A 60,948-nucleotide genomic window follows, 5' to 3' on the forward strand; every position below is an offset into this window, starting at 1 on the left:
AACTCAAATATTTTGACAAACATCTAAGCCCTAGGTTAGCATTTTTTAAAGTGTTTTTCAATATGTTTTCACTTGCCCACTGCTAAGTCACTAGGCCTAAATGCAAATGCACATGGATCAAAACACCCAGTGGCACTAGATAATTGTATTTGCTAATTACAGCTCCTCTCTCAGTAATATGACTATATACCCAAGCACGTGCTATATTGGTCTTGACTGATAAAACAAAATCCTTATTTACATCTTTGCTTTCATAACTTAGATTTTGTTTCTCTCTTTCCTCTTTTCCAAGGGAGATCCTGCTCTGATTGTTTTATCATCCTCTATCCATCTCTAAGCCTTGCTCTCCGTCTTGGTGTGGACCTAACCTAGCATAATCAATCACTTAGCAAAAGGTGAATCCACTAGTTGTCTCAACTATACCAAAACCAAACATCGGGTTTTCAGCCACACACGCTCCATCCTTTAGCGCTCAATTCCTCGGTCCAAGCCTCAACGTTCGTCCTTCATCACTCTGAGTCAATTGACACAAACTTGCTTGACCTCCTCCATTGTCGTTGACTGTCCTAGTGCTCCACACCAGCACATCACGAGCCAAGAGACTTGTTGCATAACTCCACACTCATGCTAAGGTTAATCTCAACACTAAACAAAGCCTGATTATCTCCTCACAATCACTCTTCACCCATCACACATGAGCATATATCAACCATATGTTCACACTAGCTAGAGTCTATAACGCTGAGTGGAGATCTACAGTCAAGAGAGTTAGCACCTCTGCCTGTGCAATCCCAATCTATGAGGGCGGATGAAGGGAGAAGGATAGAACTTGTAAAGAACAAGGTCGTGCTAGGAATATACAAAAGTTGTTCTTTGAATCTCATTGTGAAATGGTTCTCCTTTGGTTTTCCCTTTCCCAGGGTGGCTCTTTTAGTGTTTTGTTTGATTTCTTTGATCTAAATTCCCTTGGTTGTTTGGGTTGTTCTCCATGTGCTATGAAGTCTTATGAAGGTCCCTACCCAATAGATTTGATAGATTCCTCGTGAGCATGAAGATTTGCAATTTCTAACATTTTGGAGAAAATCCAACCTTTATGATTGAATTCAAGATCTATTTTGATTCTGACGGTTTGGAGGTTTGATCTTTTGGGAAAAGGGTTACAACACCCTCAACAACATCACTGTTAAGTGACATAGTCACCCCAAACAAGGAACACTTGAAGAGCAAGAGCTCACGAAAAAGCATTGGCTGAATCATGGTGATCCTATAAAATGCGCTTATGAAGACTGCGAGTTCTTGAGAAAGTATAACATCGGTACTCTAAAGACCCATAATGAAAAAACCTTCTCCACCTAACGACTTCGAGAAGAGGGGGGATAACGAGTTCTCGACTCCTAAAGGATACCTCATGATATTTGGGGCTCGAACACTTTTGGGTTAAGGACGAAACACAAGCTTACCTTTTGTGATGTTTATGGATTTGCATTTAACTATGCCACAATATCTAAAGTGGTCAAAGGCGACCATCACCTTTGGATAGGTTCCCTCTTATTGTTGAATCAATCATGCGAACTTGAGATTATTTAAGGTACTCATGTGATGGTAGTAGCGACCTCAACATCCTATATGACACACTGGATATTGTGAATGACCTCCGCTATGAGATCTAACACACTAGCATATCCTTTACGGGTCATACTCAAACATTGAGCACCTACCTTTAAAGTGGCTGATTTATCGGACACCAAAAAATTATCTTTCACGAAACTCATGGTAATCATAAATTATGTTCCGATCTCAATATTATAATATCATTATTATTTAGCTGATGTTCTAATTTTTAACCGTAGAAGTATATTTTCTAAAAAAATGAATCAAATACAACCTAAACTAAACAGATTATAGATCAGCCGGTTGAGTTCTTTGTGGTGAAACTTATCCACCAAAATTTAAGTTGTTGATTTAACATCGGTACTCTCATTTTTCTGAGTTTAATTTAGAATTTAATAGAGCTATGTTTTTAATAAACGACGTATGTTTAGGCCTTGTTTAGTTCTCAAAAAATTTTGCAAAATTTTTCAGATTCTCCGTCACATCGAATCTTTAGACGCATGCATGAAGTATTAAATATATACGAAAATAAAAACTAATTGCACAGTTTGATCGGAATTGACGAGACGAATCTTTTAAGCCTAGTTAGTCCATGATTGGACAATATTTGTCAAATACAAAGGAAAGTGCTATAATGTCAATTTCCCAAAAAATTTTGGAACTGGGCCTTGTTTAGATACACCCAAAAACCCAAAACTTTACAAGATTTTCCATCACATCGAATCTTGCGGCAAATGCATGAAACATTAAATATAAATAAAAAGATAATTAATTGCACAGTTTACTTATAAATCACGAGACAAATCTTTTAAGCCTAGTTGCTCATGATTGGATAATGTTTGTCAAATAAAAACAAAAGTGCTACAGTGTCAAAATCCAAAAAAATTTGGATCTAAACAAGGTAATCAAGGCCTTAGACTATCTCCAACAATCATCACCCAAAATACAAGACTCATTTGTCCTTTGGGTAGCGCTACAGGTAAAAGGTTCCATACCTATTTTTAGTCTTCTCCAACAACAAGACCTAAAAGACAACACTCTCTGCAAATGGATCTCGAGGAGAGAGAATACCCAAATTTAGGTTATGGCTCTTCTGCTATCTAAAGTGGGTCTTCTATATGGGTATTCTATTAGAGGCTATGAGTATTGTGTTGGAGATCCATTTTAGGTTTGGGTTATGAGTGTCGTGTTGGAGATAGCCTTAGGCCTTACAAGCACGAGAGCTCTCGTGTAATTGGTCTCGCAAGAAAAGAACAACGGTAAAAACCTGTAGACACAGGACGGCAGAAACGGACAGCGCAGGCGCACGTCCGAGCTGGCGCACCGGGCCTCTAAAAAAAATCGTGCCTCTGGCGCGGCGCGGGGGTGAGGCGGACGCGCGCCGGGCTCATGGCAGCTACCGCTCCGCCGCTTCCCCGCACGCAACAGCCTCACGCCTCTGCCTCTTCTTAAAGTCAGTCCCCGAGCCTTCTTCTCCCTCCACTTCGCCGCGACGATCTCCTCCACTAGACCAACAGCAACGGTACTAACCAGTGCCAGCCCCGCATGCCTCTCGCGGCGGCTGCCGCGGCCGTTGCCGCCTGTCCTTCCCCGATCGGCCTCACCCGCCCTTTGTGCCGTATCGAGGCGCATCCGCGGCGCCGGCGGAGGTTCCGGTCGGAGGCAAGCTCATCGGCGTCCGCTCCCGCGCCGGCCGCGGTGGATGAGGGAGGCGGAGCGGGGCCGTGCCCCGTGGTCAGGTTCGACATGGCTGATTTCACCGTCGCCGACCGCGTCAACGTCGGGCTCCATGGACGGGTAGGTGCTCATCGGGTCTTTTGATTTGCTCTCCAGCTCGTTAATTTTGTAGCGCTTCTCCTCCCGTTTTGCTAATGGTTAGTGATTTGTTTTTGTTTTTTTTTTTGGTTCGGGATGCAGTCGGATGAGATGATCTTCGAGGCCACGGTGTGCGATCCGAGCAGGTCAGTGCGTAGGACACTCTAAACAGTACGAATTCGTTGCATTCGTGGCGATTGTTTCTGATTTTGGCGTTCAGCGAGCTGTATGGGTCAACGGTGGTGCTGCGGCAGCTGAAGAGTTTGCAGGCGAAGCGCAGGGGGCGTCGCGCTCTCGAGGTGGGCAGTGGGCTTCATCTACTGTAAACTACAGTATTGGGTTAGTTCGTTGGCTGAGCTTGTATGTTTGTGTGGTTTTATTTTAGGTGCTGAAGAAGCTGGCTCGTCGCCAAATGATGTACCACTCCTACGCACTTCAGGTCCATGGTTACATTGCTCCGTGCAATGCCGTGGAGGAGGAAGATGTCCCGTTAGTATTGGTTCATGGGGTTAGTGCTTTTCTTTTACTTCCTCAAGCTGATCTGGCTTATCTTAAATGCGGCAGTGTCATTTTCAGGTTTCAATTTGGGATCTAATTGCAGTTTGGAGTCATTTTCATGCCAGCTCATGGGTTTTAGGTGTATGTAGGTGTAATTGACACATTAATTTTGTATATTCTCCCAACAGAATATTGGAACTTTTCAGAGCTATTTTCGTGTATACCTTAACTTTCAAAAAGTGTTAGATTTTGCTTCCCTACGGGTGGAGCAATGCACTGACTGAGGCACTGGTTTGTTATCCATCGACCATCATTTTGTTTATTTATTTTGTGCAGTATCATGGGAGTCATTCCCTGCGTCACTGGTTGCAACTCTCAGATTGGCTCCCAACCTTAGAAGCAACATTAGCATTGGACGAAGAACAAGTCAGGAGGGTAGGAGATGACTCTGTTGGAGGACCAGCTGTAACCCGGCAGCTGCGTCTAATCAGGATATTGATGAGAGACCTTTTGATTGGTGTAAGATGCAAACACTATATTGCTTGAAGTGCACTCAGTACCTGTTGATCTGGAATTGAATAAGCACCTTATCTGATGCAGGTAAATTATCTACATAGCCATGGGCTGGCACATACTGAGCTTAGATTAGAGAACGTTCACGTGAGCCCAATAGACAAGCATGTTAAAGTAAGCAGCCTTTCTTTTTTGCTTATGTTTATGTAAAATTGTTGTCTTCTGTCCTTACAATCATGCATCAGTAGTTTACCATGGACATTCAACAATATTTTTGTGCAATGTAGCCACACAAGTACACAACTGAAAATTACATTGCTTATTACACATGATTTTGCATCAAAAGTATTTCACTGATGGGTGAAAGACTGCTCCTCCCCGCCACACACACACACACCACCACCCTAGTTTTGCACTAAGAAGTTCTCAGTTAACCAACCGAGAAAAGGCCTCGAATCCCGGCTTCACCCCTATAGGGCCGCACCATTACCTGAGCTTGTGAGTGATTACCACTGCCACTATGTTATGGTGATGGATATTTGGGAGATAACTAGGCCTTATGCTTTGCCAAGAGCTTGAGAGATTGAGGGGGTATTTTGGGATAACTAGGCCTTATGCTTTGCCAAGAGCTTGAGAGATTGAGGGAGACTAGAATTGTTTCTTCATAATTCATTGCTTGATTATATAAATAGAGTCTACAGATATTTATGTCTCTTCTACTTCACCTATTTTGCTAAATAACCTATCTGGGACTAATATAAATTGCAAATACAAAGATAATTAAACTTATAAAGATAACTGAGCCGAACTATCAGCCTGTCGGCCCTGGCAGCCTATTGGCTGCCCAATCAGTGGCGGACCCAGGAATTAGGAGCAGGGTATGCCATGGTAAAATTTTTTTGATGAACGACACAAAATGTTTAGATCTACTTAGATAAAAGATACATGTAGTTCAAATGCATTGCATATCTATAATTTTTTTTTTGCAATTGAAAATGACATTTAATAGAACCAACAAAGGGAAAAGGAAAGGGATTTGAGTTTTATTACCTCTGAGTCCAAGCAAAGGGGAGGTCATGGCCGACTGGCCGCGCGGCGGCGCGGGGACGCCCGATGACGGGGAGTGGAGCCGCCGAAGCGGCAACACGAGCGTCCGCACAGGCCGCAGCGCCTGCCTGCGGGTCAGTGGCGAATCGCGAGGGGCGGCGCGCGGTGAAAGCGGCGGCGAGCGGTCGAGAGTCGCGGAAACGCCTGCCTGCGCGTGAGTGCGCGGCTGCCCTACCCCTACGAACTAGGCCTGATGGTTTTGGGATTTTGGAGGAGTGGGGAAGTGAGTGGGAAGGTTAGATGAGTCATGGACCGTCTGGATTCGCGTGGCTTATGGGGCTGCTTTTGAGTTAGAGGTGAATTGCTGAATAAAATGACCTAGAAACATAGAGAAACGTAGTTTTAACACTTATGTATATTATACATGTATATATCTCAAATACCTATTAATTTTTTTTCAAAAAATGTAGGGTATGCCTGGGAATACCCGGGCACAACTGTAGGTCCGTCCATGCTGCCCATGACACACTACCCCTGTAGGGTTGCACCATTACCACAGGTGGCCAGTGGCCAGTGGCCTTGCCACTATTTTGTAGGGGTTGCCACTTGCCAGAGCCTTTTTTTGGCCGCAAATCCTGGCTAGCAGCTCCCTTACCTAGGGAGCTAACAGTTACACTATGGAAGCATTGGCATGGTTTTGCATCGCATTTGGTCAGTATAGTGTCCTCGTATGTTCAAATGGCACTGTACCTGGTTGCAGTTTAACTATTGCATTGACTATATTTAAGTATTCACCTAGCAATTTTAATCCTGCTAAGTTTTGTTATTCTATTCACTGTTTTAAGCTGAACAATTCATATAGACACAACCTGTTAAATGACAAATCAATAGTTGACTCTAACCTATTGTATATCAATATAAAGACAGTTTATGTTCAACTTTTTAAATTGAGTAATTAGGGGCGTCTCCAATGGTCTGACTTAGAGCTAGTTGAATTATTTTTTTACTCGCTGAATATTGCAAAAAGCAAATGCCTGCTGCTATCTCCCCTCTCCATGTTTGCCAGCTTGGAACCGATGCTAGCTTATATTGTTGGAGACGCCCAAGTGCCATGATACCATAGGCTCTCAAATTTTAACCGTTGTTAATTATGACAGCTACAACTTGGCTGTCATGTAGACACATTTCCCTTTGCTCTTTCTGCAGCTCTAACTCTTGATAAATGCACAACTAGATTCCAACAAGATTTAAGAACATGGTCTCTCTTCTAGCTATAAAGTTGCTGCTCAAACATCAATGCTATTATTTAAAAAAAAATATCAATGCTATTTGGGAAAGTTCAACTTCTAACTAAAAATGCTAAGCTATGCTACCAGAGTTGAAATGTCATGCAAGTATCTTTTTTTACCTGAAAATACAGCAGGGAAGACCCCCCACTGTAAGAGATTTTTATTAATTTTCAAAAAGAGGAAAAACTGTACAAATTAAAGAGGGCTAAAAGAACTAAGCCACACAACCAGCAAGAGGGCTGGAGAAACTGCACTCCAGAGAAGAGAAGGAACTAGGAGAGGGGGGGTCTAAACAGAGGAGAAAAGCATGTCGTTTTTCTTCACAAAGTCATGCAAGTACCTTTGCATATCAACAATCTTACATTCTGACCACTACAATATTTTTCAGTGCTTTGCAAACATGTTGTTTCGCTAGATTTGTTTTCAATTCTTAATGAGTTAATAATCCTATTTTTGAGGGAAAAAGCTTTCTCAGATTTGTACTATGGTAAAGGATCCAAACACCACGAACTTGATTTGGTTTATGAAAAGTTCTTAAATTTGTGTAGACTATTCTGCTAGCAAAATTGCAAAAAGTGTTTGGACAATGCTATTTTCTCTTGATGGAAATATTATGTGCAGTATTGAAGGAAACAGACACCTAGATTCTATAGTTTCTTGAATGAATTATGTGAGCCAGACCAACAAGAATACCAATTAGCCATTTCTCTTCTTTGTCTAATTGAATATGACATTTGAACCGCATATACCTTGAAGCAAACTTATTATTATTTTTTGATAAAATTAAGCAAACTTGTTATGGTCCTTAGCATTCTTGGGTCATAGCTCATAGCTATTAATCCTATATCTTAAGGAAACTACTCCCTAAAAAGAACTACTTTATTTGGTGCCAACTTGCCATGAGCCCCACTTGGCCCAGTTATGCCCTTGATCCACTCCCATGAAAATATTGATGTACAGAAATGCACCTATACGACTTGCATATACACATTCATGAAATTAATCTATGAAATATTTAAACTGAACCAAACCATATAATTAATGTTCAAGGATCAAGTCCATGCCCAATAAGCTCCACATAATTACATATGTCTAACTGTCTAAGTTATATTGTCCCAATGTTCTATGGATATTCTTTCATCCAAACTAACTTAACTAGCCCCTTTGATGGCTTATTTATTTATTTATTTATTTATTTATTTAGGTCGGTATTCTTGGAAATGCTGCTGATTTTCATGACAATGATCCTAGCAGTAGTACAACAGCAATTAACAATGACAGGCGGAAAATGATGATAGCCTTTGATATGAGGTAAGGTTTAGATAAAACAAAGAAGCTTTTGTACACGTCCATTTTAATGCTTTTAGAATAGTATAGTTAGCATGGAGTATTCTTCAACTTAATCTAACCTTTTTATTTTTTTGTCTCTAGATGTGTTGGCTTCATCATGGCAAAGATGGTTTTGAGAGAGCTAATGGATTCTTCAACTTTCTTTAAATTCAAATCATTCCTGACAAAGGTTTGTCTTGTGTCTTTCCCTCGAGTTACATCCTGTTGCCAGTTTGCAATTCAAGCCTTTACCTCACTAAGGCGTGGTAGCCATATTATGCTTATAGTGGCACAGTATATCACCTTGCATTTAAGCACCATTGCTATGAGCTTTGATGGCAGTGCAGAATTATCGAAGTGCCATCTTGAGTCAATGAATGCCTGCCTAATGAAAACATATGCTCCAGAACTCAGTCATGTTTTATTACAAAATATTAGATGTTCTTGCGGCCTTCAATATTAGGCTTAAAGTTGTTTTGTTTAGCTGAAATACATGTTTTCTTTACTGAAAAAAACCTGCCTGGTTTCAGTATTTAATGTCACATATTGATGCAGACAACTTCAATTTTGAAAATTTTGGTAAATCTTATCATAGAACTGACAAAACTATTATTTTCTTTCTTGGTTTCTTCTATTTCAGGGAAATGACCCATCCTGTTTGCGTGAGTTCCTATTACCAACTCTCTGCCAAAATTCTACATCTGGGAATATTGGTTTACAGGCAAGTATTTATATTTCCAGTAATTTATTGGTATATCATTTCTTCAAGTAATCTGATTGTCTTTTATTACTGTTACTTAGATGCTAGATAGGCAGTGGGGTGCTGGTTGGAATCTTTTAGCCTTATTGCTGGCAACAAAACCGGAGGAAAGGATAAGGTAAGACAATCAACATTGCTGGTAAATTTGCAAGCTAAACACTGCAGATTGTGTACATTCTGCATTGTAAAAGGATAAGGATTCTTTCCAGCATTATAAATTCGCAAGCTAAGCAGATCCCCTTGTTAAAAAAACCCTGCAGATTCTGCAAACAAAACCAGAGAAGAAGGATAAGGATTCTTTCCAGTGTTATAAAGTTGTAAATTCTTACTGTCCTGCATCAATTCTGCAGTTGTGTTGATGCATTGCGGCACCCATTCCTTTGTGGGCCAAAATGGCGTATAAATCCATCAGCAAATCTCATACGTTGGAGCTTGGGATCAACTGCTGTCCGCATGGCTGAAGATTATATCTATGGACATCATCAGGTACTAATTTTCTGCACATGGGTGGATCATGTCTCAACCTGCATCTTTGTTCCGAGTCTTGCCAATAGGCTTGATCTCGCACATAATTGGAAATTGCCGTATAAAGGATATACATGTTATCCATCCCATCTCATATCATCTGACAATTATTGTTTTAAATAAACTTATAGACTCCCTTTCTCATATTTACAGCGTAGACGCTTAGCATATTTTGTTGAATTGATGGAGGTTCTAAACCCTAACTTAAGAACACAGGTAACTTCTTACTGCTTCAAGTTCTGACAATAATGAACTATTTCATGAACATTTTTAGTTATGTTGTTAGCATGCTTCCCAATTTGGATCAGCCATTATATTTTCTTGCTTACAATAGTTATGCCATAAATTCTTTGGCGCTTTTGTGCTTTTAACCTTTCCAATGTTCCTTTTCCTTTCTCCTTTTTCTTTTCCTTTTAGCTTCTCTCTTTGGGTTGTGTGTTCAGTGTTCGGCTATGCTGGGTTTGTTGTATTTGTTCTTCTCCTCTTAATATAATGCCGGGCAGCTGTTCTGGTTACAATTTACTCTTACTTTCAGTTTATTAATCTTTTTTCCATTTATTATAGTATTCTCTGATCGACATTATTGTTTTTTTTGTGCTTTTATTCATTTAGAATTGGATTCACCTCCTACCTGGTCGTTGGCGTCTCTTGTACTGCACTGGAAGACACATTGGCCTAACACTTCGCCAGCCTTCCCCTAGAGTCCTCATCAGTGATGTGTACCTTACAGTTAGTTCAGAGTCAGTCGATCCAGTCTTCTCTCTGACCTCTGATACTGGTTTCAGAATTATGCCAGAATCTAATTGGCCTCACGACAAATCTGGCACTGAAGGACTTCTGTTTGTCACCACATCAGCAAGGATAGCTGCTGGGAGGATTTATATTAAGGAACAGGACAGTGAAGAGAGTAGGGTCACATCTTCTAGATCTTCTAGGAGATATCTTCATGGTAAATGGGGAAAAGTTTCACAAATGAAGGAGCTGCCATCTAGTCTCCCAACTGTAAGCATTGCTGCTATGGATGAAATCGACGTATCGATGAGCTGCGACTCGAGTTTGAATGTCAATTCTGCACAAAACGTACTGCAAGAGATCCGTACACAGACCCCACCGGAAATGTTCGATTTGACAAAGATTGTTTGTGGGACATACATTGATGCGAGACTGATGATTCTTCGTGGTGTTAACGGGTCGGCTCTGCTCTTCACTAGAGCAAATCCAACGAGTGACCCCTGAGGAGACTCCGTTCCCCATGTAACGCGTATTCTTCCTCTGTACATGTGTATTTCTAGCAGTACATTCATCTGTAACAAGTGTAGGTAACGAGGTGTGTATGCCATAGGTTAGAACGTTACATATTCCTTTTTAAAATGATTTGTTGCTTCAAGTAGGAAGCCTTGGCAGGGCTTGAGCTGATAAATGATTGTTACTCCCCCCCCCCCCCCCCCCCACACACACACACAAAATAAAACTTCTCATTTCTTGAGGTTATTTTAAGTTTAATAAAAATTTTAAAAATACTAATATTTATGATACCAAATTAGTATTACTAGATTAATAGTAAAATATTATCATAATGAATTTAATTAGAGATAAATATTAATGTATTTTTCTACAAACTGTCAACATTAGGCCCTATTTGATCGAAAAAGATATTAGTTACATAGTAGCTACTGATAATTAGTTCCTCGGATCCAAACAGGTGTAGCTAATAGTTTAGCTACGAGGGTGTTTAGTTTTCCAAAGAATCCAAAATGCCAATTACTTTGGAGTGATAAAATGTAAAGCCTCTTGAGGCTCATTTTGGGTTGTTTGGCCTCTTGAGTCATTTTGGGTTGTTTGGCCTCTTGAGGCCAAAATGATACCTTTTTTGCTAAAATTTTTGCATGGTGTTCAGGCCTTGTTTAGTTCCCAGAAAATTTTGCAAATTTTTTCACATTCCCCGTCACATCGAATCTTTAGACGCATGCATGGAGTATTAAATATAGATAAAAATAAAAACTAATTACACAGTTTGGTCGAAATTGACGAAACGAATCTTTTGAGCCTAGTTAGTCCATGATTGGACAATGTTTGTCAAATACAAACGAAAGTGCTACAGTGTCGATTTTGCAAAGTTTTTCGGAACTAAACAAGGCCTTAGTTCCATTTTGCAAAATGATGGACCAAAACCCAAATTTTTTTGGAAAAAATAGGAACTAAACACCCCCCCTAATTATTAGTTAGTTGAATCAAAGTAGTTAATAGCAGCTAATAATAGTTGTGACTAACTATCAGCAGCTAATATGTTGTTGGACATTGCCAACTCAGAAATTAGGTAGTACCATTATAAAATTGGAGTTTTTTTTGTTGTAGCACACCATAGTTATTATTTTATTAATATTCTCGTATTTGCAGAAAGAGATGGTGGGAGAAATGTCTTTTTTGCCCTCATCTTCAACCTCTAGTTATTTATTATGAAAATATTGACAATATTTGTATCTTTAAATCAGTTTATAATAAAAATAGATTTAACGATCTAGTGATACTACTTGTGTATTATAAATATTAATATTTTCTTTTATATATTTAGTTAAAGTTAAAAACATTTGACTACTCGAGAAGCGAGAATGCCACTTATTTTAAGGAGAAGCGAGAATGACACTTATTTTGAGGTAGAGAGAGTAGTCGATAATCCAATGTAACAATTAGATAGGTTTGTTTAGATCTGTGCAACTATGTTTTGACGAATAATAATTACTTCCTCTGTCCAAAAAAGTGACGTTTCATGTTTGACCGTTCATTTTATTCATTTTCTTTTGTAAATTATAAAATAAATAAATTATTAGTAGAGTATCTCTAATGATAAAATAAGTTTTAGCAAAATATATAATATTTATGAAAAAAATGAATAAGACAAAGACAAATTATTAAGAAGACGTCTAAAATTTTAAAACGACACTCTTTTTGAGACGAAGGGAGCATTAGCTATGAGGATCAAACATCTTCTAAGGCAGTTTAATCCGAGTTTATTTGTATTTAATTATTGTGACACGACAACAAATTTAATGACTTAGTAGATTAATTATAAAAAGAGAGACAGAGAGTAGAGTTTCTTTAGATAAAACCCGTCGGCACAATTACCAACATAAAAGTGTTGTATTTGATCATGTTGAGTAACCATTTTTTATCAACTCTGACTATTCATAAGATTTAGATTGTGAACTTCTGAAGGCGAATAGATTCAGCTTCAAACAGTGTTGCAGAATATCATAATTTTGCTACGTTTTGCGTAAACTATATTTGTCTACATAGAGGCACTATATAATACTCATTGTTGTTTTTTTTAAAGAAATACTCATTGTAAATTAGCTATCCACACCGAATCATTTCCTTCTTTCAGATTATTCAATTATTAAGGTCTTCAAGTAGAAACATTACAATAAGAACATGTTCAAAGTTTCAAACAAATAAAATAAAAGACTAACGTGATTACGTGAAGCTAAGAGATAGCACATTGATTTACGATACATCTCTCATAATTCGATTTTGCGAAGTCGCCTGCTGCGATCTTTCTTCTTCACATTTATCATATTAAGTTAGTGCAAGTTTATAGAGTATCATGATGAACAACTTACGTCGTAAAGATGCACCCGTAGTTCTTCGAGAGGTTGACACCAGGGACAAACCACAAACACGACGAAACTTCTACAACTTTCGCTTTCAGGCACTAGTATTATGGCATAAAATTCTCTCGGTTTCTTGCTCCAACAAAAGAGCTCACGACACCAAAATTTCCCGACCGCACAACTGCACACAAGTAGTAGCGTTTCCGTGTGGATTCACGTGTCACGCAGCGAGTGAACCCCTAGAGCTTGACGAGAAAGAAACCCACAGTTCCCCGCTTTGGTCACCCAACCTCACCCACCCGAAACCCGAATACCCCGAACGAAGCTCGCACGAGCTTTGGCGGCTTGGCCACCCAACATCACCCACCCGGAGTCCCGGATACCCACGCCCCATGTCAGATGGGCCCGCGCCCGCGCCCGCCGTCCTCCGTCTCTTTCCCTGGTCCCGGCGGCTTTTCCTTTTTAACACACCCCTGGTCCCGGTCTGCTAGCGTCCAGCAGCAATCGAGTCCCCCCACTCGCTCGTCGTTCCTCAGCGAACGGAGGGAGTCCACCAAAAGCAGACGCTGCTGCGTTTCACGAGCGCCCAGGAGCGAGCGAGATGCAGAACGTGGTGGAGGTCGAGCCGGGCCGCCCGGCTGCCGATGGCCGGCCGTCCGTGGGGCCCACCTACCGGAGCGCCTACGCCCGCGACGGATTCCCGCCGCCCGTCCCCGGGATGGACTGCTGCTACGACATCTTCCGGTGAGCTCTCCTTCTCTCTCTCTCTCTCTCTCGCGCGCGCGCCCTTCGACGCCCTTCGGCCCCGTCTTTGCGCGTGCGCGGGTGGGGGGGTTTTGAGCTTGCCGTTGCACTAGCGGGCCGTTAGACCACGGGTGGTGGAGGAGTTACCTTGGAAACTTTTTTTGTTGGCTTCTGGTGATTAATGTGTAGGCGATTCTTCTTGTACAGTAAGATTCAGAAGCCGTCGATGAATGTCTATCTGTCATCTGTTCTCTTTCATGGAGATTTGGATTTGGTACGTGTTCAAATTTTGGGGTAGCTGTTTGCTTATGCTAGCATACCTGAAAAAACATAGTAGTGGATTAGCTTATCGTTTGTCTGCTCCAGTTGCTTTTGATCCAAAAACATAATAATCCAATTATATATGGGATTTATGTGTGAGATTAGTTGGCATGCTCACCTACCGTTTTTTGTGGGATGTTTTGAGATCCTGATTAGTTACACTTAGATTCGCTTGGCAGTTGTGATGCAATCACTCTTTCAGGTTCTCGGTTGCTCCGGATCCCGTCCTTCGTCGTTCCGTAGGCAGATAGCAAATCTCGGATGCTTCACTTTCTCTGTTTCTGTTGCCAGATTTGCTTGCATACAACGTTTTACTGATCGCCACTCCTTGCAGTTCCTGATGGGTAAGATCTATATATATGTTGGTCGGTAGGCACTGCAGTCGTTTGGTTCATTCTCGTCTATCGTCCTGCCAAACTGTTAATCAAGTTTGGCTGTCTGAATCAGTAGAACTGGCTGGCGATACAAACATGTCACGCACGTTGATGTGGAATGCTATTCTGTACTGCACATGTCACGCACGTTTTTCTTTCAGTCTGATGGTTCCTGGTGTCAATGCAACAACGGCCTCATGTTTGTTTTAATGTTCGACTGTTGACCTTTGCATTTTTGACTTCTGACAACTCTTAAATTAGCCAGGGGAATTAACAGAATATAGGTCGTCCCTTTGCATTTACTTCTGACTTTCTTCTGACAACTCTTAAATTTGGGGTGACCTATTTTTTCTTCATTTCAATAAATTTAGTGGCCTCTTGTCTCCACATACTTAATTTCTTTAGTCTGTGGGTCCTTACACAGCATGGCCGTGGAGAAGTATCCAAACAACAGAATGCTTGGCCACCGCGAGATTGTTGATGGGAAGGTAACTAGTCGGTGAACAACTTCCTTTTGCCTGGAAGCTCCAGCAATATGGTGTTTTGCCCAATGACAGTTTGCCTCGTATTATAGGCTGGTGCATATGTCTGGAAGACATATAACGAGGTATTTGACATTGCAAACAAAATTGGTAACTCTATTAGGAGCTGCGGACTTGCAAAGGTTTGGTCACTGTTCTTAGTGTTCTGCTATTTTGTTCGCCACAAACCCACGATACTAATTTACCTGAGCATCAAGAAGTTGTATTTTTCTTCTCACTTTGGAAGAACACTGGGAACTTTTGGTCACCTTAGGCACATCAGTTTGACGCACTGGTGCCATCTCTTGCTGACTAAAAATATCAATACGGCAATTTTGCAGGGTAGTCGTTGTGGTATCTATGGTGCTAACTGTCCTGAATGGATTATCACAATGGAGGTAAAACGTTGTGTCACCAGATTTTGATTCAATATGTTCTCATATTTTGGCTGGAAAAATTAGCACTAAGTTTGTATTCTGAACAAACTAAATCATTGTGTTCATAAGTTTCCTTGTCAAATTATTCACCTTAAAATCTTTATCCTTTGCAGGCTTGCAACGCCCATGGAATCTACTGTGTTCCATTATACGACACACTTGGTATATGTTCTGCCATTTTCGTGGCTTCAGATTTTGCTATACATGAATGAGCCACTTTCTGTCTGTAGTTCATCTTGCTAGGTTTTATTGGTTGTGCATCAGTGCACCACATTCCTTTTCTTTGAGAAATGGGCCTTGAATACAGTTCAGTTTTCTTATTGACCAAACCCATTTTGTAGGAGCTGGTGCGATAGAGTTTATTCTGTGCCATGCAGAAGTTGAGATTGCTTTTGCTGAGGAAAAGAAAATTGAGCTGGTATGGTTCTTTACCATGCATGCAGAATTAACAGGGTTGCAGTGTGTAGTATAATCTGTGTCATGTTCACCTATCTTGATCAATAGAATCATATATAGAGTTTTCTATAATCTAGCTATAATTTGGGCGGTGTGGTGGAGGTGGAAGAGATGATGTCATGATGCAGAGGAGGGTTTTTTTGGTGGGTGGGGGCAGGGAGGAGGGCTATGGTTAAGTATGTTGGTTATACATTCCACGAGTCAAAATTTATATCTAGCTAAGCATACCTCCAATATGGTCTTTTTGTTGTTGTATTATGCGCCAAAGTTATGAGAGTTGTGTCGCTGATATGATATTTTGTGTTCTATTATCGATACATATGTTTGGTGTGTCTAAATGCATGTTGAATATTTTCAACTTGGGCAGCTCGTGAAGACTTTACCCAAGTCAAATGAGTTCTTAAAAAGTAAGTTTGATATATCCTCGATGGATTCCAACATCAAGAACTAAATATCATGAAACTAAATTATACATTTCTTATTGTAGCGATCGTGAGTTTTGGCAAGGTAACTCAAGAACAGAAGGAAGAAGTTCGCAAATATGGGCTATCAGTGTACTCATGGGATGAATTTCTGTCCCTGGTAAGGTGCTCGAGCTCTTTGTTGGTTTCATTGGGGTATTATGGATTTACAGCTTTCTAATGTTGTGGCTATCCACAACATGCGACTGAATCACTACAGAAGAAAAAACACAATTCGCGGAACATCAAAATAAAGACTTCTGACATTGCAAATTAGCTTAGTCTGTTGTTGTTGTTGTTGTGCATGATCATACAATAGTACATTATTGATGACAAATTACTCAAGCTTAAATGTTGGTTTAATTGGTTAGTTGATATGACCTTTTTACTACAGTGACCTATTTATGGCTGACACAAAATGAATTAGTGATTGATTTAACTGTACAATTCATATAAGAAATTTGTTGACTATGCTTACCCATCCATTTACATGATCATATCTGCAGGCGGCTGACCAAGAATTTGATCTTCCAGTCAAGGAGAAGTCAGATATATGCACTATAATGTATACTAGTGGAACTACTGGTGACCCGAAAGGAGTATTGATATCAAATGCGAGCATTATTTGTCTCATTGCAGGTGTGGACAGGTTACTTAGCTCTCAAAACGAGGAGGTGAGATGTTCTTGAAGCTCTTCAATTATGTGACCTTACCTTACACACTGGCAGACATTTAATATCTTCTACAATATGAGATTTTCAGTTGGCAGAAAGCGACGTTTACATGTCTTACCTTCCTCTTGCACACATTTTTGATCGTGTTGTGGAGGAATTGTTTATTTTCCATGGTGCCTCTATTGGATTCTGGCGAGGGGTAAGCATCAATGACACTGTTCTCACCTGAATACCTTTTTGTCATTTTATGTTGGGGCTCCTGTGACTGTAACTTCTTTGTTGCAGGATGTTAAGCTGCTAGTTGAAGATATTGGTGTGCTGAAACCAACAATTATGTGTGCTGTTCCTCGGGTTCTTGATCGGATATTTTCTGGTAACGAACTAGTTATGGCTTGTCTCAGTCTCATAAATAATTTTCATGGATGAGATATCTAATGTGGTTATGAGCAGCAGAATAATACAATGTACTGTATGATTATTATCAGGCTGTTTTTGGCATTGATGCTTATAGGTCTATTAGTTTCCTTCATTAAGTACTTATTCTGCGCTTTCTCATTAATTAATTAATGCTTATGCTGTAACTTGCACCTTTGTTTTTTTGTACAACTGTATCTGGTGGGCCCATAATAATCTTGAGGTGCGTTAGCCAGATGTCCTAATCTACTATTCACCTTAGTAGATTATATATATCCATATCGTCTCTAGTCTCTTAGCTACTTCGTCATGTCCTGATTGTACGGCTTACCCCATTAGTCTGTTATTTAATTTATGAATCTGCATTCGTTCTCTAACTACAGGAAGAATTGTTATAAACTGTGCGACCGTGAGGTTTTCAGACCTGGTTTCCTCATAAACTGGATCAATTATATTTCTCCTTAATTGAAAGGCAGAGCTCCTGCCATTGTGTTCAAAAAAAGGAAGAATTGTTAGGCGAGGTTGTTTCAGTCTTTCGTATAAGCTCATGCATGAACCTGATGTCTTTGTCTATCTATTGGTGCAGTTTCCATTCACGGTTCAAAAGGCTTTGCGTGTTCATGGGTATTCTCTTCTCACATTTACCTATTGTTTTCAGGACTACAAGCTAAAATATCCTCTGGTGGGTTTTTAAAGAGTACACTGTTTAATGTTGCTTACAAATTGTAAGTTTTCTGTCCTAAATATTCTAAAATCAATATTTCTTCTGAGTGTGCTAATGATAACCTTTTACTTTGACCAATAAGTGCCTGTACCTGCAGTTACTCACATTTTACAAGTGAAAGTATTTAAGTCCACATTGTATTTTGCAGCAAGCATTTTAGAATGATGAGAGGAGCTAAGCACAATGAAGCTGCTTCCATATGTGACAAAGTAGTTTTTAGTAAGGTAATCAAACTAGGCAGACAACAATTCTTGATTATGTATGCTCTTTAGACTATTTACCATTTAGAATTGAACTTATTGGTTTTCAGGTGAAAGAGGGTCTTGGTGGAAACGTTAGAGTTATTTTATCTGGAGCTGCTCCACTTGCTACCCATGTTGAAGAATACTTGCGAGTGGTGACATGTGCACATGTCTTACAAGGATATGGTACATTTCTTTTGTGATGTGAAAGCTAGAAATTCCTACTCTTGCGATTGATTCATGTTAAAACCTTGCTCCTGATTTGGGAGTCCTGAGTACTGACATTTTTATGCTGCGGTTTGTCTAGTTGGAGCCCCTTATAATTTAGTAGTGTCTAAGATCCACAACGAAAGCATGGAAAATTGGTGTAACTGTGTAAATTAAGTTACTGCGTTATTGATTTTCTGCTTGCAGCATCACCAATGCTGTTGGCTTGTAGTCGGTGTAGTTAACGATCACCCAATAAATAAGATTCTGTCAGCAGAATGGTCCACTTTTATTTATTTTTTCATGACATGCACTTAGTTTTAAAAATCATTTTAACATAAATAGAGAAGAATAGTAAGAAATTAATATATTCTAGCCAAGTTAGGTCACGTGCAAGCTGATGATGCTTTTATTGAGGATGTGAACAGAACTTGCTTCTCTTCTCCAACCTATACCCGTACTTGAATGTCTTCACTCATCTTCTTTCCTTTTAGGTCTCACGGAAACTTGTGCTGGATCTTTTGTCTCGCTACCAAATCAAATGTCCATGATAGGAACTGTTGGCCCCCCAGTGCCAAACATCGATGTTCGTCTGGAGTCGGTCCCAGAAATGGATTACGATGCACTGGCGAGCACGCCTCGTGGAGAGATATGCATCAGGGGAGAAACATTATTCTCAGGATACTACAAGCGCGAAGACCTTACAAAGGAGGTCCTGATTGATGGATGGTTCCACACTGGTATTGTGTTGCCCGTACTACTGCTCTGCTTTTACATAGCGATCACAATTTTTATGACACACATTGTTAGCAGTTAAAATTCCATGTAGAACTCCAGGGTTCCAATCATATACCATCACCAGAATTTCCTATTTTGTGCTTCAACCAAGCAGAAATCTGACACGTCTCCATGTTCTGTTGCAGGTGACATTGGTGAGTGGCAACCTGATGGATGTATGAAAATCATCGATCGCAAAAAGAATATATTCAAACTTTCGCAGGGTGAATATGTGGCGGTTGAAAATTTGGAGAATGTTTACGGCCTTGTTTCTGCTTCAGACTCGGTATGTAATGTTCAACATTTTAATTTCTCTGGTATTTTCAATTTTTCTGTAACATCATTCTATATATGAAATGCTAATAAAACTGGATTGTTTTGCATATGCTTCTGTCCTAGTTGTTCTGCAGAAGGAACTTGAATTGTCTTTTTTCTTTTTTTTTTCTTTTTTTTAGATATGGGTATATGGGAACAGCTTTGAGTCCTTCCTTGTTGCTGTGGTCAATCCCAACAAGGAGGCTCTTGAGAGTTGGGCTGCAGCAAATGGAATAAGTGGTGATTTTGAGTCCTTGTGCAAGAATCCAAAAGCAAAAGAATACATTTTAGGAGAACTGTCAAGAATAGGAAAAGAAAAGAAGGTGAGGAATATGATTGTTCTTTTGTTTTGCTTGTTCCAACGATTCTTATCTGCTTGCTACTGATGAGAATCATAACCCAACTTGTTTCCTCAGCTCAAAGGTTTTGAATTCATAAAAGATGTGCACCTGGAACCAGTACCATTTGACATGGACCGTGATTTGATCACTCCGACATACAAAAAGAAGCGTCCACAACTGCTCAAGTACTACCAGGTACTTCTCATAGAACTATTGGCGCAAAGTTGGTCCAGTATATTCTGTTTATTGCAAGCATAACAGTGTGTTTATTGAAATGTCCTTGAATTAGTTTAAGCTATTATTGTTTCGTTACAATAGTATCTCTTGATTCTCACCTGTTACAATAGTGATGCTTGTATACCTGAGTCTATTATTGTTTCATTTTATCATTCTTTTGCTTGTTTATGGGTCTGTGTGTTGCAGTGAGACAGGAAAGTGTTTTCTGAGTTGTATCCTCCAATTTTGCAGGGCGTGATTGACAACATGTACAAAAGTGCTAAGTGAACTCACTCTACAGTACAGAACATCCAGATGAAGATTCCCAACGCTGAATCTTGAAGGAACCGACAGAAGTTTTGCTGTGTATATGTTCGTAGTTTGTATGCCAGAATTCTTTCTGTATCAGTTTTTCAGAAACGATTTGCCTTGGGCATATATACAGCAAGCGGGCAACGTGGCCAGCAGGCAAGTACAGACACCGTTTCAATCAAATTGCTTGAACTATGGAACTGGCAATTAGTTAAGGCCAGTCTTGGGGGTTTCATGTCCCAGTTTGACTCAATGTGTTAGAAACAGTGTATATAAGTTTCATCCACGTAAATCTCATTTCATCTCACAAAACTTTTATCATCTCTCTTCATCTATCTATTCCATATAATGTCAGCGTATTCTGGAGCTGCCGAAGCCCCTTGAAATTGTGTACTGCAGCATATTTTTTGTACTTAATCTCGCCGCCAGACACGTAAAGAGATCGATCTCGCGGCACCAAACACTGCGTACAAAATCTAGCCGTGTGGACGGGCAGTCCCTCGACGGCACAATGCTGTACAGTGTACACACCCGTGTGCCCGTACTTGCTAGGCGTTGTTGTTGTTCAAGCTGGCCACTCGACCCGGGTAGGCGTGCACACGGCACACGTGTGCGGCCATTGCCTGTCCGTAGAGCGAGTCCCGGCCCACCATAGTACTGGACCGATCAGAGCGAAGCAAGAGCAGCCTCGAATCGGATTCGTACGGCGGGTACTCCTGTCCACGTGGATGGGCTGAATCCGGGCCAGCAGCCTCCAATTTATTGCCTTGTCTAGTTCTAAAAAAATTACAAATTTTTTTAAATTTTTCGTCATATCAAATCTTACGGTACATGTATGAAGTATTAAATATAAATAAAAATATTAACTAGTTATATAGTTTATTTGTAATTTACGAGATGAATCTTTTAAGCCTAGTTAGGTCTTGTTTAGTTCCAAAAACATTTGGAAAATCGACACTGTAGCATTTTTCGTTTGTATTTGATAAATATTGTCCAATCATGGACTAACTAGGCTCAAAAGATTCGTCTCGTCAATTCTGAGTTTTCGACTAAATAAAAACTAATTGCACAGTTTGGTCCGAGATTTCGAGTCAAATAATCTTATATTAATATATTTAGTGAAATCTAAGATTATTTGACTTCTTAAAATGTGAAATTTCTCTTCATCCGATGCTGCCTCTGTTATCGGAGTTTTCCGGCGAATGAAAACTCCCCTAGTGAACAACGATACCATATATTCTAGTGATCTTGTAGCACAACCACCACCACTATATGAGTCTTTGCATCCAATCGACTTAGTTCCAACTTGTGTCTTGGACTTTCTGCATGTCTTGTTATATCTTCTAATGTCTTGCTTGAGGTGTTAATTACACCGATCTTTTGCACACATATTTTTCTTTCCTAGTTTCATATATTACCCCCAAATAGTTTCATATATTCCCAGTTCCCTAAATCACAACAATAAGAAGTCATAGGTAGAAATACTCACATCATTGTCACTGGTTTCATTTGCTAGTGCATCACCTCTCCCAAGTAGAAAAGGGTCATTTATCATAGGCTTATTCATGGTTTATTTGGATGTGTCAATGTAAAGTGTGGTATCCCATACAATTTTGAACATCAAAGATTTGGTGCAGAGAACGCATGTCCTTAGTCCAATGGGTTAGGGTTCTATTAATAATTAGTCTAGTAGTTGGCACTAAATAAAGGATGATGAGAATTATAGATACGAGAGATCCAGATGGTAATAATATGTGTTATTGTGGACAAGATGTCACTACCCCAAACCATTTTTCTCCCTTATGGCTTAGACCATTCCCATCCCGTGAGCCTCTTCCATCAGGAGCCGTCAGCCTTCCCCTACGTGGCCCAACCCCAAACGGAAAAAAGGATTCCGCCATCACAGAGGCTTGGTTTCAGCCCCTCCTACTATAGGGATTGGATTGGCATGCTGAGTTCCCAGAAGGCGATGGATGGCGTGCTCATTTCGCGCTGAAGCTGAGAGATGGCCCAATTAGCAGTCACTATGACGCGCACACTCAGGTAAAAGGAAAGCACAAAATATTCCCACCACGCGAGCACTGTACTTCCCTACCTTATCTTTTCCAATCCATACCTTGTCCTCGCGCTTCTTCCTTCCACAGTCCATGTGCATCTTCTTCCCACCGTCACTGCTCAAGCCCTTCCACTGTCGACGCTCGAGCCCCTACCACCTACGCCTCCACCACCACTCTAGCCCCATCCGCCGCTGTCGCTAACCTCATCTGCCATTCCGCTGCCACCACCTACCACCGAAGCCACCCCTCCCCCTTGTGCTGCAGCCACTACCTCTGCCTTCTTTGGCGCCCCAGCCCGGCCATGACTCTATCCAATAATGCGTCACCACCGCATTAAGACCATCCCAAAATTGGAGGAACCTTGCCTCTTCTCTCCCTACCGACCCATCTACATATCCTGGACCATCCAAAAATTGTTCGATTAGTCTTGCATCCGCTAGGTTCTCTAGGGCAGAAAGGGTAAAGTATAGCTTTTACTTGTGTTCTTGCTTGTATTAAGAAATTTGGATCTTTTTGGCTGAAGAAAATTGTGTTATGAATGTGCCTAAACCAGCGGGAGATGCAAAAATGGGCTGAATTCAGCATCCATCGCCGACCTGACTTTTGTTCTAGCAGTTTTCAAAGCTTCTCTTCTACCGTCCTGAAATCTATGTCAAGCATTACTGGTTAGTTATCCCTCTCCATTTTATTGCTGAACTTTGCGACATTTAATCTTGTTTACTCTGCACAATGTATAATGAGATGGAATGCAACATGGTCCTATGGGAAAAAGACTTTGATGGAGGAAAATACAGAGCTACTGTCATGGACTAATCTGGTCCTGTTTATGAAATGTTACATCCCTTTATATGCATGTGGAATTGGTGAATTACATGCATGCTACCATTTATAGTTATCATTACTATTAAGCTTTCTGGTGACTGGTGGTCTACTATATGTCATAATGTCAAAAGAAAGCAGGTATATATATGCCGTCTAAGAAAGAAGATAGCGGTTGAAGAAGAAACTGAAGCTAACACACGACCGTGCCATCGAAAAGAGAAAAAGAAAGCGGTGGAGATGGGAACCAAAACTGATGTGGATCGGTGGATAGCTCGATCAGGTGATCTTATTTACCCAAGTTGTTGTTGAAACTTTGAATTTTGAACCATGTTCTGGGTTCAGGGCTGGACCGTTGAGATAGATAGTTCGGTGGGCCTTATTTGTGGCCTGTGGCAGCGTGCATTATGGCTGCATGCATGCATGCGTGGTTCCATTTCCATCTGGTGCCCATCGAACGAAGTCGTCAATGCGTGACGTGCGTCGTCGATCGTCTCATCCATTACGAAATTTGGCCTCTTTGCACCGCTTCCTGGGATGCGGCGTGGCTGCCTTCACTCACGCGACGGCGCTGCGTGTCTGCCTGTACGCTCTCTCGTGCACCACGTGTACTGTTCATGTGTCTGGGACTCTCTCTGCGCTTTCTGTTGGTAGTTGGCGTAGGATGCTAGCTGGTACACACAATTTCATCCTGTGCTGTGCGTGCGTGTACGAGTAGAGTACTTGTTGCTACTACACGTCCATTGATCGAAGAAAGAACAAAAAACATTTCTTGTATTGGTAAGAGTACACAAAATAAAGTGAATAGGAGCAAACAACTTTCTTTTTTTTTTTTTATCTTCATCGGCGACACGCCTGAGTGAGTCAGCAAAGGAATCACTTTATATGGTCGAGGAGCCACGTACGTAGCCTTTGTTGCGGGTGACCTTGAGATAATAAGCAGCGCAAGGTCTAGACTCTAGCATGCCACGTATGCGTCGCTTTACAGTTCGTGTTAGCTTGCTTCTAGGTATATACTAGGTAGTACGTGGCCCACAACACACAATCGACCATGCTTTGGTTGATGACATCTTGCACCTTTACATGGTGGAATCTTTTTGGTCGTGTACGGCTCATCATCACGGCCGGGCTACCACATAATAATCTACATACTCCTACGTTCGATTGTATATACGTACACGTCCTTGTCGAACAAAAAGGAGGACACAAGAAATACACGTTGTCGATTAGACAAGCGGAATGCAAGCAATAACTGGCTAAAACTCCACAGTAGAGTACTACTCCACCGCTTAAATCTCAGATCATTGCACTCCACCGCTTGAGAAGCATCACACTCAAAGCTTCCAAAAACCATTAGTCGTCGTCACAAGAGCTACGCTGCCCGGGCACCAGGCAGCACCGAAAGGCGCTTGCTACGAGACAGAGACCGTCTCTCGCTACGCCACGCCATCGCCACACGCCACTACTAGTACAGTACAGATGGAGCGAGACTGCCGCCACACGCCCACACTCCCACACTATACTGTATATACACGTACGAGGACCGACGCGAGTGACCCGCGCGGCTTTCAGGGCAGTCCCAATGGGTATTTACGGTGGTTTCTATCTCTATTAAATGAGATGCCACCTAAGCAAAAATGCTGACATGACAGATCAATAAATGAGAAAAGAGAAGCAAAACATAAGAAATCGTTTCTTCATCAGGAAACGAAGTCTTCCCTCGTCCTGATGCACAAAGAAACGGTGAAATCCCCGTTGGGAAGAAACCACCCGTTTCTATACGCACCCGCCCTTGCTCCCATGCCGGCCGCACTGCCCGCGACGCCAGCCCCGTTCGCCCATGCCGCTGTGGAGGTCGCCGCAGCAGCCGCGCCCATGCGCCCCCCAGCGCTGCCACGCACTGCCATGGGAGTTCGCCGTACTCGCCTCGTTCGAGCGTGTTGCAGCGCTGGCCCAAGCCCCCAATGGACATGGACATGGACGGCCCCAAGCCCCCGATAGGGATGGACGAGAACGGCGGCGTCGACGGCCTGCCAAGCGACTCGCGCTCGCCGGTCGCCACCGCTGCCTTCGCTCGCGCAGCGCTTTGACACGCTGGCCGCGCACGCATCTCATCCGCGCACGTGGCCATCCAAAGCGAGCAGCGAGGTGTTGGCCGACGCGTTGGGCATGAGCAGACGAGCATGCAGCTTTCCGTGGCAAGCATGCAGCCTTCCGTGCCGAGGTGGACACCGGCTGTGAGGCTCCTCCAGGCCCTCGCCTGCTGCACAAGCTTATCCATGGTGAGCATGAGCTCACGCCTCGTGCTCAGAGTGAGGATGAGGATAGATTTGAGAGAGAGAAAGCAAAAACAAAAGTAGCATATTTATTAAGCTAAGAAACTTCCATTGTGTGGAATAGTTTCTATTGATAGTTTCTTGTTGACGTGGCAGGTATGGAAAGCGTGCGTAGTTTTAATCATTGGGACTGCCCTCAGAAACCAGCGACAATGGAGTGGAGCGCGCGGGGGGGGGGGGGGGGGGGTTCTGGCAGGCCCCCCCGGACTGCGAGCCTACTAGCTTTTCGGTGGCGCGCGCGCCACACGTGGCGAGCGGGCGCGGCGAACCTGCGGGCGTACGAAAGCGCCAGCCCCCGTCGTGGTCCATGTCCATCCGAGTCGTCGTTACCGAGACCGAGGGCGACAGGGCGCGCAACGCAGGCAGGAAAGAGATTGAAAAAAGCCGGGGGCACGCGCCCGTTATAACTGCCGGGGTGTCCACGTCGCATGGCCGGAGACGGACGGGGCCCGGCACACAGGAGCGAGTAGTGAGTAGTACACATAGATTGGAGATGAAAAGATTTTGGTTGTCACATCGGATATGTCGGAAAGATGTCGGAAGGGGTTTTTTAAAACTAATAAAAAAATAAATTACATAGCTCGTCTGGAAACTGCAAGACAAATCTATTAAGCATAATTAATATATCATTAGCACATGTAGGTTGCTGTAGCCCTTAAGGCTAATCATGAACTAACTGGGCTTAAAAGATTCGTCTCGTGATTTTCAACCAAACTGTGTAATTAGTTTATTTTTTAATCTATATTTAATGTTCCATGCATGTGTCTAAAGATTCGATGTGATGGATGAAAAATTTTTAGGTGAGAAACTAAACAGGGCCTCAGGAGAACCGGCTGCTCTGCTGATGCCGTGGAGACGTGGGGCGGGCAGCAGGGCGCGCGCTGCACCTGGACCCTCGGCATGGCCCGCACGTCCGCAGCCGTCGACACGCGTCCCCTCGCCGCCTGCTATTTTTTCCTCCGATCCACCCCCCCGGACAAGCGTCCACGACCAGACCAGACCATGCATGCCACCGCTGACCCGCGCCGCGCCTCCTTGTGCAGCGCGCCCCCGTGGCCGTGCGACAGCAGGCATGGCCGCTGGCTGAACCGCGGAAACGTTTCCAAATAATCCTCTCGTCAAGGGTCAATGTCACCCGCTTGATGACTGATTAAGCAAGAGCATCTGTCCATCTTTTGGTGGTCGAGTCCTTTTTTTTTTATATAGTGTGTACCACTACTAGTGCTCATGTCGTTACCGTGTATGGAGCTTTCATCAAAAGTTAGGCCTAACGGTTGCCCAAAATAGAGTATTGGTAAAACAATCACTCTCTTTGAATTAGTGCACTGCTATCACCGGACATAGGTCTTGTTTAGTTCATCCAAAACCAAAAAATTTTCAAAATTTCTCGTCACATCGAATCTTGTGACACATACATGAAACATTAAATATAGACGAAAACAAAAACTAATTACACAGTTTTCCTTCAAATCGCGAGACGAATCTTTTGACCTTACTTAGTTTATGATTGGACAATATTTACCACAAACAAATGAAACTGCTATAGTAGCGAAATCCAAAAAAAATTCACATCTAAATAAGACCATAGTATGTTCGCGCAATTCAATACGTCAACGCTACTATATAGTAGTAATGTTTTTAATGTGTTTGGAAGCTATTAATTACCGCTACTCTTATAGTGGTATTTATTTTTTTAAATCTTTGCTCCAGTATAGCCACTATTATTCTATAACTGTTGTGCAAAATTAAACGCAGTGTGACCCCTACCCGCTCTCTCCTCTCTTTTTTCCTATCTCTAGCGGTCTTAGGAAAAAATTTAGATTGACAAGTAGGCTAGCCGGTGGGGATGAGAGAGACAACGGTGAAGTGGATGTGGCGGTAAAATTGCCAAAAGAGACAATAGAGGAGGCAGCTGGGTTAGGTTAGGAAAGGGCGAAGAATGGCTATGGCGGTAGTGGGTGGCAGTGGCGGTCTCATGCTCTCCTGGAAAGTGCACTGGTCGCGCGTTAACTCGCTCCTAACTATTGCTAAAATGGTCACTTGCATAGAAAAATACTATCATCCAAAAAGTTAGAGCGTCATCTTCAACTCTTGCCGCATGATTTTTTGAAAAAAATTCTTGGCACATGTAATTTGGTTCGAAGTGCTCCATTTGACCAAGTTGTTCTTTGTTACCATTGCATACCTAGATACAACATACACAATAATGAAAAATCTACGATAAATCTTATAACTTTTGTCAGCCTTAAATGATACTTTATATGCGATGTGAACATACACGTACAAGAATCTACGATAAGCCTTACAACTCTTGTTCAACTTAAATGATATTTTGTATGTGACATAAAAATTGCTCAGTTGGTTAGATTCTTAGTGGTGGAATGTGTCCATTTGAATTCAAGTCTCAACATTGTCATTTTCATTTTTTGGATTCTTAGTGGTGGTAAGATCTAGCAACATATACAAAGAAATCATCAACCATAGGAGGTGACTAGGCTAAGGGATGGGCAACCCTAACAGCTAGCTATAGATGTTGACTTCAAGTCACAAAAGTGGACGTGTCCGAAAATTGTCGACTTGTCGATCTTGATCTTTGTATTTAGGTAGCAAAACCTTACTCTTTTCATTTCATCACATCTATAATTCTTATTGTTGTCGTTGACTACTTTGTGATGTCAATGGTGTGTTGGGTGTGAGATGCTCCTATGAGCGTCGGGTACTCCTACACAGAGGAAGTGAGTGCCCTTGTAAAGTGAAATGAGCAAGGAGACGTTGGCTTGTTTGTCGTACTCATGGGCCTTGTCGATAAAGAGATACCCACTCTCCAGCATGGCCCATTATGCATTGTTGATGTGTCCTATGGTAGCAAGCTAGGTGCAATATTCAGCCTTGCTTTGAAAAGGGATATCCATGTAGGCATGCTCAATATCATGCTCTAAGGTGTTGAACCCAACTGAGCTAATCGAAACCATATCCTCATTGACTAGAACCGATGCATTTAGCCATAATTCTGATCTTAGATTTCTAATCATTAGATTGATCTTGATTAATTTGATTCCAAGTGCCCTCACAGCATAACCAAATTAACTGAGCATAAAAAATATATGCAATGAGGACCAACAAGAGCTCCCCCGCATGGTCTTATAACAACCCAAGCTGCCTTCATGCCCTCACATGTATACTTTGACCCTAACTCTCAATCTCTCATCTCACCTCTCTCGCCCCTTTCAGTCTCTGCCTACAGTCACTGCTTGTCACACGCTCAAACTCAAGACAAGCGACTCCCTCCCTCCAAACCTCTTGCCATAGGCACATGAGTGTTGGTGACTCCTCTCCTCCTTTCCACCCTAGCAAGCACATGTGCTAGCGGCTCCTCACTCATTCCCCACCCAATGAGGCTTTGTAATGGCTTCTTCCTCACTCTCTTAATCCATTGGGCAGGGGCTCTTCCCTCCCTTGTTCTTATCAAATCCAACTGCAAAGGGGGATGCACATGAAGATGACATGGTACACTACAATCTTTGTAGGGATGACATACGAAGGTGTTGCACCTCGAGAGGCACAAGTTTTTTGGTCACCCAGGTGCTCATTGCTTATCCAATACTCCGCGGCCTAACATTAGAGTGGTTCGGGAAAACATGTTTTTTTGTTGTATTTTATTCAATTATTTCTTGGCTAGATAAAGTTGTGTCAATAACGAATGGTTAGTTTAATCATGAATGAAGACTAAGCTAATTGAGACTGAATTTCTCGGTCTCGATAATTTTAGAAACTATCCTATCTCCAACTTTAGATAACCAAAATTTGAGAAAAAGTCAACCTAAATGTTCTGTCTAACCAAATGTCCACTCTGATCTCCTCTGGTTCCTCCCTAGCTCCTACTTTCTTTCCATGAAAAAATTCTACCTACAAAGAGGAAAAACATGTTCTTCTAAAATATCAACAACTGCAAGGGCTTGGGCTATATGGGCAAATAGTAGTTTTAATTACATTACATTATTCACTTTCTTCAGAAGAATTGTAGGACCTAAAGTTTTTTCCCATGCGCATGTCCACATACTTAGGCTTTTGTTATGAAGAGGTGCACTAGAAGTTGAGGCTGGAGGTATTTTGTCTTCCTTTGATGGCTATAAATTGATATGGGTTGGCCCATGTATAGGTCTACTAACTCAAGATATTGTGCATCTAAATCCATGATTAACCTTTTTTGTAGATGGATAAGACTTACTTAAAATGCACTTATACTTTCTAAAAACTCATCAACATTTAACACATCAAGGCTAAAGATTGATGTTAGTTATTATTGCAGGCAGTGGCAGATTCAGAAATAGATCAAAGGGGGAGGATAAACAATAGGGGGGATCTGTTCTCACCTTGAAGCTTGAACCTTGACTCTGAGTGGTAGATGGTGGGCAAGGGGCAGCCCAGTGTCGACGCTAGCGGAGCGGCCATGTGCCCGTGAGGTCGTGACCCTCTCACTTGGAGACCTGGGCACCTGGCCATAGCTTGGAGGAGGCGGTCAAGCGACACATAGGTGCCAGACCAGGAGGGGGGTGGGAAGGGTGGGTAGTAACAGCTGCCCACGGTCAGGAGGGTGGCCACGACAAGCATATGGAATCACACGAGACAACAGGGAGTCCATAGTCATGACCTAAGTAAGTCGGGGGAGGGGAGAAGCATTGGTTTTCTTTTCGCTCGTTTGTTAAGGTTGAGAGTTGGGCTTCAAGTTGGGCTATGGAGGAGAGTTATTGGTCTAGATCCGAACACCTACTCCCACTTGGTTTTGGGCCATATGGGTGGTGGGCTACAACCCCACTAGCCCTCTGTGAATCCACCCCTAGTCACAGGAACATTGTGGTTGTACTCAATAACACATCACTATATTTGTCCACTAGAGGATAGGCTATGTGAGGTATGAAATCTTTTTGATGAAAGCTAGTGTATCACTTCCTTAATAGAACTAAAGGCTCATGCCATGTTTACTTGATTTTTGAGGCCCAATTCTCCTCTTAGGTACTTTGTGTCCCCACTTTATATTGAAACCTTACCGACAATACAAAGTGATCTAGTTGCACCAGAAAAGAGCTGGCTTGATATTAGGTTTGGGAATGGACCACATGCAGTGGCAGACCTTGGGCCCGACAACCTTGGGCACTTGCCTAGGCTCTAGGGCCACGACACATTTAGTCTTCAATCATAGTAGCCTTAGTCAGAAAAACTGAAACATATGTCCTGATCAATCTCTTCAGTTTCGTCCAAGCTCCACTTCAGTCTTAGGTCCACTACTGACCACATGGCATAAAACAACTTTATTCAAAAGCCATGTTTTAGTTTTGAATTGATGTCCTTAACAATGTTTTTCCAAGACTATATAAAGTTGCTTATTGTTGATAAAAGTACTTAGGAAAAGCAAGTGCAACGTCAATGGGTTGCATCATGCTGGATATACTTTATGACTTGATGATACACATAAAAAAATGTTCCAACCTCCTTAGGGTGTCTGCAATGGGAGGTATGAAGAGGGTGTAAGGTTTTATTAGTAGTAAGATACACTATGGACGGTTGGAAAATAGGAGGTAATAGTTGTTGCCGATAATAGCACTACTATTACCTGGTAAGATGAATTATTTTTTTCTTCTAGGCGTGTCGTGCTTTCCACATCTGTGTCATCCTAGTGAAGGTGGTGTGGAGGCCCTAGAGATGGCAGCACAAAGCCACCTTAGGCCCATGGCCACCTCCACAAGCACCGAAGCTTTAAGTAGGTCTCTACATCTAGCCATAGGTCCCTTAAGAGCAGCTTCAGGCGTCATTGTAGCTCCTCGAACCCATCTAAACACATGGAGTTCTTCGCCTGGCCTTGGCCTCGCCTCATGTGGCATAGAGTGGGAGCCAATCGATGGCGAAGAGAGAAAGGAGTAGGGTGTGATGGATGAGGAGACAACATGTTGCACGAGCTGAAGAAGGCTAGAGTGCGAGATATGTCCTTGGCTATCATGTTCTTCCTGGCCATGCTAGCAGCTACTGAGGAGGCATCGACGAGGAGATGGAACCAGTGCCTAGTGGTGGAGGAGGCAATGACGACGATTAATGACAAAGATGGAGAAGTTTGAAGGGTAGTAAGAGGTTAGATTGTCATTTTTATGGGCCACCTTATTTTCGGGTGTACATTGTGTGGGTGGGTGGATTACTATTGTCGCCTATTTCTTAGGCCTACCTTCCTACCGAGTCTAGCAAAATGCATTATGGTTGCCCTTATAGATGAATAAGACTTACCTGGGCCGAATTGAGATTTTAGCATTCATATAAGATATGTACTCCACGTAGAAAAGGGGAACTACTTAATAACAAATCGCTATATTGGTTCCACAGGTATGGGCCGTGCGGTGTATCGAAAGCTTTCGACTTTTGAAGCGTGTGACCCACTTTCTTAAGAGTAGGGGCTCTTATCAACATGTTTGAATCTCAAGGCCCACGTGTTTCCGGCGCAGAACATATGCGCTAGTTGTGTCTAAATATAATGAGCCTAGCTCAGCTGATAGGATTCTTTGTAGTAGAACTTGTTCGCACCTGTTTAAGTCCTAGACTTAACATGAGTAATTATATTTTTCTAAATTGATCCTTCAGAAATGATCGTAGAAGTAGGATATACATGCATGCGTTGAATGTAAGTTTATGTACGAGTGTTCACGTTGACACGTTGTAATTCAAAAATGTGTTTCAGCCACAATGTTTTTGTGCTATTGCAATACTGACTTTGCAATATTAACTTTCGTTGGTTGAAATTTTACAAGGTGGATCATGTATTTGAAGCATTATGTTGCTTCTACTATTACTTGGAAGCCCATTTATGCTAGTACGGTGTACTGTGTAGTCTAGCAATAATAAGAGTTCATGAGATTGTTTAGCTGCTCATTATAATATGCCATTTTTATTGCCACCAGATTTTTTTGCGAGATATACCACGCCATGGCTAATTTTTTCTTTTAAGGCGCAGGCTCAACAGCTGGCGTCCAAAGACCAGAGGCGCACCTGAATCTCTTGCACATTGGCATGCGGCGATGGCGTGCGTCTGCCAAATACCAATTTCATTCCTACCAGGCCTTGTTTAGTTCCCAAAAGATTTCGGATTTCGGTACTGTAGCACTTTCGTTTGTTTGTAACAAATATTATTTAATTATGGACTAACTAGGATCAAAAGATTCGTATCACGATTTCTAGTTAAACTGTGTAATTAGTTTTAGCTTTTGTCTATATTTAATGTTTCATGCATGTGCCACAAGATTCGATGTGACGGAAAATCTTGAAAACTTTTTGCTTTTTGGGTCAACTAAACGAGGCCCCAGTCAAAAACCGCACGGCATGCCCCACCGGTCATCCTTTTCCTCTCTGTCCTCCACGTAACCCCTCCCTCCTTCTCACTGGGTCCCACGCGAAAGCCCCAGATGTAGAGGCCGCAGGCCGCGCCTTCTCCACGCAGACCACCTCCCACTGACAGCTGGGCCGCTATGGCCTTTCTTCCGGATCCCGTCTCTTGGGTTCACGTGAGCCGCGCGCACCAGACCAGAGGGCTCCCTCGAGCGCCGAGATCGCGAAAGAGCGCCACGCGACGGGCGACGGCTGATCCACGCCGTCCACGTCCAGGTCCGCGTGACCCACGTACGCCCGCGCTGTCGCGCATCCGGGCCATCTAACGCCGATCCGACGGCTGACCGCCGCGGCCTCGGGTATTAAAGCCGGCCTGACCCCCCGATGCCCTCGCTTCTTTCTTTTGCGCTCCTTCCTTCCGCTTCGCCCGCCCGTAGTGGGAGTGGGAGAAGAGAATGAGCAGCAGCAGTGAGGCTAGCACGCAAGACCATGGCGTGACGGCGCAGGCTGGCGCGGAAGAGCATGGTGTGCCGGCGCTCGAGGTGCAGGCTAGCGCGGAAGAGCATGTTTTGCCGGCGCTCGAGGCGCAGGACAGCGGGCATGACCATGGCGTGCCGGCGTTCGACGAGGAGCCCACGCCGGCGGATACGGACAGGATACTGGCCGCCGTGGCGCAGCTGGCGCGACGTCGGAGGCTGGAGGCAAGGCGGCTGGGCCGCACTGCACCCGCGGGGGCGGAGGGCGAGGCGCCGAAGCGGGCGCGTCCGGTCTCCGCGGGGTCCTCGTCCCGCGAGTCCGCGAAGGTGGCGCCCGAGCCGCAGGAAGGGGCTTCTGAGGTGGTGCCGCCGGGGGGTTGGCCCAAGTCCGTGTCGCACGGCGGGTTGTCGGTGATCGGGCGGCGGCGGGAGATGGAGGACGCGTTCGCCGTCGCCGCGCCGTTCCTGCTGGTGAAGGCGGCGGCGGGGAAGGAGGAGGAGGAGAGCGGCGAGGGGGAGGAGAAAGAGAAAGAGAAAGACGGCGGCGGCGGGGAGGCGGAGGCGGAGGCGGAGGCGGAGGTGGAGTTCTTTGCGGTGTACGACGGGCACGGCGGGCCACGGGTGGCGGACACGTGCCGGGAGAGGCTGCACGTGGTGCTCGCGGAGGAGGTGGCGCGGCTGCACCTGCAACTCGGGAAAGGCGGCGGCGGCGACGACGGCGGCGGCGTGCTGCGGCGCTGGAGGGAGGCCATGGAGGCCTGCTTCGCCCGCGTGGACGGCGAGGTCGTGGTGGTGGAGCGCGAGGTGAACAAGAACAAGAACAACGCCGGCGACACGGTGGGCTGCGGCTCCACCGCCGTCGTGGCCGTCGTGGGGCCCCGTCACATCGTGGTGGCCAACTGCGGCGACTCCCGCGCCGTGCTCTCCCGCGGCGGCGTCCCCATGCCGCTGTCCTCCGACCACAAGGTATTAACAAGTGTCCAGCACCCTGCCCCTCCCCCCAAACACAAATTCTCCCGTCGTCCTGCCATCAAGGCAGCAGGGGACGACGACGGCGGCGGCAAGCTGATAGCTCGCCAAGTGCCCCCCCCCCCACCCCAGATCCGCATTGATTTTTTAGAATCGCTCGCGATGCGGCTGAGAGAATTAGGGACGGACGCTACGCCGCCGTCCCTCTATCTACGCACGCGTCGACGTCGCCGTCATGACGCCATTGCCCTGCCTGCCGTGCCGTGCCGTGCCGTGGCCCGAGATGTTTTTCTTCGGCCGGGATCACATCACAGGTGTCGCGCGCAGGCCGCAAAAGGCAGGCGCCCAAAGCCCCTGCGCCGGCACCGCGCCAACAAACCCCCCTGGCTTTGGCGTGCGCTCGTGTCGAAGCGGCAGCGCTCGTCTCCACTCCACCCGTCGACCCTGCCACAGGTTTCGTTTCGTTTCGTTTCGTCGCACCCGTTTTTTCTTTTTTTTTTCCGGCTTTCGGCAAGGCGCCTTGCACGGCTAGCCCGTGCCTGCGCCTTGTGTAGCGCTGCTGCACTGTGCCAAACTGGAAGGTGGCATTGCAGGGTGGGGCTAGGTGACCCATGGATCGGATATTTTTTGGGTCGCACTGCCTGCCTGCCGAGTGCGTGGAGAATGAGAAAAGACTAGTCCCCGAGGACTCTACCACCTGGCCCCGGGTTTGTTGCGGAAAACGCCAAGCGGCGGGCAGGGTGGTCTACACCTGGCCGTTGAGGGTCCTACACTCCTACTCGCGCGGCAAAGCGGGCGACCCAGTTCTCATAGCGTGCTTCACTGCACCTCTCTCTCTATATTGGCTGCCCACCAGTATCATCTTTCATGGGCTCCTTTTGCACTGGCAAGGAATATCTCAAGGTCGTCATTCTGTATACTACTTAATCTGGGAGGAAATACTAATTGCTTGCTTCATGTACACACATGCCTAACTGGTTTAGGCCCACACTATTTGCTTCCAGCTCATGCAATGTTGCATTTCAGCATTTGATACAACTTGCAGATGGTTTCTGTAGACAGAGCTCGACTTCGTAGAAACTGAGGTTTCACTAGCAGTGTTCTGGAAGCAGAACAGAGTGGGTAGAAATTCTACACGTGCCCCAGGAGATAATTTGTCGTTCAGACTTGAGCCCCCTAGCCCCTGTGTCCTCGTGGCCTGTCTCAGTCTAAACTCTGCTTTAGTGCTCTTTTGCGGAGCGAGACGGCAAAGGTTCCATTTCAGTAATCCATTCCTGTTATTTGGTCCACTAGGGTGCTAACTGCTATGGGCACTTATTATATCTGTAAGATGACTCTATATCCCACGTGGATATAGAAGCCGGATTTTATATCCTTTATACCCTTGATCCGACGTGTAAGATGACTCTATATCCCACGTGCACAATCTAATAAATAGCACTCAATTATTGCATAACATGTGGATAGATATAGTAGAAGATACCTCTATAGTAGGAAAAAATGTTGTTTATAAGAGATTTCTCTCGTGCTCCCAAACTGTCTGTTAATTACTAGACGACATTTTTGTCTATCATCTTTCTCCTCCTTCCACATTGGATAAAATCATATGTGGCACCTTTTATAGATGGTTGATTTCACTCCACCGTACATGCCCCTTACTGCGTGCACTGCAGTGAGATAATGATACATCTTTCTTTGGGTGGCTAATTAGCTCGGTTCAGTCCTTGTGATTAGTAGTCACTCTGCTCCTGTAGTATCGTTGAGAGCTGCAGATACGAACACCTTTGTTTGTATGTACGTAGTCAACTATTTCAAGTTCTTCGTCTTATCTATGTCATATATGTCTTGGGAAAGTGGCATCGTCTTGTGCCTCTCTGCAAAATATTATGTGCAGTTAGTTGAATTTCTGTAAACTGAGCATGTCCTTGGTTCAGTTGTTTATGTTACATATTGTACACTACTGACACTTTAGTCAATACCAGTTCTGCTTCAAACATGCCATATAGGATGCTTCACCATTTTATCTGACATCTTTTAGTTGAGTTATTTAAACTTTGTTTGTGTCTTATATCAATGTTTTTTTTTAATATGGGGTTGGATCAATCTATAAATCTGTAAACCAAAATAGAGTAGGCTTTGGGGGAGAAGCCTTCTACGACAATGCTTTAGGTAGTTTTTATGTTATACATCATATGTTATGATAGGGCCTATCTAGCTGGAAACAAGATAGTGGATACAGTGATGGGGAATAAAGTTCTTGATATTTGGGTGCACAAATGAAGTCGATTGTGGGTTTCAAAACGGAAGTGTTGCACATTAACACTAACACATTAGGTGAGAAATAATTTGTTTTTGATGTGGCTTTGTGAAGTCATATCAAGTACGATGGTTGCCTGCTAGGCTGCTGCTTTAAGTAAGCATTGCTATTTGTCACTGGTCTTTTCACTCCCAATGTGGGGACCAACCTTGATCTTGTGGCATGCAAACCTTAAACTCTAGTAATGTAGGATGTGCAAAGAGATCATGCAACTGTTGTAGGTGTACTTAGGGGGTGTTTGGCACTGCTCTGCTCCACGTTTTTCAGTTCCGCTCCACGTTTTTTAGCCAAACGGTTTCAGCTCCACGCACTCAGTTCGAGGAAAAAAGGTGGAGTTGTGAGTGATAGATCTACAGGATCTTCTAGCAATAGAATGAACAGGGAATCGGGATACAAAACAATATAGACAGTGACATATATGTACATACACTATATCTATTACAACTGAGTAGAAAGACGTAGATCAGGAGTTTAGGGTTTCGACCGTCGTTGGCGACGGTAGCAGATCCGGAGACGTCCATGGCGTGGGTGTTGGCGCTGCGCCGATGTAGATCACGTCGTCCTTCGGGCCTCCACCGGCACTGACCGACGACGGGGTAGGAGTAGAACGGAGGCGGCGCGGTGGTGCTTCCCGACGCCACTGCGCAAGCCGATCGGAAGGCCTAGGGTTTGTCGAGTGGGGTTGTGTGCACGGCGAACTTCGTCTCACGTGCCTGCGGCCCCCACTCCTGTTTATATAGCGCAGCGCGTCGGGGGCCCACCAACCATGGATCGGTTGGGCGCCCCCGATCAGGGCGCGATCCAGGGGGTAAGAGGCCCCAGCCGTTGGGCTGGGCCTGAGATCAACCTAACATTCTCCCCCTTGATCTCAACTGTGCTATCTCGCTTTGTCAACTCACCCCATCACAAATCAGTGTATTGAGCATGCTTCATCTTGACAGTTATCACTGCTAGATTAGACAGCCACAAACACTTTTCTATTTAGAGATGAATCCTCGCCTTGGGCCCCTTACTATCCAGGAATCACAGGCTTTCCCTTAAACCCATGCCGGCTACATGTTCTCTGAACACGTTGGGCGGTAAGCCTTTGGTAAGCGGATCCGCTAGCATCTTTTCTGTGCTTATATGTTCAAGACTTATGACGTGATCCCGGATTTTATCCTTGACAACATAATATTTTATGTCAATGTGCTTGGCTGCATTGCTTGACTTATTGTTGTGAGCATACAACACTGCTGGCTCGTTGTCACAATACAACTTTAGTGGTTTATCGATGCTGTCGACCACCTTTAAACTGGGTATAAATTTCTTAAGCCAATTCACCTGTCCTGATGCCTCATAACAAGCAATAAACTCAGCATACATTGTGGACGATGCAGTGACTATTGTTTGTTTTGAGCTCTTCCATGATATGGCTCCTTGCGCGAGAGTGAATACATACCCTGAGGTAGACTTTCTATCATCTCCCGCGTAATCAGAATCTGAATACCCTACTATTTGTAGGTCATCAGATCTTCTATAGGTTAACATGAGCCCTTTCGTGCCTTGCAAGTACCTTAAGACTTTCTTTACTAGATTCCAGTGTTCCATACCTGGATTACTTTGATATCTACCAAGTAACCCGGTCACAAAAGCCAGGTCTGGGCGTGTGCACACTTGAGCATACTGTAAGCTTCCGACAGCTGAAGCGTATGGAACAGCTTGCATGCGATCGCGCTCGAACTTGCTCTTGGGACATTGATGTTCCCCATACTTGTCACCTTTTACAATAGGAGCAGGTGAAGGTCTACACTTATGCATATTGAATTTCTTCAATATTTTCTCTATATATGCCTCTTGGGACAATCCCAATACCCCTCGACTTCTATCTCGGTGAATCTTTATGCCCAAGACAAAAGAAGCTTCACCTAAATCTTTCATATCGAAATTTGAGGACAAAAATCTCTTGATTTCCTGCAGTAGAGTGACATCACTACTGGCTAGTAGAATGTCATCTACATACAGTACTAGGAAAATGTATTTCCCATTCTTAAACTTTGCATATACGCAATTGTCCTCAACGTTCTCTGTAAACCCAAACTTTCTGATTGTCTTATCAAACTTTAAATACCACTGCCTGGATGCTTGCTTTAATCCATAAATGGATTTCTTCAGGCGACAGCCCATTCTTTCTTTGCCTGTCACAACAAAACCTTTCGGTTGTGCCATGTATACTCTTTCTTCTAGATCCCCATTGAGGAAAGCTGTCTTCACATCCATTTGATGCAATTCTAGATCAAAATGTGCCACTAGGGCCATTATGATTCTAAAAGAGTCCTTGCTCGAGACGGGAGAGAATGTTTCATTATAATCTATCCCTTCTCGCTGAGTAAAACCCTTGGCTACCAGTCTTGCTTTGTACCTTTCTATGTTCCCTTTGGAGTCACGTTTCACCTTGTAGACCCATTTGCAGCCTACTGTTTTGGCTCCTTCAGGAATTTTCTCTAGGTCCCAAACTTTATTGGTACTCATAGACTTTAATTCATCTTCCATGGCTTCTTGCCACTTAGATGCTTCGGTGCTCCTCATGGCTTCTTCAAATGAAGTGGGTTCATCCTCCATCTGAACTTCTTCGCATTCATAGACTATATAGTCATCTGGAATAGGAGACTTTCTCGCTCTTTGAGGTCTGCCAGAAGTTTCTGCTACTGGCATTTCTTCTTGAGGTTGCTCTTGTTGGGGCTGTTGTTCTTCGACTATGGGTTCATTCGGCTCCTGAGGGACAGGTTCCAAATTGGCCATAGGCGAAAAGGCAGCAGGTGTTGTCACTACTGGTGTAGATCCAACAACAACAGGCAGCGTAAAGTAGGGTTCTTGCACCATGGGAATGGGCACGAACACCCGCTTCTCTTCAAGGTTAATTTCTCGCGCTGCCTTGCTCCCCCTGATCATCTGATCTTCTAGAAAACTAGCGTGTCTCGTTTCCACAAACTTGGTATGTCTACCAGGGCAGTAGAAACGATAACCTTTCGACTTTTCTGGGTAGCCAATGAAATGACAACTTACTGTTTTGGGGTCTAGCTTTCCTATGTTTGGGTTAAACACTTTTGCTTCAGCGGGGCTCCCCCAGACACGCAGATGGTTGACTGAGGGTTTCCTGCCGGTCCACAACTCATACGGGGTTTTAAGTACTGACTTGCTTGGAACTCTGTTGAGAATATGAATGGCGGTTTTTAAGGCCTCCATCCACAAACTCAGTGGCAGAGTGGAATAGCTCATCATGCTGCGCACCATATCCATTAGAGTACGGTTACGCCTTTCTGCTACTCCATTCTGCTGTGGGTCCCCTGGCATTGAATACTGGGCTACTATGCCATTTTCCTGTAAGAACCTTGCAAAAGGTCCAGGAACTTGTCCATAAGGGGTATGTCGACCGTAGTACTCCCCCCCACGGTCAGATCTTACTACTTTGATTTTTCTGTCTAGTTGGTTTTCAACCTCAGCCTTGAATATCTTAAATTTGTCTAAAGCTTCTGAGCGTTCTTTGATTGGATAGATGTATCCAAAACGAGAGTAGTCATCTGTGAATGTGATGAAGGAATCAAAACCATCCACAGATGTCACTGGAAAAGGTCCACAGATGTCTGTGTGGATCAATTCTAGTACTCTCATGCTTCGCTTAGCGCCTTTCTTTATGTTCTTTACTAACTTGCCTTTAATGCAATCAACGCATTGCTCTAACTCTGAGAGTTCTAATGGTGGGAGGATTGATTCTTTGACTAAGCGTTCTATTCTCCCCCTCGAAATATGGCCTAAACGACAGTGCCATAATTTCGATGAGGAATCAATTCTCTTTCTTTTCTTGCTAGCATCTGCGGGTATTGCATTCTCAGCATTATTACATTCAGCATTCACATTCTCAGACAAAGATAATAAATAAAGTTTGTCTTGTCGGAAGGCAAGACCCACACATTTATTATTTAACTGTAGCTTACAATCATTCTTGCTGAAATGGCAATCAAAACCATAGTCTGACAAACATGAAACTGAAATTAAATTTCTAGCTAAAGAGGGAACATAAAGAACATCATGCAACTCAAGGGTGAAGCCACTAGCTAAATCTAGAGATAAATTTCCTATAGCTTGAACTTCAGCTTCAACACCAGTGGCCACCTTAATCTGTCTTTCTCCTCTTTGAAGGGTTCTCCCTCCACTGAATCCCTGCAAAGAGTTTGCAACATGAACAGTTGCACCTGAGTCAATCCACCATGTGGATCTAGCATAACTTAGATATAAGGATTCATCAACAAAAGTTATAATGTCCTCACCTTTCACTAGGCAATGTTTCATGAACTTAGGGCAGTCATGCTTCCAATGCCCTGTCTCATTACACCATCTACAGCGATCCGGGTCCTCCTGCCTGTGCTGGTTGTCTTGCTTTGGCTGTGCTTTAGGCTGTGAAGTGCTTCCTCCCTTGTTCTGGGAGGTGGAGGCATCTGGAGCTTTCTTGTTGTAGAATGGCTTCTTGTTCTTTCCTTTCACAAAGTTCACAGAACCACCATTTGCATTCTTGAGCCTTTCTTCCTCTTGCACACACATAGCAATCACCTTCTCTAAATCCCACTCCTCTGGCTGTGTGTTGTAGTTAACAACAAAAGTCTCATACTCTTTGGGAAGTGAGTTTAGAGCTAGGTGAATGAGGAAACCATCAGCGAGGGGCATCTTTAGCTTCTCTAACTTGGCTGCCATGGTGCTCATGCTCAAAATGTGCTCTCTCACACTCCCCCCTGTGAACCTCATGTTAGTGAGTTTCTGGATCAGGGTGGAAGCATGGGCTTTGGTGGAACCAGTAAACTGATTCTTCACTTTCTCAAGGTATTCTTTTGCTGTCTCACATTCTGGGATGGCACCTCTTAGGCCCTCTGTGATGGTTTTCTTGATGACAATCTTGCACTTGCGGTTTGACTTTTCCCACTTGTACTTCTCAAGATCATACTTTGCTCTGATGGGAGCAAAGTCTCGCTTCCGATTAGCAAAAGCTTCATCGGTCTCATTCTGAGCCCTTTCGGGCTCCTCTGGCTCAGTGGGCTTTGGCTCCTGAAGAGCCAAATCTATCTCAGCAAGTGCTAGAGCAGCATCAAGTTCCTCGCGCCACAGAACATAGTTCTGTCCCGTCAGCTTTGGGATTGCACTAATGAAGTGCATCGCATTGAGTGCTTGGTCTGAAATTAAATATGAGAAAATAGTGAGAACATTAACATTAAATCTAGGAAAATTAATTGCATATCTTAATTTAACGTTGGTCAAAATCAAGATATACAAAAAGTTAACTCTCTACATAAATTCTAATCACCGTTGGGCAGAATAGAATATATGCATAAAATTAGAACTTGGAATTTGTAATATTGTTATTATTAACGTTGGTCAAAAAATAACAATATCACAAAAATACTGGGCTTTAAAAACTCGTTTCTCAAATTAAATATCCCGTTGGTTCAATTTAATATGAGAACGAAAATTAACTTGCGCAGCGGAAAAACATTAATTTACTTGCAATTTTCAGAAGCATAACTAGCTGATCTTGCTCTCTAAATAATAAACACGTTGGTGCAGATTAAATAGAGTCAAAAACTGGGTAAATATTTATTAAAATGCTTCTGAAAAATTTAACAGAAAAAATAAAAAATTTCTGTGCTATTTATGCTGAGCAGGCCATTCGGCCTCTGCGTTTTTGGCCCAGCCCATGCGCGGGCCGTGGGCGCTGGCGAAACCGCAGCCTGGGCCGGCTCGCTTGAAGCGGCCCAGCAGCGCGGCAGTTTTTTTTTTTTTTTTTTTTTTTTTTCTGACTGGATGCTCACGGCCCAGTTAGGGGAAAACGGCCCATGGCCATTTCGCGCGCAGGCGCCCCCCGCTCCCAGGCCGCAACCTGGGCCTGGGCCGGGAAAACCCCATCCCGCCTGGGCCGAAAGTGGCCCAGCTTCGTTTCTGTGCAATCTCGGCCGTTGGATGAGATCCGACGGTCGTCCTTCGTTTTCGCGGGAAACAAAAACCCCCAGGCCGGCTCGCCCCTTGAAACCCTAGCTTCATTTGTTTGCTTCCCTGCGGCTCTCCAGCGCCGTTCTCCTCTGGCTGCGCAGCTGATGGCGCCCGCGCCGGCCGTGGCCGCGACGGCCCGCCGCTGGCCCCTCTCTTTCTCTGTCTCTTCGCTTTTCTCCCCAGCCCACGCCGCGCCCAGCAGCAAAAACGCCACCGCAGCGGCCGGCGTTGCACTCGGCGGCCGGAGAAGGAAAACGGCGCCGCCACGAGTCCCTCGCCGGTGCGCGCGCTCGCCCTCTGTGGAGCGCGTCGCCGTCGAGCGTTTCGTGTGCGGTGCCCTGGGTGCAAGTGCATGGAGAACCGCGCGGTGCCGGAGTTCACAACTCGACCCGCGCGTCACAGGTAGATAGGCAGTTCACTGGCCTTCCTTTTGCTTTTAGGGTTAGGTTTCCCCTTCCCGATCTGTGCTTGTACATGGTTTTGGATCTGAGCGCTAGGGTTAGGGTGTTCTTGGTTTCGACTGAGTTAGATTTAGGATTTGGAAAAATCCCCTCCTTCTACTTGCTGTTCTTGCTCGGTAATTCCCGAAAAACCCCGATCTATTACTAGATCGGCCGATACCATTGATAGATCTACAGGATCTTCTAGCAATAGAATGAACAGGGAATCGGGATACAAAACAATATAGACAGTGACATATATGTACATACACTATATCTATTACAACTGAGTAGAAAGACGTAGATCAGGAGTTTAGGGTTTCGACCGTCGTTGGCGACGGTAGCAGATTCGGAGACGTCCATGGCGTGGGTGTTGGCGCTGCGCCGATGTAGATCACGTCGTCCTTCGGGCCTCCACCGGCACTGACCGACGACGGGGTAGGAGTAGAACGGAGGCGGCGCGGTGGTGCTTCCCGACGCCACTGCGCAAGCCGATCGGAAGGCCTAGGGTTTGTCGAGTGGGGTTGTGTGCACGGCGAACTTCGTCTCACGTGCCTGCGGCCCCCACTCCTGTTTATATAGCGCAGCGCGTCGGGGGCCCACCAACCATGGATCGGTTGGGCGCCCCCGATCAGGGCGCGATCCAGGGGGTAAGAGGCCCCAGCCGTTGGGCTGGGCCTGAGATCAACCTAACAGTGAGAGCACCTAAAGAGGTACTCCACAAACTCCAGTTTTTTTGTGGAGCTGCTCTATAGTGGAGTTTGTAGAGCAGAGTTTGTGGAGCAGTCCCAAACACCCCCTTAATACAATTGGTCAATGCGAGGATATGGTTTTGAAAATGCAGTGTATTTACTCCTGGCTAAACATGGAAGCTCTGCTGGGACTAAAAGGGGGAGGGTTTTCATTAACCTGTTTTATTTAGATTTATCTCTCTAGCATGTAGGGGCTAGGAGAATGCAGTGATACTGAAGTGATTAAGTGAGGTTAACTCTGTTTGGTGCTCTGGTAATAGCTGAACTCTGAAGTTTCCTGGTGCACTTGATATGACTTGATCTACCCGCAACTAGAACATATTCTTTTCCTTGCCTTATTTATGTGCCACGCTTCGATGCCCACCACAACTTCTCACAATATCGTCTTTCTATGATAACATCTTTAGACAAAAAGCAGCATTGTTTACTGTATCCATCATTCTGAACTGCAAGTTGTCTGAACGCCGCAGAACACAGGAAACGGTAGCCCCTAAAGGTCTGGAATACCAAATGAGTGTTCAAGTCCCATTATAGTGATAACTGATAAGGTTCTTCAAACTTTGATATGTGAATTGTAATAAGTTGTGCTCTAAGTTTTGCAACGTCTAATCATTGTCTGAGTCCAGAATTTCAAATTAGTCAAAGTGATGCGCATTTTGTTGCTGATTCAGTGCAGTGTTGTATTCTTTGTGTGGGGGTTCACTTTGAGATTTCCTTTCCTACTACTGTACTTGTTTTACAGTTTCTGCTTTGTCTAACACGTACTGTTTTTCACAGGTAATGCTAATGAAAACTTTTTTCTAACTGTACAGCCAGATAGGCCTGATGAGTTGGAAAGGGTAGAATCAGCAGGTGGCAGGGTCATCAACTGGAATGGGTACCGTGTCCTGGGGGTGCTTGCGACGTCAAGGGCAATTGGTAAGATGATGCCTCGTTTTGTTCTATACATTTTTTGATGAAAGTTTTGTTCTATACATTGTCCATGTTATAGTGAATATGACAATCACTGACCGTCCTTCTAGCTAGAGTCTCAACTGTCTAACAAATGCAGTAGCTTTGGTTTGGAGAAACAATGAACATAACAGCATGATAGTTGATCATGTTATCACTTGGATCATTGTGAATTTTTTTTTTGAAACATTCATTGTAACTTTTTCGGCAATGCCATGCTCTGTGCACCCTGAACCTTAAGTCCAACAAGCCAAGCTGCACCAACAGACAATAGTGGTCCCATATGATGACTAGTGAAGCATCGATGAGTTGCAACTTGCAAAACTCTCTGTGGACTTGGAACTTGATGAATTTGAATTGCTCAATACACTGCTATCTCTCCATTATTTAGACAGACATTCCCTCACAGATCGTACTCTATTATGGATCAATCACTGAAATTCTTCTGTCTGCTATTTCAGGTGACTATTACATGAAGCCATTCATATCAGCTGAACCAGAGGTGACTGTTACAGAGCGTACTCAGAAAGACGAGTTCATCATCCTGGCGAGCGACGGGCTGTGGGACGTCATGACCAACGAGGTGGCTTGCAAGGTCGCGAGGAACTGTCTGTGCGGGCGCGCGGCTGCCAAGTATCCTGACACCGTCCACGGGAGCTCGGCTAGCGATGCTGCCTCGATGCTGGTGGAGTTCGCCATGTCCCGCGGCAGCACTGACAACATCAGCGTCGTGGTGGTGGAGCTGAAGCGTCTGAAGAGGTGGAAGGGTGCTAGACAGAATGGTAGGACGTAGCCTGTAGGAGTCCCTCCGGCTCGTCGCGAAATATAAGCATGGCGCGACAGTGCTGGGAGGTGAAGGGAAGCAGCCGAGCATATGACGGAATGGTGTAAAAAGAAGAAGAAGAGAGGGCTGTGACCCTTGAGAGCTGCACCTATGCTGTGACCAGGTGAGTGTAGGAGCTACTCGTAGCTGTGCCGTTGTATTGCGTTGGTTACTTGGTTCTTTAGTTCAATATACTAACAAAATGGCATTCCGGCCGATGAAATTAAAGCAGCAGGAAGCTGGGCTGTTTTTAATAGTTCTGGTCGATTTGTTCAAGTCAGATAATTTCTGACCGTCCAATTTTTTTTTTCTGAACCAGAGCTAGTGTACTATATAATGTAGATTGTCAAAAACTTGCGGTAGCATCTTCAGGCGGTCAAGCAGTTTATTGTCAGCAAAGACCCCTGTCCGTGAGAATTGATAAAGGGCTCCCCGGTCTCTCAGCCACCGGGCAGTATTTGGCTATGTCGTGCGAGAAATAGATTTGCATTGTGGTTTGATTGCCATACTGAGTTATTAGGAGATAACTCAAGACTCAAGATTATATAGCATTATATGAGACTGTTTATAAGACAACACTAATATAGTTGCTCTAAAGGCATATAGTCTTATAGACGGTCTTATACAGTGTCATATAGTCTTGAGTCAATTTGTCAGACAACCTAAACAATAGGTTGGTTTTTTTACTGTAATAGTAGCTCATAATGTCTTAAATTGTTCATAGAACAGAAGGAATATAATGCTGCAAGTTGCATTACAACAACAAACTCATACAATGATGCACAAGTTGTCTTATAGTCCTAAATTTTAGCTCTTGAGGGGTTGTTTCTTTCCCTCACCTCCTTCTTTCTACTCTATATGTCATAAAAAATATTGCATAGCTCCATACGAGAAGATTTATGCGGTTGTTGATGTGTTACAATGTATTTGCCATAAGCAAAGTTTGTTTCCTTTTCCTCACGTGTCATATGAGGGAGTTGTAAATAGATTATCATTGGAGTGAAAGAATAGCCATTTTGATCTCTCAACTATCTCAACTATCGCATAAGGTACAATTTTATCCCTAATCTTTCGAAGTAACCATTTTGTTCTCAATTTTTTGGGCCCAGTTTCATACTAGAAGTATCAAAGCAGCCATTTTAGTCCTTAAACTTGGTATATTTGGGCTCAAAGTGTCATATGAGAGAGTGATCGCAAAAATAAAAAAGTGTCATATGAGAGAGTTGCTGGTTCCGTGTTTCATGTAGGATAAGGAATGAAGTTGAGCTGAAAGAAAATTTTAAGGTCCGAAATACACTTTGAGAGTCCATTGATGAAACTGAGCCAGAATGTAAAGCTTGAGAACTGAAATGGTCACTTTGATAAATCGAAGATAGAACTGTGCCCAAGAGTAAACATCTTAGGGGCCTTAACTATGATTTTGAAAGTTTAGGGACGAAATTGAGAATGAGACAGTAGTTGAGAGACTAAAATGACCATTCAACCTTTTGAATAGGTGATATCTTAATCTCTAAGCCTAATTACCAGGGAGGGCAGAAAATATATGCTTTATGAAATTAGACTCCTTATATTTTATATGATTTTATTTTTTGGCGTATATTATTATTACTATATTGTCTTAGGACTTGCCCATATATTGAGCTCGATCCATATATGTTTAGTTTGATGTGAAATTTTGAACGTATATGAATTGAGGTGGATACTTAGATATCCAAACAAGGTCTTGAGAAACAAATATTGGCATTTGGTAAACTAACCTGTGCGCATGCATGTGACAAGGACTAGAACCTATCATTTTGCAGCTTAAGCTTACCCCCCATGGCCCATCCCATGCATGTTCTGGCAAGCGTTCAAGTCAGCTTCATGGATAAATTTCTGCCTATATATGGATGGAAAAGAAGTATGTTCCGTGCTCACACATGCATATGCTCAAATAAAGAAAAACAATATAATCTCAATTCTATACGTAGTAGATAAGGGAACAATACTATGTATTCTTATGTATAGTACCAGTACATGTTTGTGTACACATTACACTTTTGTAACGGTGCCCCCCAGTAGCATCCAGCTTCTCTGGTCCTAGCTAACAAAGGGAAATTTCCGTTCCACGTGGGAGTCGAGGCGAAACTTTCCATAGGCTACTGCTCCCCACCGGTGGACGCCGAGGGGGCCTGAGTCGCAGACGAGCCTTCTTCTTGCGCCGCCGCTGGCATCTGCGGCCCCGCCTCAATGTCAACGCCAAAGAGACGAAATCTACCCGCCACGGCCGGCCTAGGTGCAGGCTCGAGGGCTCTCTGCTCCGCCGGCGGTGGAAGGGGCTGGACGGCGAGTCGCGGCTTCTTTTTGGGCACGATCGGCGCGCCAGTATAGTGCTTCCTCATGTGGCCGCCGAGCTGTACTCCGGTGGGGAACTCTGCGGCGCAGATCCTGCACACGTGCACCTTCTCCGGCTTGGCAGCGTCACCGCGGCATGGAACGGCGGCGAGCTCCCTCGTCTTGTGGCCGGCCATGTGGCCACCGAGCCCCTGGTGCATCGCGAACCACACGCCGCACTGTTTGCATCTGTACCCGTTCGGGTTTTGGCGACCTGCAACTGCAAGCGGCGGCGCAATGGGGTGCGGGTGGTGCACGGCTGGATGCTGAACTCGCTCCTCCTCTGCATCAGGCGGCGGCGATGCAATGAGCTGCTGGTGGACGGATGCTGTATGCATATGCATCCCTGCAGAAGGCGGCGATGGCGGCGCACGCGCAGCATCTGCTAGGTGGACGTCGTCGGCTTCGGTGGGCGGGTTGGCTGCTCCTGCCACCACTGTCTCAAGTGCATCACAGTGCATCGTCTTCGCAGAGCTGCTCTCGTCGGAAACATGGGTCGTCGTGGAGGCGATGGGCACGGACGAGGGATTGGGCGTTGCGGACGCCATGGGCACGGATGAGGGATTGGGCGTTGCGGGTTGGGGCTCCATGGGCACGGGCATTGCGAACGCCAAGGGCATCGGCTGCAAGACAGCTTTGGGGTTGGCAACGACAATGGCCATGGATTGGTCCGATTGGGCGGCATTGGGAGAGGCAGGCTTGCTCCAACACCCGGAGCATCCTCGCCTGCCGGTGCCGCCCCAGCCCGCCGCAACAGCCGCATTGCGCTTCATCTCCTTGTGCTTCCCGACCCCCTGCTGCTCATGGCGGCGCCCAATCGTGCTCGTGCTCGTGCCCTGCTGGTGAACCTTCATGTGCCCGCAGACGGCCTTGCGGCTGCGGAACTCCTTCCCGCAGACGGGGCACGCGAGCACTGCCGGCGCCGGCGCCGCGACGACGGGGGAAGAGCTGGCGGCGTTGCCGTTGTTGTTCGCCGCCGCGGCGGCGGCGGCGTAGCTCAGCGGGAGGACGACGGAGCGGGCGTAGTTGCAGTCGCTGGTGGTCTCATCTGTGTCGCTCGAGGAATAGTAGTGGTGGTTGTTGTAGTAGTCATCGGTGTTCACGTCGGAGTCGTCGCACCCGGGGACCAGCTCGCCTTCCTCCGGCGCCTCGGCGTCACGTAGATCAGCGGGACCGCGGCGGTGCCGCCGCCTCCGCCGCTCGTCCTCAGAGGAGCCTGCCATCGGCGGCGCGAGCGCACTCGCTACGGCTCCGCTGGCTTGGTGTGAAGAATTGAAGTAGGGTTGCTCCTCCGATCCGCCGCACTCTCCCGAGAGTCCCCAACGACGAGGACAACAACACCAGCAGCTGCTCGACTTGAGAGTTGAGAGAAGATGAGTTTGTTTCACTTCCCTTATATTGCGGGCGCCACCGCCACCCATGAAAACGTCGGCGGCCAGGACTCCCGATCGACTCCGAGACCGATACCGTACCGGGATGATGGCGCGCAACCGCCGCATCACCGAATCCTGTACACCAATTCTGGTTCCGTTCCGTTTCACACCGGCCTGCACCGGACGAGCTGTGTTTTAACTGTCTCTATCTGGGCCGTGGTCTCCGCTCAAATTAGTTGAGAAAACGCCAGCTGGTGCTCCGGATCCGATTCGGACACGCTGCGTGACTAGCCTCAAGGTTTGGCAGCTCCGCGGTCAGCCTGCAGCACGAGCCACTGCGATCAATGGACTTCAGGACGGACTCATGGCCAGAGCTCGATCGTTCGGATCATAAAAGGCAGGTCCTCGTGCTTTCTGCCTGTTTTCATCGCTTCGGCCGCAAAATGTCAGGATGGAACTCAACAATCCATGCCATACAACAGCAGAACATTTTTTATAGCCTTTTTATACGGAACTGCTAGCGTCCGGACGTCCGGCGCCAGCAACGCGTCCGGACGCCGAGTCCACCACCCGCGCCACCATAGAGAAAAATAAAAAAAAAGAAAAAAAAAAACTCCACCCACCCTTAACCAACTCCCCTCTGCCCCACTCGTCCCGCAGAGAAGACCGCCCAACCAACTCGCCCCTGCGCCACTCGCCTGCACGGAGGACCGCCCTTCGTCCGTTCCCCGTGCAAGGAGTCCGTGCCCCACCCCCACGAGCATGGGATCCGTCCCGCCCCTCGTCTTGTCAGCCCCTAGTAGATCTACCTGCCGCTAACTCGTCCCTATAGCCTGCTTCCATACTTGGCGCTGCAACACAATATACATGATAATGCAACAACACATGACATACTGCTACAACAAACAAGTTGAAGTAGCTGAAACATCATAAAACATAGTATTGCAACAAATAACGAACAACTACTGCAACAGCATGCAAACTACTACTACAACATACAAATTGAAGTATTGGATAGAACAACTGAAACACCATGAACATAGTATTACAACAACAACGAACGGCTGTTGCAACAACATGTAACAACTAATACAACAGCATAGGTTGAAGCATTGGATGGAGTAACCGAAACACCATGGACATAGTATTACAACAACATCGAACAACTGTTGCAACAACATGCAACAACTAATACAACAGTGCAAATTGAAGCATTGGATGGAGCAACTGAAACACCATGGACATAGTACTACAACAACACCAAACAACTGTTGTAACAACATGAAACAAACTACTACAACATGCAGAATGAAGCAACTGAAACAACATCTCAAAAACACAATACTGCAACAACGACTGAAACCTACTGCAATGTCTAGAGAGAACCATTGCAACAATGACAAATCTGAAGCCGAGAGCTCGCCGAAACCCTATCCTACTGCAACATCACTTGAAAAACATTACTGCAAACAACCAAAGAACATCATTACAACACGCGAGAGCACTGAATCCCAAGAGCTCGCTGGAACCCTAGCCAACACAACATCTCATAGATCTAGATCCAGAGGAAGAGGAGGAAGAGGAGGAGCAGAGGAGGGCCTAGATCCAGATCCACAAAGAGGAGGGAGGGAAAAGGGAGAGGGAGGCCTTAGATCCAAATCCCTCACCACCTACCTCGTCGGAGCCGCGCCGTTGTCTCCATCTCCAGATGCATGGAGGTCATAAGAGCGAGGGAGAAAGAGCAGGGAGAAAGGGAGTTGCGCCGTTCACTGGAAGTTACCACCGTCGCGCTCTACTCCGGTGGCTTCGAGGGCGCGTGGGTCGCAGCGGGGAAGGAGGTCGCAGCGGGGAGAGAGGTCGCAGCGGGGAGGGAGGGAGAAAAGGAGGGAGGAGCGGCAGGAAGTGCGGACGCATGGTGGAAGCGACGGGGAGCGGCAGCGAGACGAGAGAAAAGAGTGGGGAGGAAAAGGATGAGTGGATAAGAAGGCATGAAGGAGCAGCGAAATGAGTGGACAGCAACGTCCGGACGGACGTACTTCTTACATATATCATTACCGTTTTTTATATATTAGGTAGGAAAAACAATTGGAAGAGCAAAGTATTGTATTTGTATTTTCGATTGTGTGCGAGGAATCTGTATATCTTCTTAGACTTTTAGTGCTAGAAACACAATAAAACACATACACCTATTACAGTCCTTTAGATGAAACTAGATGTATGACTACCCCTCCCTTTTTGAAACAATACGGCAAACTTTATTCATTCAAGATTGTTACATCATTGAGCACTTTATGGTACCTTTTTAATCTCAGATTGTGTTTATAAGGGAGGTGAGTTTGAGCATGCATGTATTTTTTAAATGTATCCGTTATACTATAAAAGGGGAAAAAAGAATATACAACCCGCATTTGCTTGGTTTATAGTCCCTTTTGAATGCAGTAAATTCATAGGAACTATATAGAAATCAATTCATTTACACAGGAAAACACTGTAAAAACACAACAAAAGGGGAAAATTCCCAAGGAGGCCTTGGCGTTTAGCCTTTGTGTGGAGTGCCAAACTGGTCTAGTGGCCTTACCGTTGTGGTAGTTATACGTTGTCAGTTGGTAACACCGGTGATGATGCTCACGTTGGTGATAATCACGTTGAAAAATGCTCCATGGAGCGTCAAACTCCGCCTCTCCATGCATCAGCTGGTCCGGCCAATCTAATCTTGTCTAATCTTAATGTAAAGAAATATATGTAAACTAGTAGTACCATGTGTTTAAAAAAAATCAAGAAACATAGTAAGCAACAACAAGTACTGCATTTGTATTTTCATTTCAAGCCTTGTTCAGTTTATAAAATTTTTGGTTTTGGCTACTGTAGTATTTTTGTTTGTATTTGACAAAATTTTATCTAAATTATAGACTAATTAGGCTCAAAAAATTTGTCTCGTAAATTACCGGCAAACTATACAATTAGATCTGTTTTCATCTATATTTAATGTTCGTGTATGCATTCAAAGATTTGATGTGATTTTGAATCTTGAAAAATTTTGAGAAATTTTGGCAACTGAACAAGTGAACATGGGGAAAAAGATCGGCGTATCTTCTACAATAGAACTTTTGTATTTTCAATTGTCTGCAAAAAGAGTAACAAGTAACAACTGTTCTCCATGAACATAGGGGGGAAAGATCCGTATATCTTCTACACTAGAAAAAGGAAATAATGTGCATGCCCGCACTAGGCCTCATGTCCTTCTGACTGTTCCTACTGGTGGACGCCGATGACTCTCGCAGACGACGAGCCTTGTTGCGCCGCCGGCGTCTGCACCCCCGCCGGCCCGATGTCAATGCCAAAGAGACGCACTCTGCCCGCCAGGGGCGGCCTAGGTGCAGGCAATGCCTCGTCCGCCTTGTCTTCGACCGGCAGCGCAAGCGTGAGGTCTGCCACGCCTACGGTGGTCGTTCGTGGTGGCGGTGGTGGAAGGGGCTGGACGACGAAGCGCGGCTTCTTGTTGATCGGCGGGCCAGCCCAGTGTTTCCTCATGTGGCCGCCGAGTTGTACGCCTCCGGGGAACTCCGCACCGCAGACCTTGCACACGTGCACCTTCTCCGGCTTGGCGGCGTTGCTGCGGTGCGGGACGGCGCCGTCGTCCTGGACCGCGGCGAGAGCTCGAGCGAGCTCCCTCTCCCTGTTCTTGTGGCCAACCATGTGGCCGCCGAGCCCCTGGTGCGTTCGGAACCACATACCGCACTTCTTGCATGTGTACCCTTTCGGACTTTGCCGATCTCCAGGCGGCGGCGCAACGAGCTGCTGGTGGACGGGTGCAGCAGGCGGCGGCGGCGGCGCAGCATGTAGGTGGACGGAAGCTTCCATGGGTGGATTAGCTGCTCTTGAGTCCACCGTCTCCATGGCGTCTTCGTGCATCGACTTCGTGCTGCTGCTCTCGAAGGAATCATTGGCCATTGCGAACGCCATGGGCACGGACAACGGATTGGGCGCTGCAAACGCCAAAGGCTTGGGCTGCAAGACAATCTCGGACTCTGCAGCCACCACAAGGGCCATGGGTTGGCCCGATCCGGCATTCGTAGAGGAGGCGGCCCTTCCCCTCGACCCCGAGCAGCCTCGATTGCCGGTGGCGCCCCAGCGGCTCCCCACGGCAGCCACGCTGCGCTTGACCTCCCTGTCCTTCTTGATCCCCTGCTGCTCCCGGTGAACCTTCATGTGCCCGCACACGGCCTTGTGGCTGCGGAACTCCTTCCAGCAGAAGGGGCAGGGGAGCACCGCCGCCGCCGCGGCGGCGGCGGGGGCATGGGACGAGCTGGTGGCGCCGTCGTCGTCGTTCGTCGCGGCGCAGGAGTACGGGCTGGCGTCGCCGTAGTTTGCCGGTACGCAGTCGTCGCTGATGGTCTCGTCCGAGTCGCTCGAGCAATCGCGGTTGTTCTCGTAGTACTTCTCGGTGTCCTCGCCGGGGTGGTAGTGGTGCCCCGGGACGAACTCGCCTTCATCCGGCTCGTCGGCATTCAGATCGGCGAGGCGGCGGCGGCGGTGGCTCGACCACCGGTCTTCGGAGGAGCCTTCCATCACAGTCGTGCGTGCTACGGAACACCAGCAGGTGCCGCTTGGATTTGTGAGGAGATGGTGGCCGTCCGGAGGGCAGAGGGCGTCCCCTTTTATTGCGTTGAGCGCCGTCACCGCGCTCCTAGGGAAGGCACGGAAGCAGACGTCGGTGGCAAGGATCAGAGTTGGAGACCGATACGAGGATGGCCCAACAAGGGCCCGCGTCTCGCGTACAGTAGCTGCCTTGCTCGACACCGTTCCGGAATAGGATAGCCGCGTCATCGGAGACTCCCGTTTCTCACCTGCCCAGAAACAGCTGTATAACTTTCCTGTTTCTGGAGTGTGTGTCGCTTCGCCGCACGACTCCGTTCACAAATTTAGGCCTAGTTTAGTTTCCAAAATTTTTCAAAATTCCGTGTCAAATCAAATCTTGCGGCACTTGAGCGTTAAATATAGATAAAAAAGATAACTAATTGCACAATTTATTAGTAATTTATGAGACGAATCTTTTGAACCTAGTTAGTCCATGTTTAAACAATATTTGTCAAATAAAAACGAAAGTGCTACAATAACGAAGTCTAAAAAACTTTGCGAACTGAGTTGGTATTTTTTTTGGTACTGTAGCACTTTCGTTTGTATTTGGTAATTATTGTTCAACCATAGACTGATTAGACTCGAAAGATTCGTCTCGCAAATTACAGGTAAATTATGCAATTAGTTATTTTTTATGTATATTTAATGCTCTATGCATGTGTCGCAAGATTTGATTGATTTTTTTTAAAGTAAACAAGGCCGGCCCTGTTTGGTTCTCCTTGCTAAATTTTAGCCAACTAGAATTATTTTAGCAACTCTTGGATGAATAATGAGACTAAACTATTTTATCACCTTTTAGTCAATGTGTTTGGAAGTAATTAAAGTTTAGGTCACTGAAATTTAACGAGAGAAACCAAACATGCCCTAATGCATGTCTGAGTTTCGTGTTTGGGCACAGGCAGCACGGGCAGCTGGATACGATGTGTGACCCGGCCTGTCTGAGGTGCAGCTGCCCATAGGCCTTGTTTAGTTCCCAAAATGTTTTAAGATTTCCAATCATATTGAATCTTTCGATATATGTATGAAGCACTAAATATATATAAATAGTAATTATTTTTATAGTTTGACTGTAATTGCGAGACGAATTTTTAAGCTTAGTTAGTCTATGATTGGATAATAATTGTCAAATACAAACGAAAGTGCTACTGTGTCTCTTTATTATTATATATAGATTGATGATAACTCCAATTAAAACTTAGGGATGATATATAAAATTTAGATTCTTAGGTTCAATGACATATGTGAGGTTCCCTCTGAATATGTGCATATGAATGAAATTCATAAACATGGCCGAAATGCCAATTGCACGTATTAAGATATATGAAAGTCTCCCCTATATCGTTGCATCCATGGGACCATGGGGTGCATGTGTGTGTCAACAAAATAATCTATGATGAAAATATGACATTCTCAACTAATGAGAAATAAGCAGCACACCAAGCAATACATGCATATCATATTAACAATAGAGGTCCTTACACAAATGAAGATTCATGGCACACAATACCACACATTACATAAAAAGTTTCGGTCTACCCATCCATTGATGTTGTCAGCCCGTTGGTTCAGACTCGGCTCAGAATCCTCTGTTACTTGAAGCAGGTTCTGTGCATTAATCATGTCATAAGCATACTTTGATTATGGGTATGCAAATTATTACTTGTTAAGCTAGCACATAGAATTATAGAGTTTTAGATCCTTTTTATACGTTTCAAGTAAGCTTGTTGAGTATGTGGTTGGATGAATCTGCTTGAGTTATCATGGGAGATAAGGATAAGGGAGTGGGAGAATAGAGATAAGGATGATGGCAAGCAGTTAGAGCATCTCCAAGGGCTTTGCAAACAAACTTTGCATTGCCCTATTTGCAAAAAAGAGTAGAAAATACCCCTCCAATGGTTTTGCAAATAAGGTTTGCAATTTGGTTAACTTTGCAAATAGAGGTTGAGGCTTTACATATATGCAAACCTTCCCACCACTTTGCATCTACAATTTCGGCCTTCCACGTCGGACTCCGTCCCCCCGGCCACGTCTGGACGACGTACGCGGCCACGGCGCGGGAACGGAGGTGGACCTTTACTCACGGGGACCTTCCCTCGGAGGAGGACAGAGGTGGACGGAGCCGAACTGACGCGAACGACGACGGCGACGAACGACGAACGCGGCCTGGGCTGGGCGACGACTGGCGCGAAGACCTGGGCCGGGCGGCAACTGGCGGCGACTTGGCCTGGGCGGCGACTGGCACACACGACGTACGTCAAAATGGCGCGAAGGGAAAAAAACGCGCGGGCGCGATCGGTGAAAAAAAATTTAGAGGTGGGGTCCACACTTTGGGTTTGCCAAGTCTAAATGCAAAGTCCCTTGGAGTTGGACCATTTTTAGACTTTGCAAATGAGTTTGGGACTTTGCAAATAACACCAAATGCAAAATTCATTTGCAAAGTCCCTTGGAGATGCTCTTATGAGAAGATACTTAAATCCATGTTCAGTTCTCAGATTTTTTTTTTCGAGATCGCGACTTCACGCGTTTTTCATTAAGCAGGAGAGCCGAAGGAGCGACAAATAACCGATACAAAAGATTCGCAAGTAATCCATGGATTAACAACGAAGTCCAAACACAAACGAAGCAAGAAACACGAGGTGGGGGGACCCTCCACAAGACAACCCCAAGCAACTGAACCTAACACAAAATAGCTCAACACGTTGGTCACCAGCAAAGATGTGTAGCTGTTGAAAGGTCCTAATATGGCTAGAGGGGGGGTGAATAGCCTATTTAAAAATTCTACAAACTCACTAGAGCAAAAGGTTAGTAAATAACAAAGCGAAGCTTTTTGCTCTAGCTCTAAAGGGGTGTTTGCAAGCCACCTACCCAACAATTCTAGTTGCTAAGATCTCTATGCACACAAGAACTAAGTCTCTACAAGTTACACTAGAGAACTAAGCTACACAAGTCAAAGTAAGCAACTAAACTAGTTACACTAGTTTGCGGTAAATAAAGATAAGATGAGATATTTATACCGCCGTGTAGGAGATGAACCAATCACCAATATAAACAATCAAGCACCGGGAGAATGCCAATCAAACACAATTGAGACACCGATTTTTCTTCCGAGGTTCACGTGCTTGCCGGCACGCTACGTCCCCGTTGTGTCGACCAACACTTGGTGGTTCGGTGGCTAAGAGGTGTAGCACGAACCTCGTCCTCACTAGGACACCACAAGAACCTACCCACAAGTGAGGTAGCTCAATGACACGAGCAATCCACTAGAGTTACCTTTCGGCTCTCCGCCGGGGAAGGTACAAGACCCCTCACAATCACTGGGAGATGGCCACGAACAATCACCAACTCGTGCCAAAGCTCCTCCGCTGCTCCAAGCTGTCTAGGTGGCGGCAACCACCAAGAGTAACAAGAAAACCGCAGCTAAAACGATCCCCAAGTGCCACTAGATGCAATCACTCAAGCAAATGCACTTGGAATCACTCCCAATCTCACAAAGATGTTTAATCTATGAAGGAGATGAGTGGGAGGTGTTTGCTTAGGCTCACAAGGATGTCAAGTATGCTAGAATGCCAAGAGAGTATGAGCCCTAAGCCGGCCAACAACTATTTATAGACCCCTCAAACAAAAAGAGCCGTTGGCTCTTTTCACTGGGCAAACTGCGGGGTCACCGGACGCTCTTAAAGGGGCACCGGACGCTCAACACCAGCGTCCGGTGCTCCAACGTCAGCCGCGTGTCAGAGTCTAACGGTAACCTGCAGAGCACCGGACGCTGAGCAAGTTAACACCGGACGCGTCCGGTGCACACCGGACTCATGCGCAGAGAGCTCCGCAAACTCGCAGGGTCACCGGACGCAAGCCACCGGACGCACCCTCAGCGTCCGGTGCTCACCGGACCCATGCGCAGAGAGGGTCGCAAAACGCCCGCACACCGGACGCTAACCACCGGACGCTCAAGCCAGCGTCCGGTGCCTATCGTCCGGTGCCTTACCCTAACTGGGCCAGACACTGTCTGCACCGGACGCTCAGACGCAGCGTCTGGTGCTCCAGAAGCCAGCGTCCGGTGCCCGTGACTTCTCCAAATTTCCCACCGGCGCAATAGAAAATATGCACTTCATTTTCTCGAAAAGCGCCGAATCCCGCCTCGCAAGCTCGGCGGGAGGGAGAGAGGAACCCATCCTCTCTCTACCATTGAAACTCCACCTCCTTCTCAAAGTGTGCCAACACCACAATGTGTAAACCAACATGTGCACGTGTGTTAGCATTTTCACAACCATTTTCTTCGAAGGAGTTAAGTTAGCTCACTAGGTTCTAAATGCATGCACATGAACAATGACACCTAGTGGCACTTGATAACCGCTTAGCCAAAGAATTCCCCTCTTTATAGTACGGCTATCTATCCTAAATGTGATCACACCCTCTATGGTGTCTTGATCACCAAAACCAAAACCCTAAGCAATACCTTTGCCTTGATCTCCATAGGGTTTTGTTTTTCTCTTTCTTCTTTTCAAAGTTGAGCACTTGATCATCTTGTGGTCATCACCATCATCACCATGATCATCACTTGCTCCATCACTTGGCATGTACCAACCTCATTAAGTCTACACACACTTAGTATAGAGGTTAGTATTAGGGTTTCATCAATTATCCAAAACCAAACTAGGGCTTTCAGCTGTGGAAGATAAACCTCGAGACGGCAAAGCATCCGTCCAAGCAACCTCGACAGCAAAGCATCTGCCGGAAGGGACGACGACTTCGATGGCAAAGCATCCACCATGACCGCCCCATGCGCGGCAACCGACTCCTCCGAGTCACTAAGGGCCCTCAGGACCACGGACGAGGAAAGGCTCCAAACCAAGGCCACCATCGACGCAGCAAAGCATCCGCGGATGGGGACGAACCCACGCAGCATCTCGGGGATAACCTCGGAGTACTCCTCCGAGTCACTAAGGACGTAATGCCCTTAGGACCACGGACGAGGAGCACATCCTAGTCACCCTCTAAGTACTCCTCCGAGTCACTGAGGACCAGGACCACGGGCGAGGAGCACCCACAAGAAGACCATGACACGCGGTGACAGCAACTCCACCATCGCACTGGTGGCGAAGCAACTGCCCAAGCAACACTGGCGGCAAAGCATCCGCCCAAGCACCAAGTGACGACACCGGCTACAGCAACACAAGCTGGACCAACCAAATGAGGAGAAACAAGAAACAAAGTTAGGAGCAGAGTAGCGACCACAACGACCATCCAGGGAGTGAGCGACGAGCTAAGTGAGATTCTTCAGCGGCGCCTTCAGGAAGGAGTTGACGCCCAAGACGCCAATGTCGCTGGTCTTAGAAGCTTCTAAGACAAAGTTTTCACCCAGAATCCGGTGAAGCTGACGAAAGGCATGAGGTCCAGAAAACGACGCTTCCACGGAGGTGAGTGGCGCCAAAGGCGTCACCGTCGTTCACCCGGCAGAGCCGGGCTGAGCTTTCGCCCTGACCTTGTGCCACTCCACCATGAATCCCGCAAGCACCGCCACACCGCCCTTGCACGCCAGACTGCAGACCTTGTGGGGAGGGCCACGGGCCCGCCACGGCCGCCCCGAACACGGCTGAGCATCCGGAGCACCAGCGACGAGAGGGCGGCACACGACGTCGGAGACGTACCCGGACCCACGGGCGCCATCACCGCGTCATCGGCCTCCCTGCGGGGGGAGAGGTCCGCGACGCGCGCCCGTGGTCCCCGTGGTCGGGTCGCACGCCACGCCGTACCAGCCAGCGCAACAGTCCGTGCCCGTCCACGTCGAGAACATGCCCAGACGACGCTCCTCCAAAAGCGCCGCGCATGCACACGCCGCCGGCAGGGGGGCCAGCAAGGCGCCGCCCTAGCCTCGCCTAGCCATCGGCCGCACGGCCGCGCGCCGCGAAGAGAGGCAAGAGTGTCGCAACAGGCGAAGGAACAGTAGATCCGCCCCGCAGAGGCCCGGATCCGACCAAAAGTCGCCGTCCATCGCCGTGGTCGCCGCCGGAGTTGAGGTGGAGGGGGGGCGGCCGGAAATGGGGGTGGGAGAAAAGAGGAAGCGCAGACGGGGCACCTTGTTGGGAGCCCGCGCTGCTGGCCGCCGCCGCCACCAAGGGAAGGGCAGCGACGGCGGCCGGGGGAGGCCAGGGAGGAAGGGGAGGTCGGCGGCGGCGGCGGCGCCTCCCGAGTTGCCTAACGGGGGCGCTCGGGAGGGTGGGGGCTCCTCATGTAAGAGCTTCAGTTCTCAGATCTTACTAGTTACTACTCCCTTCGTTGATACCCTATTTGGTTTTTCCTAAAACGTAAGAAAAAGAATGTATTCGCTTTCAAAAAAAACAAGGATCTATAATCATCATCTATATGAATTCACTCTGGAAATTTCTGTTACCAATCTCTACTCGTCGTATTATAATCCACAGATTGGTGTGCTTTCAAAATCAGCCAAAAAAAATAGAGTCAATAATAACAGAATCCACGACATAGACAAGAATCCAATGGGCCGGGCAGCTCGCTTACTCCAACCATGGCGCAGCAAAACCATATCTGTCTTTCTAGTTTTTTCTGCTAAAAAAACTGTCTTTCTAACCAAATTTAAGTTATTTAAAAGTGCAGATCAGTTCCTGGCCAACCAAATTTAAGTTCTGGCCCACGACTTAAGTTTCTCTCGTTAGGTTCTTCTATAATTTTAACCATTAAATCTAAACCAATGA

At 45.5% G+C, this 60,948-nt stretch overlaps 3 protein-coding genes and 1 long non-coding RNA gene across 5 annotated transcripts; all 4 read left to right on the forward strand.

The window, feature by feature from the left end:
- Positions 3,008-10,807, forward strand: LOC8054967 (probable plastid-lipid-associated protein 14, chloroplastic). Its single transcript, XM_002456026.2, has 13 exons — positions 3,008-3,408; positions 3,529-3,572; positions 3,647-3,725; positions 3,812-3,934; positions 4,261-4,443; positions 4,525-4,611; positions 7,978-8,084; positions 8,205-8,292; positions 8,743-8,823; positions 8,904-8,980; positions 9,213-9,348; positions 9,541-9,603; positions 10,000-10,807. Exons 1-13 carry the CDS (start codon positions 3,157-3,159, stop codon positions 10,621-10,623), a joined length of 1,944 nt encoding a protein of 647 aa, XP_002456071.1. The 5' UTR covers positions 3,008-3,156; the 3' UTR covers positions 10,624-10,807.
- On the forward strand, positions 13,494-20,875 carry LOC8058259 (long chain acyl-CoA synthetase 4). Its single transcript, XM_002456027.2, has 19 exons — positions 13,494-13,739; positions 14,859-14,922; positions 15,009-15,098; positions 15,297-15,353; positions 15,506-15,554; positions 15,734-15,810; positions 16,216-16,255; positions 16,336-16,430; positions 16,816-16,983; positions 17,072-17,182; positions 17,269-17,356; positions 18,056-18,122; positions 18,270-18,345; positions 18,432-18,549; positions 19,065-19,310; positions 19,494-19,633; positions 19,803-19,985; positions 20,079-20,198; positions 20,472-20,875. Exons 1-19 carry the CDS (start codon positions 13,597-13,599, stop codon positions 20,505-20,507), a joined length of 1,968 nt encoding a protein of 655 aa, XP_002456072.1. The 5' UTR covers positions 13,494-13,596; the 3' UTR covers positions 20,508-20,875.
- LOC110434177 lies at positions 22,714-26,896 on the forward strand. 2 transcript variants are annotated; one of them, XR_002451658.1, is made up of 4 exons: positions 22,714-23,047; positions 23,142-23,253; positions 23,542-23,690; positions 26,544-26,896. It is a non-coding gene; the product is annotated as an uncharacterized LOC110434177 (long non-coding RNA). The 2 variants fall into 2 exon arrangements; XR_002451657.1 differs by lacking the exon at positions 26,544-26,896 and having other exon boundaries at positions 23,542-24,236.
- Positions 33,519-46,355, forward strand: LOC8058260 (probable protein phosphatase 2C 8). The gene is made up of 3 exons (XM_021455042.1): positions 33,519-34,550; positions 44,890-44,995; positions 45,490-46,355. The coding sequence occupies exons 1-3, from the start codon at positions 33,564-33,566 to the stop codon at positions 45,819-45,821; spliced, it is 1,425 nt and encodes a 474-aa protein (XP_021310717.1). The 5' UTR covers positions 33,519-33,563; the 3' UTR covers positions 45,822-46,355.

This window comes from Sorghum bicolor, chromosome 3 (assembly GCF_000003195.3).
Source record: "Sorghum bicolor cultivar BTx623 chromosome 3, Sorghum_bicolor_NCBIv3, whole genome shotgun sequence".
In the NCBI taxonomy this organism is placed as follows: Eukaryota; Viridiplantae; Streptophyta; class Magnoliopsida; order Poales; family Poaceae; genus Sorghum; species Sorghum bicolor.

Excerpts from the sequence above, each read along its gene's own strand:
- LOC8054967 (XM_002456026.2), top strand. The coding sequence starts at position 3,157 with ATGCCTCTCGCGGCGGCTGCCGCGGCCGTTGCCGCCTGTCCTTCCCCG. Across the intron at positions 3,726-3,811 it reads GGGGGCGTCGCGCTCTCGAG|GTGCTGAAGAAGCTGGCTCG; the intron begins GTGGGCAGTGGG and ends GTTTTATTTTAG. Across the intron at positions 8,981-9,212 it reads AAACCGGAGGAAAGGATAAG|TTGTGTTGATGCATTGCGGC; the intron begins GTAAGACAATCA and ends TCAATTCTGCAG.
- LOC8058260 (XM_021455042.1), top strand. The coding sequence starts at position 33,564 with ATGAGCAGCAGCAGTGAGGCTAGCACGCAAGACCATGGCGTGACGGCG. Across the intron at positions 34,551-44,889 it reads CGCTGTCCTCCGACCACAAG|CCAGATAGGCCTGATGAGTT; the intron begins GTATTAACAAGT and ends CTAACTGTACAG. Across the intron at positions 44,996-45,489 it reads TGCGACGTCAAGGGCAATTG|GTGACTATTACATGAAGCCA; the intron begins GTAAGATGATGC and ends CTGCTATTTCAG.
- LOC8058259 (XM_002456027.2), top strand. The coding sequence starts at position 13,597 with ATGCAGAACGTGGTGGAGGTCGAGCCGGGCCGCCCGGCTGCCGATGGC. Across the intron at positions 14,923-15,008 it reads GCGAGATTGTTGATGGGAAG|GCTGGTGCATATGTCTGGAA; the intron begins GTAACTAGTCGG and ends CTCGTATTATAG. Across the intron at positions 16,256-16,335 it reads GTCAAATGAGTTCTTAAAAA|CGATCGTGAGTTTTGGCAAG; the intron begins GTAAGTTTGATA and ends TTCTTATTGTAG.